Below are 72,089 nucleotides of genomic sequence, written 5' to 3' on the forward strand. Positions count from 1 at the left end.
CATACATGATGCTCGGAACAGCCACGCTCTTCCAAACTTCTCGCAGCACGTCATATTTACTCGCCCTCATCCTTGCTGCACTTCCTAGACGACCTACCCACTGATTTGCCATACTTATCTTCTCATTCTTAATCTTTACACAGCCATCCGGACTCATCCACATCCCCAGATACTTATATTCATCTGTCTGCTGCACCTCATTCACTCCTAATCTCCACACATGGTTCCTCTCATCCTCTGACCTATGCACAACCATTACCTTACTCTTTTCACTACTAAATCTCACTCCAAAATCTCTTCCATACCCATCTACTACATCAAGCATACTCTGTAGCTCTTCTGCCGACTCACTCATGACTACAACATCATCTGCATACAAGAGCACACCTATCTTATCATTTCCCACATTTACACCTGCATTCATTCTCCTCATTCTAGCAGCCAATTCTTCTGTATATAAGCTAAAGAGGGTTGGTGATAATATGCAACCCTGCCTAACTCCTCTTTCACTCTTCACCCAGTCTGTCTCTATATCCCAAACAACAAATTTGTTGCTGATGATGTTGATGCTGTCGGTGGTACAGTCTCTGTAACGGCACCTCCTTTATATCCTTTGTTCTCGATCTGCTCTCTATCTTCCTATTGTTTTGTTTCCTAAGCGGCCGCTTTCTTAAACATCTAAAAATTCGTTTCGTAGGTCAGCACACCACTGTGGTGTGGTAGCACCCGAAACCTAAGTTTTGATTTCTTAAACGCTGGCGCACCGACCCGTGTGTTGTTAGGTAGACAATGATACTCGTACTCTAGCATCCCATAGAAATGCGGACGATTCGCAAGTGTTGGTACCCCTCCTCGTAGAAGATTGGCAGGCCTGTGTATCAGCTGATGTAAACAAAGCGCCATTTTCAAACAGTTCATGCTGGAGTGTACACGCTTCTCGCAGCTCAACACCACCATGGCTACCAGGGACCTAAAAGGCACACCACTCTCTTACGCCCAGAAGTTGTATCTCGTGAGACAAATTAGAGATCACCCTGTGGTACACACGAAACCTTCAAACTAAACTAGTATACTGGAGAGAAAAGCCGCGTGGGAGACAATAACTAAGAACTTCAATGTATGTTTCTCCACGGAGCCCAAGAATACTCATCAGCTGAAGAAGACTTGGGAGTACTTAAAGAATAAGTAAGTATAAAAATGAGGGAAAAGCATGCACCATTTGGTAAATTAAGGTTGAAAACATGAGAAGCTTTGATGTAATTGTTATGATTTAGGAATTAGTTTACTACTGTATTTCTACTACTATTGGTAAAGGTGGCTAGTATTACCCCCTCCTCCCATGAAAACTAGGTAGATTTGCAACGAAATCTGTTAGGATAAATCATTCAAAAACATGTAAATCTACCAGAAAAAAATATTGAGAGGTGACCAAATATAACTTAACAAACTTACCTAACCTCAATCTAACCAAATCATGGCCTCACCTAAAGAAACCCAAACCAGACCAAAGCAAACAGTATTATTTTACAAAACAGGAAAACTGTGTGAGAAGAAAACTAGTTAGATATTAGGAAGTGCACATTTTGTTAGACATTTCTCTCAGATGCATTTTCTTCCTCAAACTATTAATAGGTTAGGTTAGGATAACTTTGTGTCATATCACTAAATTCACTAATTCATTACATCATTGTTCAATATGTTCAACCCTAAGAAACTTAGCTTAACATAACACAAACTTAAATTATATAACCTAACATAATGTAAGATTATTCATGTAGCTTTGAATGTAGTAGTGTCTGCAAAACAAAACTAAGTAAATAAATACATAAATAAATAAAGTAAAAAATAATTAATTAATGGGTGTGTTTTTACAGAGTGAAGAAGGATCACAGCAGCAGGTACATCCGGGAAACCCATCAGACTGGTGGTGGGCCACCACCAGCCCCACCAAAACCAGCTGATGAGGTAACGCTGATTGTACAGCTGATCCTTAATAATAGGCTGCCAGTACCTGACGACATCTTTGATAGTGAATTTGTAGAAGCATGCGTACTGGCCCGACTCAATTCCACAGCACTGGAATGTGGTGAGTTGAAAACCTATTTTTATGAACTTTTAACATGTTTAAAATAAAACTAAAAAAACAGGAGTGCATGCATGGCTTTCAAGTCATTATGGTCCCACACCCTTGTCACACCAGCCCCACAACCGACACTCCTGCCCCAATACCACGACGATGAACAATTACACATTTTTGTTAACCTTACCTAACCTAACCAGATGTGTAGTTTCAATGTTTTCAAGTAAATATAATTGCTAGCAAGAACGTGCAATTGTTCATCACAGAGGTACATTGAGCCGCAGAACTGGCTTCCCATGCATGTGGAATATGTAAAACAAACTTTTTACTTAATATATTATCATAATATAATATAAATATATAATTTTGTGTTTACAGCTGACACACCTGAAGCTGCAGGACAGCAGCCAGCACAAGATCTGGTCTTGGACAACCCTGGCAGTCCGCTTATCATCAGGAGTGAGGACTGTGGTATGTCAGTTATTCATATTTTAGTAATAGCAATTAACAATACTTTCTTCTCATTGGTTATTGAAAGTACAATTTATTGGTTGCTTTCTCAGTTATAACACCCATCAGACTAAATAAGTGGATACTAAAATGTAGGATTTTATGGAAGAAGTGTTATGATGGCTTGAATGCCTTCAGTACTAACTGCCTTCGAGGAAATTTATCAATTTGTTATGTTCTCAAGGCATTCAAGCCATCATAACACTTCTTCCATAAAATCCTACATTTTAGTATCCACTTATTTAGCCCGATGGTGTTATAACTGAAAAGCTTAACCAATAAATTGTACTTTCAATAACCAATGAGAAGAAAGTATTGTTAATTGCTATTACTTAAAATATGAATAACTGACTGTATGCATGCCCATTATCACAGCTAATCAACATTCCATACAGTCCTGCTTTTAAAGATTGTTCTATATGAATGTCAAGCCTGGACACTTCATACAAGAGATAGGCAAAATATACAAGTAATTAAAATTTTTGCCTGAGACTGGTCAGTTAGATAAGGTAATGTGAGAGAGTTCGAGATGGCAAGAGTGAGAGGATGTATGTATGAATGTATATGAATGTATGAATGTATGTATAATGTATGTATACCCCACAAGATGTATGTATGAATAGAGCATGGGGTGAAGTGGGGATTAGTGAAAATATTTCAAGATGTGTAACTTATATGTTTTATCTATTTTGCAGAACTTATAGATGCGGAAGATGATGTGGACCTCCCAGGTGCTAGAACCTCCGCTCATCCTGTACTAAAAAAAGGCACCTGCTCTGCTCGCAGCAGTAGTGCCACAGCTGCCACCCAAAACCAGTCCTTCACAGGACGAAAGAGGAAGGCAGCAGAAAGCAAATCTGCTGCTTATGGCAGGTGTGCCAAGCAGCAGAAACACTTTCGTGATGAACTGGCCTCAACATTTGAGGCCCTTGCTGCAAAAGTGGCAACAACGCTGGACAGCATAGCTTCTGCTGCCGATAAAATTGGGTTGGCAGCAGACAGAATGGCATCTGCTGCAGAGAATTGCTGCAGCCCTTGAAAGGGTAGCTGGTATACACCAACCACTACCATAAGGTACCACTGAAGAAAATAAAAATAAAGAATAACTTGAAGTGTAGTATTGTTATTTTATTTTATACTTGTACATTTTAATTGTATCTCCACAACACAACCAAACATAAAAACATTACATTGCCCATTGAGGTGTACATTTCTCTGTATATGTCATCTTCCACTTAGAAATTATACACACAAATATACATTGAAAGAACAGAGATGGAAAGTTTATCAATAAAAGATCATAAACTATTGTGAAATAGCACAAACTGGTAGAGTTCTCCCTATAAGTATTAGGTAAGAATATGGGTAGGAAGGGTAAGACTGTGTATGATACATATATGTTGCAACAGGTTCCATTGCTGCTCTATCTTGAAAACCCGTCAAAATCTGAGGCGAGGTATTGTACCTGTTCAGTATAGCGCCCACTGTTAAACTGATCACATTGTTTACCTTCATTTTCCAGTTCTGATATCATATTTCTGAAATTTCTCAGTGCACGTTGCTGTAGCTGTGAAGACACTAGTTTTAGTTTCTGCTTGATGTCACATCACTAATCCTTTGATAGTCGATACCTGTTGAAATTTTTAATCTTTCAGAAATGTTCCACAAAAAAAGATGCCAATATATAATTATAAATAGATAGAAACATAGAACTACCACGAGTGGGATAATTACCTTTGGATGAATTCCTCTTCCGTGAGGTATACCATTGGGTCACTGCGATCCCGTAGTACTGTACGTGGTAATCTCAAGCGCCGAATTTCTTCTATTTCCTCATAGTCAAGTTCTTGTAGGAGATTAACAATGCCACAGAAAAGTTCTCAGGCCTGAAATAGGTAATACATGATTACATATACACTTAACTGTATTTAAAACAAAGTAATGCATTAAGTATGTGCTTCATGTACAGGCATGTACAGGCAATTATACTAATGATGATAATAATAATAATAATATGTAATAAATGACAATTACCTTAACAACAAATGATTATAATAATAGTAAATTAGACTATCATGTGGTAATGGTAAATCTATAAACCTCATCTTGACGTAAGCTAACCTAACTTACCTTGCTTTGACCTAACCTGACCTAATCGTGCCTACTTCAAGACAAAATATGTTTCAGAATATTATATTGGTAATAGAAAAAGCGCAACTCCACCTAATATTATCCACGTCCCTCCCATTCACCTTGTTTCCCCGGTCCTCATTCACAGCTCTTTCACTTTTAACAGCGTTTACATCGATCCCTCTCTCTCATGTATATATGTTTATCTGTTATGCTTTTCCACTGTTATATTAAACAAAAATAACCTAATTTTAACCGGGGATGAATCCCTCTCCTCCCTCCACGGCATATCAAGCTAACCTACTAATCAGCGGGGTTCTGGTGTTTACAATCAACCTGTCATACCTACTGCTGATAGTAGAGGGACGTGTGAGCTTAAAACCTTTTGTAAAAGGGCCGAAAGTGCAAAATAAATAACTGGAATAAATTGTAGTACTATGATGAGGCGTCGTAGTAACTTTTGTTTCCGAGAGTGGCAGGTGGGTTTGATGGTTTCACTTCTAACCATGCTGCAACATTCGGACACTCCTTGCATGATGCTCCTTATTTTGACTATTTTACATATATTTATATATTATACGTACCATTATTACGAAGTAATTCCCAGCTTGGTGCAGCTCAGCAGATGAAGTTTGTTTTGCTTGTGTCGCGCCGCAATCCCAGCGCGACCATGCATGTTGTCTTAAAACATTTTACTAGTGATTATAAGGTTACTGCTTTGAAAGAATAGAGAAATACTAACAAAATTAGAAAATAACATATATTGTTTATTCTGAAGCGATTTTATACATCATGAATACATTTCTTACATTTCGTCTTTCTCTTTCGGGTGGGTATCCTTGCCCGACGTTGTGTGCTGGGTCAACACCCGAATGTTCCAATATTGTGGGATCCTAGCCAGGCACAGAACCGCGTCAGATGCTTTTAAGAAATCGGATTCTGTGTGTCCACCTAACTTACTACATGGTATCCCAGGATTACACTGTTTAAGAAATCGGCCGAAAGTCGAGACAACGTTTTATTTTATTTCTTTTTATCTTTATTTGGAGAAAGACATTGTGTTGTACGCCTAAATGTATATAAACTGCGGCTGGTATTACGGTTACCTGTGTTTGCGTGTCAGAAACAAATAATCTGCGTGTTGCTCTTTAATTTTTTTTTTACTGTTTGTCCTTTTCTTTCTTGTTTGTCTTCTACAAGAGTTGCCGATGCAAAGGCCAGTCCAGACACGGCCTTCGCATACCACCACATACAGGCCTGATGGATGTGACGTCACTGACGTCAGTGCGACTAGGCCATCCGCGTCTACTGGGTGTGCCGGGGTGTTGTGAACTCCGCCGTGGTCTTGTTTTAAGTGGTTTTAGTGCACTCACTAGGCCTTCTGCCATGCCTTACAAGTGTTGCGTTCCTTTATGTAAAGGAAATTACAAAAGTGGGCCAAAGGTGTGCTTATTTTCATTCCCAAAAGAAGAGAAGCTTGCGCGGGCTTGGCTTCATGCTATCAAGCAAGCAGATTCCACCCCAACCAAAACACCAAGGTAAGTAAACTAAACCAATATTTATTGTATACAACTAGTATAGTTTTATCCACATTATAATACAGGGTGTAACACGAGTTTCTGCGAATACTTCTAGAGGTGAAAGTACAAGTTTGTTTAGTCTTGAAATTCAAGAAGAAAGATGCTAGACATAAATTAGATAGAATAAACAGAGATAGTGAAAAGATTAAAAGATTAGGAAAAGGAGAGAATAAGATTAGGATTCCAAATAAGGAGACAGCATCTAGGAAGGTAGCAGGACTTAAATGTTTTTATGTAAATGCCAGGAGTCTTAGGAACAAGAAGGACGAGTTATCTAGTTATATAGTTGAGGAGGACTTAGATGTTGTATGTGTCACAGAGGCATGGGTAAATGAGGAAAAGTTTAGGGAAAATAGGAAAGAATATGAAGTAGATGGACACATTATGTATTTACACCAGAGAATTGGTAGGATAGGCGGAGGAGTAGTTATTTATGTAAAAAAATCCTTCATTTCCAGTCAGGTTAATGGTATTAAGGTAGATAACAGAGTAGAGTCCTTATGGCTGGATGTTAGAGTAGGAGCTTTTTATAGGCCACCTAACCAGTCAGCAGATGTAGACAACCTTATGGTAGATGAGATAAATAGGGGGTGTACTAGTCAGACAATTATCTTAGGGGATTTTAATCTTAAGTCAGTAAACTGGGAGAGGATGGTAGGAGATGCTAGTGAAAATAAGTTTATGGAAAGTTTTCAGGATAACTATTTAGTGCAGATGGTAGATAAACCTACTAGGGGGAGGAAGGTTTTAGACATAGTACTAACAAATATTGAGCATTGTTTAAAGGAAGTTGAGGTAGGAGAGACTTTAGCAAACAGTGACCATCATATAATTAGATTTATCATTAATTCCAGTAGAGATAATATAGTGAATAAGACTAGAGTCCCAAACTATCAGAAAGGCAATTATGGTAGGTTACGTCAGTTATTAGGAGAGGTAAACTGGGAAGATAGTTTTGGAAATAAAACTGCACAGGAGATGTGGGATATTTCTAAGGTTGTAGTAAAGGGTATAGTGATGCAGTGTATCCCTTACAAAGATATAAGGCAGAGAAACAGGAAGCCATTATGGTGGACTCATGAGATAGGTAGCCAGATCAGAGAGAAGAAGAGGGCATACAGAGAGTTGCAGAAAAGTGGGAAGATGTAGATTTGATTAGGTACAGACAGGTCAGGGATGATTTGAGTAAGGTTATAAAAAAAGTAAAAGGCAGGCAGAGATAAAACTAGCTAGAGCTGGGAGTAAAGATCCCAAAAAATTATATAGTTATTACAAGGTCAGTGATAAAAGAAATAAGGATAGGATTGGACCACTCAGAAAAGATGGTGTAGTACTGGATCAAAATGAAGACATAGTAGAATTATTGAATGAACAATTTTCTTCAGTATTTACTAGGGAAATCCTGTTACAAACAGTGCGACGAGTAGTTTAAGAGCTTTAGAAAATATTGATATAAAACCGGGAATTATTAGGAAATTTATTCTTGAACTAGACGATAGGAAAGCTAGTGGTCCTGATGAGCTACATGCCAGAGTACTTAGGGAGGGTGTAGACAGTATTTCTGAAGCACTTAAGTTAATCTTTGAAAGATCACTTAGGTTTGCTGAGATACCTCAGGACTGGAAGTTAGCTAATGTTACTCCAATATTTAAAAAAGGTAGGAAGGATGATGCGAATAATTATAGACCGATCAGTTTAACTAGTATAGTATGTAAGATACTAGAGAAGATCATTAAGGGTAGTATTTGGGAGCATTTAAATGAGAATAGATTAATTAGAGATACCCAACATGGCTTTAGATCAGGGAGGTCCTGTCTTACAAATTTGCTCGATATCTTAGAATATATTACCAAGGAGTTAGATGATGGAAATAGCATAGATGTTATATATCTAGATTTTAGCAAGGCTAGTGTACAAATTGAGACTACATGGGATAGGGGGTAGGTTAGTTGATTGGATTTCTGATGGCTTTCTGATAGGAAACAGAGAGTAGTATTAAATGGGGCAATGTCTGAGTGGAAGGAAGTGGTTAGTGGGGTACCCCAAGGATCAGTGCTAGGACCTCTTCTTTTCTTGGTGTACATTAACGATTTAGATATAGGAATTAGTAGCAAAGTATCAAAGTTTGCAGATGATACTAAGATAGCATGTGCAGTACAGGGTGAAAAGGACAATTACAGAATACAACGAGACCTGGACAGGCTGATAGCATGGGCAGACAGGTGGCAGATGGAGTTTAATTCTAAAAAGTGTCAGGTTATGCATTTAGGTAAAGACAACACAAACTTTAACTATGAGATGGAGGGATGTTGGCTAGAGGCAGTAGAGGAAGGAAAGGATTTAGGAGTAGTGATAGACAGGACTATGAAATTTTCAAAGCAATGTTTAGAAGCAAGAAATAGGGCAAATAGGATCCTGGGTTTTATAAATAGAAATGTTAGTTATAAAAGTAAGGAAGTGGTGCGTAGCTTATATAATTCCTATGTTAGGTCCCATTTAGAGTATTGCATACAGGCCTGGTCACCCCACTATAGGCAGGATATCAACATGTTAGAAGCAGTTCAGAGAAGAGCAACTAGGATGATACCAGCATTAAAGCGCCTGGAGTATAGAGATAGATTAAAGGAATTAAACATGTTTTCATTTGAGAGGAGATGTATAAGAGGGATATGATAGAGTTATTTAAAATGTTCTCAGATACAAACTACATAGATGTGAGATCTTTCTTTACCTTAGAGGAGGAAATAGGACTAGAAATCATGGCAGGAAGATTAGAAAGCAAGGCTGCAGGTTAGATATAAGAAAATATTTCTTTAGTCATAGAGTGGTAGACTTCTGGAATGCATTGCCAGAGACGGTTGTAAATAGCACTAGTTTGACAATGTTTAAAAACAGATTAGATAAGCACTTAAATTTATTAGATTTATAATTATGTATAGCACTGCATGATAGTTTTTATAAGAAATTTACTATAGTTAAATAAGAATGATCCCCATGTATGGGGAGTTTTGATTTCTTCGCTCCACCACCCCTTTTTGTCTAACAATGATACTCTCTCTATCCCATAGAAATGCACATTTCTTGTTGGTACCCTCCTCGTAGAAGATTCACCTGTGTATCAGCTGATGTAAACAAAGCGCCATTTTCAAACATTCATCTGGATTCACATTCTTCTCGCTTACTCAACACCACCTGGCTACCAACCTAAAAGGCACACCACTCTCTTACGCCCATTGTATCTCGTGAGACATTAGAGATCACCCTGTGGTACACACAAACCTTCAAACTCTAGTATCTCAGCTCCAATCACTCTAACTTCATGTATGTTTCTCCACCACCCATCTCATCAGCTGAAGAAGACTTTTTTTCATCTCTTCAGGAAATACCATGCACCATTTTCTCTAAGGTTCTGAGCTTTTCATGTAATTGTTATGCATTTAGGAATTAGTTTCTGTGTATTTCTACTACTATCTAAAGGTAGCTATTCCCCTCCTCCCATGAAAACTATAGATTTGCACTCTCTTTAGGATAAATCATTCACTACCATCTACCAGTATTGAGAGGTGACCATTCTTCACTTCCTAACCTCAATCTAACCAAATCATGGCCTCACCTCCCCCAAACCAGACCAAAGCAAACTATTATTTTCCACTGTGAGAAGAAAACTAGTTAGATATTGTGCACATTTTGTTAGCATTTCTCTCAGATGCATTTTCTTCCTCAAACTATTAATAGGTTCAGGTTAGATAACTTTGTGTCATATCACTAAATTCACTAATTCATTACATCATTGTTCAATATGTTCAACCCTCTTAGCTTCTCATCACCTTAAATTATATCCTAACATAATGTAAGATTATTCATGTAGCTTTGAATGTTAGTGTCTGCAAAACAAAACTAAGTAAATTCATAAATAAATGTATAATTAATTAATGGGTGTGTTTTACATGAAGAAGGATCACAGCAGCAGGTACATCCAAACCCATCAGACTGGTTCCACCACCAGCCCCACCAAACCAGCTGATGAGGTAACGCTGATTGTACAGCTGATCCAATAATAGGCTGCCAGTACCTCACATCTTTGATAGTGATTTGTAGAAGCATCTCTCTCCACTCAATTCCACAGCACTGGAATGTTTTGAAAACCTATTTTTATGAACTTTTAACATGTTTTAAAACTAAATAGGAGTGCATGCATCTTTCAAGTCATTATGGTCCCACACCTTGTCACACCAGCCCCACAACCGACACTCCTGCCCCAATACCACACTGAACAATTACACTTTTGTTAACCTTACCTCCTAACCAGATGTGTAGTTTCAATGTTTTTCAGTAAATATAATTGCTAGCAAGAACGTGCATTGTTCATCACATACATTCCAGAACTGGCTTCCCATGCATGTGGATATGTAAAACAAACTTTTACTTAATATATTATCATAATATAATATAAATATATAATTTTGTGTTTACAGCTGACACACCTGAAGCTGCAGGACAGCCCACACAGATCTTCTTGGACAACCCTGGCAGTCCCTTATCATCATGAGGACTGTGGTATGTCATTCATATTTTACAAATTCAATCTTTCTCTCATTGGTTATTGATTTTATTGGTTGCTTTCTCAGTTATAACACCATCAGACTGAGGAATCCTAAATGGATTTATGTTTGACGCCATGTGTCCAATGCCTCCAGTCCAACTGCCTTCCAGCTGCATTTATCAATTTGTTATGTTCTCAAGGCATTCCCATCATCACTTCTTCCTCCTACATTTTAGTATCCACATTTAGCCCAGGTGTTATAACTGAAAAGCTTAACCATTTGTACTTTCTAACCAATGGTATTGTTTTCCTATTACTTTATGAATAACTGACTGTATCTCCCATTATCACAGCTAATCAACATTCCATACAGTCCTGCTTTTGATTGTTCTATATGAATGTCAAGCCTGGACACTTCATCAAGAGATAGGCTATCAAGTAATTAAAATTTTTGCCTGAGACTGGTCAGTTAGATAAGGTAATGTGAGAGAGTTCGAGATGGCAAGAGTGAGAGGATGTATGTATGAATGTATATGAATGTATGAATGTATGTATAATGTATGTATACCCACAAGATGTATGTATGAATAGAGCATTGAAGTGGGGATTAGTGTATTTCAAGATGTAACTTATATGTTTTATCTATTTTGCAGAACTTATAGATGCAAGATGATGTGGACCTCATGCTAGAACCTCCGCTCATCCTGTACTAAAAACACCTGCTCTGCTCTGCAGTACTGCCACAGCTGCCACCCAAAACCAGTCCTTCACAACGGAAAGGCAGCACAAAGCAAATCTGCTGCTTATCAGGTGTTCAACAGCAAAACACTTTCTGATAAACTGGCCTCAACATTTGAGGCCCTTGCTGCAAAAGTGGCAACAACGCACACATACTTCTGCCATAAAATTACACAGACAAACATCTGCTGCAAAATTGCTGCACCCTTAAAGGGTACTGGTATACACCAACCACTACCAAAGGTACCACTGAAGAAAATAAAAATAAAGAATAACTTGAAAAGTAAAATTTTATACTTGTACAAATATCTCCACAACACACCAAACATAAAAACATTACATTGCCCATTGAACATTTCTCCAATGTCATCTTCCACTTAGAAATTATACACACAAATATACATTGAAAGAACAGAGATAAAGTTTATCAATAAAAGATCATAAACTATTGTGAAATACACAAACTGGTAGAGTTCTCCTATAAGCATTAGGTAAGAATATTAAAGGGTGACTGTACCTGATACATATATGTTGCACCAGGTTCCTTCTGCTCTATCTTCCTCTCAAAATCTGAGGCTATTGTTGTTCAGTACACGCCTGTTAAACACACACAACCTTCATTTTCCAGTTCTGATATCATATTTCTGAAATTTCTCAGTGCACGTTGCTTAGCTGTGAAGACTCTTCCTTTACTTTCTGCTTGATGTCCTCCTAATCCTTTGATTTCTCCTTTGAAATTTTTAATCTTTCAGAAATGTTCCACAAAAAGATGCCAATATATAATTATAAATAGATAGAAACATAGAACTACCACGGTGGGATAATTACCTGGATGAACTCTTCCGTGAGGTATACCATTGGGTCACTGCGATCCCGTAGTACTGTACGTGGTAATCTCAAGCGCCGAATTTCTTCTATTTCCTCATAGTCAATTTGTAAATTAACAATGCCACAGAAAAGTTCTCAGGCCGAAATAGGTACATGATTACATAACACTTAACTGTATTTAAAACAAATAATGCATTAAGTATGTGCTTCATGTACAGGCATGTACAAATTAACTAATATGATAATAATAATAATAATATGTAATAAATGACAATTACCTTAACAACAAATGATTATAATAATAGTAAATTAGACTATCATTGGTAATGGTAAATCTATAAACCTCATCTTGACGTAAGCTAACCAACTTACCTTGCTTTGACCTAACCTGACCTAATCGTGCCTACTTCAAGACAAAATATGTTTCAAATATTATATTGGTAATAAAAAAACGCAACTCCACCTAATATTATCCACGTCCTCCCATTCACCTTGTTTCCCCGGTCCTCATTCACAGCTCTTTCACTTTTAACAGCGTTTACACGACCCTCTCTCATGTATATATGTTTATCTGTTATGCTTTTCCACTGTTATATTAAACAAAAATAACCTAATTTTAACCATGAATCCTCCTCCTCCACGGCATATCAAGCTAACCTACTAATCAGCGGGGTTCTGGTGTTTACAATCAACCTGTCATACCTACTGCTGATAGTAGAGGGACGTGTGACTTAAAACCTTTATGTAAAAGGAAAGTGCAAAATAAATAACTGGAATAAATTGTAGTACTATGATGAGGCGTCGTAGAAACCTTTGTTTCCGAGAGTGGCAGGTGGGGATGGCACTTCTAACCATGCTGCAACATTCGGACACTCTTGCATGATGTCCTTATTTTGCCTATTTTACATATAATATATTAACGTACCATTATCGAAGTAATTCCCAGCTGGTGAGCTCAGCAGATGAAGTTTGTTTTGCTTGTGTCGCGCCGCAATCCCAGACCATGCATGTTGTCTTAAAACATTTTACTAGTGATTATAAGGTTACTGCTTTGAAAGAATAGAGAAATACTAACAAAATTAGAAAAATAACACAAAATTGTTTACTGAAGCGAAACATCATGAATACATTTCTTACATTTCGTCTTTCTCTTTCCCTTGCCCACGTTGTGTGCTGGTCAACACCCAATGTTCCAATATTGTGGGATCCTAGCCACACATGAACCGCGTCAGATGCTTTTAAGAAATCGGATTCTGTGTGTCCACCTAACTTACTACATGGTATCCCAGGATTACACTGTTTAAGAAATCGGCCGAAAGTCGAGACAACGTTTTATTTTATTTCTTTTTATCTTTATTTGGAGAAAGACATTGTGTTGTACGCCTAAATGTATATAAACTGCGGCTGGTATTACGGTTACCTGTGCTATTGCGTGTCAGAAACAAATAATCTGCGTGTTGCTCTTTAATTTTTTTTTTCTGTTTGTCCTTTTTCTTTTCTTGTTTGTCTTCTACAAGAGTTGCCGATGCAAAGGCCAGTCCAGACACGGCCTTCGCATACTGTCATACAGGCCTGATGGATGTGACGTCACTGACGTCAGTGCGACTAGGCCATCCGCGTCTACTGGGTGTGCCGGGAGTGTTGTGGAACTCCGCCGTGGTCTTGTTTTAAGTGGTTTTAGTGCACTCACTAGGCCTTCTGCCATGCCTTACAAGTGTTGCGTTCCTTTATGTAAAGGAAATTACAAAAGTGGGCCAAAGGTGTGCTTATTTTCATTCCCAAAAGAAGAGAAATGCGAGCTTGGCTTCATGCTATCAAGCAGATTCCACCCCAACCAAAAACACCAAGGTAAGTAAACTAAACCAATATTTATTGTATACAACTAGTATAGTTTTATCCACATTATAATACAGGGTGTAACACGAGTTTCTGCAATACTTCTAGAGGTGAAAGTACAAGTTTGTTTAGTCTCTGAAATTCAAGAAGAAAGATGCTAGACATAAATTAGATAGAATAAACAGAGATAGTGAAAAGATTAGGAAAGATTAGGAAATAGGAGAGAATAAGATTAGGATTCCAAATAAGGAGACAGCATCTAGGAAGGTAGCAGGACTTAAATGTTTTTATGTAAATGCCAGGAGTCTTAGGAACAAGAAGGACGAGTTATCTAGTTATATAGTTGAGGAGGACTTAGATGTTGTATATGTCACAGAGGCATGGGTAAATGAGGAAAAGTTTAGGGAAAATAGGAAAGAATATGAAGTAGATGGATACATTATGTATTTACACCAGAGAATTGGTAGGATAGGCGGAGGAGTAGTTATTTATGTAAAAAAATCCTTCATTTCCAGTCAGGTTAATGGTATTAAGGTAGATAACAGAGTAGAGTCCTTATGGCTGGATGTTAGAGTAGGAGCTTTTTATAGGCCACCTAACCAGTCAGCAGATGTAGACAACCTTATGGTAGATGAGATAAATAGGGGTGTACTAGTCAGACAATTATCTTAGGGGATTTTAATCTTAAGTCAGTAAACTGGGAGAGGATGGTAGGAGATGCTAGTGAAAATAAGTTTATGGAAAGTTTTCAGGATAACTATTTAGTGCAGATGGTAGATAAACCTACTAGGGGAGGAAGGTTTTAGACATAGTACTAACAAATATTGAGCATTGTTTAAAGGAAGTTGAGGTAGGAGAGACTTTAGCAAACAGTGACCATCATATAATTAGATTTATCATTAATTCCAGTAGGGATAATATAGTGAATAAGACTAGAGTCCCAAACTATCAGAAAGGCAATTATGGTAGGTTACGTCAGTTATTAGGAGAGGTAAACTGGGAAGATAGTTTTGGAAATAAAACTGCACAGGAGATGTGGGATATTTTTAAGGTTGTAGTAAAGGGTATAGTGATGCAGTGTATCCCTTACAAAGATATAAGGCAGAGAAACAGGAAGCCATTATGGTGGACTCATGAGATAGGTAGCCAGATCAGAGAGAAGAAGAGGGCATACAGAGAGTTGCAGAAAAGTGGGGAAGATGTAGATTTGATTAGGTACAGACAGGTCAGAGATGATTTGAGTAAGGTTATAAAAAAAGTAAAAGGCAGGCAGAGATAAAACTAGCTAGAGCTGGGAGTAAAGATCCCAAAAAATTATATAGTTATTACAAGGTCAGTGATAAAAGAAATAAGGATAGGATTGGACCACTCAGAAAAGATGGTGTAGTAGTGGATCAAAATGAAGACATAGTAGAATTATTGAATGAACAATTTTCTTCAGTATTTACTAGGAAAGAATAGGAAATCCTGTTACAAACAGTGCGACGAGTAGTTTAAGAGCTTTAGAAAATATTGATATAAAACCGGGAATTATTAGGAAATTTATTCTTGAACTAGACGATAGGAAAGCTAGTGGTCCTGATGAGCTACATGCCAGAGTACTTAGGGAGGGTGTAGACAGTATTTCTGAAGCACTTAAGTTAATCTTTGAAAGATCACTTAGGTTTGCTGAGATACCTCAGGACTGGAAGTTAGCTAATGTTACTCCAATATTTAAAAAGGTAGGAAGGATGATGCGAATAATTATAGACCGATCAGTTTAACTAGTATAGTATGTAAGATACTAGAGAAAATCATTAAGGGTAGTATTTGGGAGCATTTAAATGAGAATAGATTAATTAGAGATACCCAACATGGCTTTAGATCAGGGAGGTCCTGTCTTACAAATTTGCTCGATATCTTAGAATATATTACCAAGGAGTTAGATGATGGAAATAGCATAGATGTTATATATCTAGATTTTAGCAAGGCGTTTGATAAGGTACCGCATAGGAGGCTAGTGTACAAATTGAGACTACATGGGATAGGGGGTAGGTTAGTTGATTGGATTAGTGAATGGCTTTCTGATAGGAAACAGAGAGTAGTATTAAATGGGGCAATGTCTGAGTGGAAGGAAGTGGTTAGTGGGTACCCCAAGGATCAGTGCTAGGACCTCTTCTTTTCTTGGTGTACATTAACGATTTAGATATAGGAATTAGTAGCAAAGTATCAAAGTTTGCAGATGATACTAAGATAGCATGTGCAGTACAGGGTGAAAAGGACAATTACAGAATACAACGAGACCTGGACAGGCTGATAGCATGGGCAGACAGGTGGCAGATGGAGTTTAATTCTAAAAAGTGTCAGGTTATGCATTTAGGTAAAGACAACACAAACTTTAACTATGAGATGGAGGGATGTTGGCTAGAGGCAGTAGAGGAAGGAAAGGATTTAGGAGTAGTGATAGACAGGACTATGAAATTTTCAAAGCAATGTTTAGAAGCAAGAAATAGGGCAAATAGGATCCTGGGTTTTATAAATAGAAATGTTAGTTATAAAAGTAAGGAAGTGGTGCGTAGCTTATATAATTCCTATGTTAGGCCCCATTTAGAGTATTGCATACAGGCCTGGTCACCCCACTATAGGCAGGATATCAACATGTTAGAAGCAGTTCAGAGAAGAGCAACTAGGATGATACCAGCATTAAAGCGCCTGGAGTATAGAGATAGATTAAAGGAATTAAACATGTTTTCATTTGAGAGGAGATGTATAAGAGGGATATGATAGAGTTATTTAAAATGTTCTCAGATACAAACTACATAGATGTGAGATCTTTCTTTACCTTAGAGGAGGGAAATAGGACTAGAAATCATGGCAGGAAGATTAGAAAGCAAGGCTGCAGGTTAGATATAAGAAAATATTTCTTTAGTCATAGAGTGGTAGACTTCTGGAATGCATTGCCAGAGACGGTTGTAAATAGCACTAGTTTGACAATGTTTAAAAACAGATTAGATAAGCACTTAAATTTATTAGATTTATAATTATGTATAGCACTGCATGATAGTTTTTATAAGAAATTTACTATAGTTAAATAAGAATGATCCCCATGTATGGGGACCACAAATTGTAAAGGATTTCGCTGCAGGACTTAGCCCTGTTAATGGGCCAAATATTTAGAATTAGTATATAATGTATTGTGTACTTGTAAGTGTATCTTTAAGTACTGATGACGAGGTCGCTGTGCGACTGATACAGGATAACCTAGATGGGCCCTGGTGGCCCTTTGTTATCCTATTATTTATGTTATGTTATGTTATGCATGTGGCGGGGTGATTGTAACACCGGCTGGGCCGGTCGGGTGTTTTATGTTATAGAAACACTATATAAACTTACTCCACCTTACTGTAAGTGTGTGGCATTTTGTATATATTTTCTTCCTTTGGAAAATCACAGCACAATCAAAATTTATTTACCGTCACCGTCTTAACGTGAAATTTCAAACAGCTAATTTTCTGCGATAGCCTCACTACCGCCTTCCTGCCATGGGACGTGGGTAGCCTTTTATTTTATTTGTCACCAATTACAGACATGTTAACATTGTGTAATGTTTACCGGTAAATTCCTAATCTGTAATACCATTTGTCTGATCATGTGATCATGGGATACTGTAACACCCACAAATTTGCAGAAATGATTGAATAACCCACTACTTTTCACCATCGAACAAACTGCATAACTCGCTATCATTTCTACAAGTTTTGGGGTAAAGCAATATTCTGCAATGAGACGAGTAGTATTGACTGAGAGGTAATTTACACGGTCTATTATCCAGTCCCTCTGTAGAGTGAGTGACTGGACGACAGTGTTTTTGCCTCGAGACTTCCTGCTTGAGGCTTAGTGCGTGAGCCACAAGCTCCTCCTTCTGCATCTCCATGTACTCCTGATGCTCGGTGTCACCGTCCTCGGTGTGGTGTGAGTCATCGTCAGCATCAGGGAGGGATGGGGGGAGGGCCGCGGCTGTCGCTGTGTCACCATCCTCGTTGCTGGGGGCAGGGGGGTTGGTGGCGACATACGTCACGTCACTTCAGTTTCTATATTGGCCTCTATGCGCAGCTGTTGGGTCTCGGAGCATGTGTATGTCTCCCGATCACCAAGGCACATGGCGTGACACACATTAGGGCAGTCTATCTCGCCCTCACAGAAGACGAAGGTGGCATTTTTGGTGGCTGCCCTGCCACAGACAGCGCACCAGCGTCGGGGACAATAACCAGGGTGACTTATCCTCGAGATTTTTTGGTGTGTTGCCATGTCTGCGGTCACGAGGTGGGGAGGGGAGGGGTGGTGGCTGAGACAGGGGTGGTGTTCCCAGGGGATTTGTGGTATCCGGGCGTAGGACAAGCAGGTGAGGCGACCAGGACAGGCAGATGAGGTGATCACTTAGTGAATAACGAGAGCACTATGAGAACACTATGCACATCACACACTGACTGATCACTGCTCCCGTCGGTCCTGCTGGGTGATGACACAATCCCGCCGTGGATAGAGATGCAATAAAATGGATGCGTGGAGCGAGAGGATGGAGGAGAGAGGCTTGGCAACCCTTGGGGGTGCGGAACGCGGCAGCCAGATGCGGGTGGGTCAGGCTGAGGTCACAGTAGGTTGGTGAGGCTACATACGATTATTCCTTGCTGTATTTCTACAAGGAGATCACTTTGCACTTTCTCTTTTTCCATGTAGCGTTACGAGGCACTTGTTCACAGATAGGACACCGTTGCACTGCACTAGCTCACCACTAGCCTCTGAAAAATTACCTTTGTGACGGAGCGACCTCACGCGTGACCTCTCTCTGCTAGCGTCTCTCTCTCTCTCTCTCTCTCTCTCTCTCTCTCTCTCTCTCTCTCTCTCTCTCTCTCTTCTTGTTCTCACACTCACTGTAAAACTTGAGAAGTTGATTCTTCTGTTTTTTTTTTCTTTTTTATATCATAGACGGTTGATGAGCCAATGTTGTACTGTTGGCATAGAATCCGCACTGAAACACTTTTATCTAGCTTCCTCAATAGGTCCACTTTCTGTTGCACTGATATTGTCATATGTTTGCCCTTATTTTGGGGGGATTCACACACAACACAATCACTTCCTGGTCGCTTGGAAGCCATGTTTAGGGGCAAATATTACAGAAAAAAAATGTTTATGTACCTGGGTGGGTGGTGCTTGCAATGAGCGGCAGCGTGGTTTCTGATCCAAATTTGACCCAGAATGTCCGGGTTCCAAAACACAGTACAGCGCCACTGCGTCCTAGCGGTGGTCCAGCAAATAACTCCGGCCAATTAAAATTCCGGCAAACAAAAATTTTGCCGGATGAAAGAATACCAGATTAAGGAGGTTCAGCCTGTACTATGAAGCATGCTTGTCCCTAAAATTTAACATGAAAGACAAAAAGATTCATCCTCATCTCTAGTTTTACATTTTGTTCATTACTCAATACCCACATTTTAGGCACAGTGCACACTTCCTGTGTGTCACATTATCCTTGCTAATAGAGCCAACTTTCCTGCTATTGTTGTAATTATTGTTACGTTCACCGGTTAAACTGGTAAGATTGGCATCGGGGAGCCGGTGAACAATAACAATAAAAAAAAAACACTGCAGGTTCAACTGGTGAGGAAATGCAAAGGGGCACTTTAACCCCTTTCTTACCGCAAGACTGTTTTGTGGTACGTGCGTACCACGCGCAAAAGCGACCTTGTGGTACCGCAAGATGCTGCCGTGGTACGTGCGTACCACACCAATACATTTCCGTGTATAACCGTGGCCTGAGTGCGGATTTTGCCTTTTTCATACTCCACGTGGTTCACTATAAACAAACAAACACTGGAGGCGTTATTTTTAGCCACCCCAGTGTAACAAAACCATCCCCCACTAGCCAATCAATATCGTGTTAACCCGCGCAGTGTTGCTTTATAGGAGTGAAACAGGTCATGTGGGGTTGGATTTTGGCCAAATAATATTATTGTCTTATAAAATTGAAATAAAATTGCTGATTTGAACGATATAAATGCGATATATGTGTGTTCCCTGTAAGCTGTCCTTTTCTGTGAGTCCTTTCACGCGTGGCACCAATACTCCAGTGGTGGTGCGTAAGACGAAACATGTAGAATAGTACTATGTAACTTCCGCTTCTTATTTATTATTTCCGACACACTGTGAATGCTTCTTCCATGACTATATATTGTTTAGTTTGAGTTTCTTGTAAAATATATCTGAGGATTGTTTGTCTAGCCTTTCTATAGTCATATCATAGTACCAAATTTATCACGCTCGTACAGACTATATTTTCTCTATGTGTATATAAGTAGCACAATATTATCCCTTCATTGCACAAGCATAACATGTTTTGTAACACCAACAACAAAAAAATTACACACAGCTGCCCAAATAACCCAATATACGAATTTTATGTTTTTTTATGTTGGTACTCCTGCATACCACAGCCCGCCCGCCCTCGCCCGCCAGCTGATCACATACCCCAAACATTTTCCCATTTACTACGTAGCTTCTGCGTCTTTGCATTTGCTGCCGACCAATTTGGTATTGCTCTGCTACTGTACAATTTACATAACATCCCAATTTTACAAGTATATCTAAGAGGTAATTGTGTATTACCTCTGGACTGTAGCATATCCCATGAAAATCTGTATGGCTGGGAAACTGATGACTCAGGTTCCGAGCCAGGAATGAATACAAAGGAGAAACAGACAGCAACAACCCTGTTGGGCCCAACGAGGCTGCCTGTATAGCTAACACTACACTAACTACAACTACAGTTCTATACTTCTATCTATCTACTGTGGGCCAAAGTAAATAAGATGAGGAATGAATGATATGAAAGCACATGTGCATAAAAGACAGCAGAAATAATGTGGCAATTGATGCTTACATAGGGAAAAGTGTATTGGCTAATGTACCTACAACTAACTGTTGACACGCAAATACGCATCTCATGGCCATAGGGAAAAAATTTTGTGCCTGTAAACTTTCAGGTTTCCGTATTATAAACGGCCATAGGGAAAAAAAAACTTGTGCCTGTAAACTTTCAGGTTTCCGTATTATAAACGGCCATAGGGAAAAAAAAAAATTTGTGCCTGTAAACTTTCAGGTTTCCGTATTATAAACGGCCATAGGGAAAAAAAAAACTTGTGCCTGTAAACTTTCAGGTTTCCGTACAGTATTATAAACTTCTGTCTTTCATTAGCAGCAAATGAAACATATTTTCCTATGCTCTATAGTATATACATTATTTACAATTATCTATACCACTCTAGTATATCTTGAGAGTGTGATATACCTCAAAACACGGGTCCAGACAAAGAGCCGTGTCGCAGGGCACACACATGAACCTCGTATCTTTGCGTTGCTTTGGCCGGCGCCTCACGCCCCAGGGCTGCCAACACAACCGACGATGACTGTACGCATGAACACAAAATATATTGAAATTGCTATTCAAGTTGGAATGATATAAAAATAGCTGATCTACTGAACAGTATTTTGAGTATATTGATAAGTAATTATGACACCACTGACATATTTTTATAAATATACCTATTTTTTCAATAAATCATTCATGGTCATGGATACATTCTATGTAATAGACCACAGCAATACAATAAAAATGAGAGTGAGCTTTCAAAAATCATATTTAGGCATAGAAAAGACATCTTGAACCATTTCTACAGGTTTAGGTGCCATGAAGTAAAAGAAAACGATGATCGTATATATACGTACTAAACACTTTCCCTCCCGAACGTATATATACGTACTAAACACTTTACGGGTTAATACATAGATATAACATGAAACATGAAACACAGATATATAAAATGAAACACAGGAAAATGACATACACATATACATATAACACAGTAATAAATACAAGAATAAAGAACCCAACTTAATACCTAACAATAATCCTAATCCTATATAGAGGCAATGTGGAAAACACGGACGAGGGAAGTGATACTTATGCGGTGTCAGTGGTGAAATGCTGGGTGAAGGTTGATCCCACGGTAGACCCAAGAGGCGTTGTGTTCACTGGTTGAGGCTTGATCTCAACTTGCATTCCAGAAAGCTAAGAGCTGGCTCAAATACTTCCAGAAAAAAAATGTTTACCTGGGTGGGTCTTCATGACTTGCAATGAGCGGCAAGCGTGGTTTCTGATCCAAATTTGACCCAGAATGTCCGGGTTCCCAAAACACAGTAGCGGGACTTCATGAAACGGTGACGTGGAGGGTTCATGAAACGGTGGCGTGGAAGATTCACGAGACGGTGACGTGGAAGGAGGCGGAGAGGTGGCGAACGAGGTAACAAGCGGAGGAGGTGATACAGTATGTTACAGTATGTTACCTGTAACATTATCCCTTCATTACTGCAGCCACTCATCATTGTAAACAAGGCATTCTCCTTCTCCCATACCATATCATCATCTTTACCCATGCATGTGTGCGCCTCACACCCAGACAGAATCGTCAAGTGCTGAGAGGTTTGCTACAGTACTTTCAGTTTCACTGTCTCTTATCTCTTTTTTCAGGATCATTAATTAAATATTACTCATCTGGAGAGTGTTCCAGTAACTGTGTCTTCACTTCACTATCTGTCTTATAATTATGGTAGTGGTCATTACTGCTATTATATCTAATAAGAAGCAAACTTATGAGTTTTCCCAAGGCTGATTAAAGATATTCATGTGTGGACTATGGTAGTAGGGTAAGACTGGGTTAAATTGAACATGGTCGTGTAAGAAACAGCATGTATAGTGTCTGCCCTATCAAGAGTATGTTTTACAATCATGTTAAAGGAAGAAAATGGGAGATTCCAAGATGGTGGTAGAACATTGATGATGTGAGGATGATATCATTTTTGCACTAATAATATAGTGTTTTATGATTATCAAACATACTGATTCTCATTAGTGTCTAGTTATAGATCCCAAAGAGAGAGAGAGAGAGAGAGAGAGAGAGAGAGAGAGAGAGAGTTAATCCCTACTACCTGTGTTGCCTCCTTTTCTTTCCCCACATCAGTCATCCTTTTGTGTCTTTGGAGGAGAGAGCAGGTGAGGACAGGGTAGGAGATCACAGTCAATGACCAATTGGTTTAGTTTTACAGAAAAGGTCGACAGACACGTGTCCAAATGTGTAGTGGAAAATAAAGCAAAAATATCGTCAATTCAGTTTGGTTGATTCCCTAAATTTTCATGATGAGTGTTTGGAAGAAGCCATCAGGATCGTTATGACTGAACCACTTTATGAAGGAAGAGAACCAGCCAAGCCAGCCAAGGGGAAAAAAGGCCCACTTTAGTGGTGGCTCTCTACAAAGAGAAAAATGGCAGCCAAAATTAGGAGCAAATGCCTCAATACCTCCCTCTTAAAGGAAGAAAAGTCTTAGGAAGTTGGAAATACAGATGCAGGGAATTCCAGAGTTTACCAGTGGAAGGTATGAATGATTGAGAGTACTGGTTAACTCTTGCGTTAGAGAGTTGGTCAGAATAGGGATGAGAGGAAGAAGAAAGTCTTGTGCAGAAAGGCTGCAGGAGGAGGAGGCATGGAGAAGAGTTAACATGAAAATGGCATTAAAAGATAGAAAGAGATGCAATATTTCGGTGGCGAGAAAGAGGCTGAAGACAGTTAGTCAGAGGAGGGGAGTTGATGAGACGAAAAGCTTATGATTCCTCCCTATCTAGTAAAAGTGTGTGACTGGAATCCCCACAAACATGCAAAGAATACTCCATACAGGGACGGATAAGCAGTTGGAAGGGCGAGAGAAACTGGCAGAGACGCCTCAGAACGTTTAACTTCATAGAACCTGTTTTAGCAAGAGATGAGATGTGAAGTTTCCAGTTAAGAGTATGACTAAAGGACAGACCGAAGATATTCAGTATGGAAGAGGGAGACAGCTGTGTGTCATTGAAGAAGAGGGGATAGTTGTCTGGAAAGTTGTTTCAAGTTGATAGATGGAAGAATTGAGTTTTTAGGGCACTGAACACTATTAAATTTTCTCTGCCCCAAATTTAAATATTCTTGTTTCCATCATAACACTTCTGGTTCGCAACTTTATCTTCACTCTTTTACTTTGATCAGCAGGTCCTTCATGGAGGGACTGGGGTGATTGAACAGCCACCCATTGCCTGCAACAAAACTCTCCAAAGTGTTGGGATGCCAGAGGTGAGCTGGAGTGTTGACATTGCTCATACCTAGCTGCTGCTTCTGATCCATACTACTTCCTTCCATCCATCTTTCCCTTCTTTTTAATGCACTCTTCCACACTCACACACTGTGTGCAGTGATAATGATGTATTACATGGAGTCCTCAGTTTTAAATTTAAAGTTAAAAACACACTACAGGTTGAACCTACCAAATCTGGCAACCACCGGACCTTAGACTTGCCGGACCATGGAAAATTCCGAACTATAGGTGGTCCACAAAACACCCTCTGTATATTTACCCTGCATTATACAAGTGTAGCTGTAACATTGTTTTGATATATGATAGTTATACATGCAGAAGTATATAGAAAAACACGTAAAATTAAGTTCAGCATGGAAAATTTTGCCCTCGCCATTATCATCTCGCCGGACACAGGGACGTTACCAGCGCGCCGAAGCTTAAATCACTGTATGAGAGCATTGTTTAAATCACTGCTTTTACCCTCCTTAAGTGTTCTATGAACCTCCATGTTCTTGCTCTCACACTCACAGTAAAACTTGAGAAGTTGATTCTTCTGTTTTTTTAAAATTTTTTTTATATCATAGACTGTTGATGAGCCAATGTTGTACTGTTGGCATAGAAACCGCACTGAAACACCTCTTTATCTACCTTCCTCAATAGGTCCACTTTCTGTTGCACTGATATTGTCATTTGTTCGCCCTTTTTTTGGGGCGTTCACACACAACACTATCACTTCCTGGTCGCTTGGAAGCCATGTTTAGGGGCAAATATTACAGAAAAAAAATGTTAATGCACCTGGGTGGGTGGTGCTTGCAATGAGCGGCAGCGTGGTTTCTGATCCAAATTTGACCCAGAATGCCCGGGTTCCAAAACACAGTACAGCGCCACTGCGTCCTAGCGGTGGTCCGGCAAATCACTCCGGCCAATTCAAAAATTCCGGCAAACAAACATTTTGCTGGATGAAAGAATACCAGATTAAGGAGGTTCAACCTGTACTATCACGCATGCATGTCCCTAAAATTTAACATGAAAGACAAAAAGATTCATCCACATCTCTAGTTTTACATTTTGTTCATCACTCACTACCCACATTTTAGGCACAGTGCACACTTCCTGTGTGTCACATTATCCTTGCTAATATAGCCAACTTTCCTGCTATTGTTGTAATTATCCCCTTCATTACTGCAGCCACTGATCATTGTAAACAAGGCACTCTCCTTCTCCCATACCATATCATCATCTTTACCCATGCATGTGTGCGCCTCACACCCAGACAGAATCGTCAAGTGCTGAGAGGTTTGCTACACTACTTTCAGTTTCACTGTCTCTTATCTCTTTTTTCAGGATCATTAATTAAATATTACTCATCTGGAGAGTGTTCCAGTAAGTGTGTCCTCACTTCACTATCTGTCTTATAATTATGGTAGTGGTCATTACTGCTATTATATCTAATATGAAGCAAACTTATGAGTTTTCCCAAGGCTGATTAAAGATATTCATGTGTGGACTATGGTAGTAGGGTAAGACTGGGTTAAATTGAACATGGTCGTGTAAGAAACAGCATGCATAGTGTCTGCCCTATCAAGAGTATGTTTTCCAATCATGTTAAAGGAAGAAAATGGGAGATTCCAAGATGGTGGTAGAACATTGATGATGTGAGGGATGATATCATTTTTGCACTAATAATATAGTGTTTTATGATTATCAAACATACTGATTCTCATTAGTGTCTAGTTATAGATCCCAAAGAGAGAGAGAGAGAGAGAGAGAGAGAGAGAGAGAGAGAGAGAGAGAAAGTTAATCCCTACTACCTGTGTTGCCTCCTTTTCTTTCCCCCACATCAGTCATCCTTTTGTGTCTTTGGAGGGAGAGAGCAGGTGAGGACAGGGTAGGAGATCACAGTCAATGACCAATTGGTTTAGTTTTACAGAAAAGGTCGACAGACACGTGTCCAAATGTGTAGTGGAAAATAAAGCAAAAATATCGTCAATTCAGTTTGGTTGATTCCCCTAAATTTTCATGATGAGTGTTTGGAAGAAGCCATCAGGATCGTTATGACTGAACCACTTTATGAAGGGAAGAGAACCAGCCAAGCCAGCCGAGGGGAAAAAAAGGCCCACTTTAGTGGTGGCTCTCTACAAAGAGAAAAATGGCAGCCAAAATTAGGGAGCAAATGCCTCAATACCTCCCGCTTAAAGGAAGAAAAGTCTTAGGAAGTTGGAAATACAGATGCAGGGAATTCCAGAGTTTACCAGTGGAAGGTATGAATGATTGAGAGTACTGGTTAACTCTTGCGTTAGAGAGTTGGTCAGAATAGGGATGAGAGGAAGAAGAAAGCCTTGTGCAGGAAGGCTGTAGGAGGAGGGGAGGCATGCAGAAGAGTTAGCATGAAAATGGCATTAAAAGATAGAAAGAGATGCAATATTTCGGTGGTGAGAAAGAGGCTGAAGACAGTTAGTCAGAGGAGGGGAGTTGATGAGACGAAAAGCTTATGATTCCTCCTATCTAGTAAAAGTGTGTGACTGGAATCCCCACAAACATGCAAAGAATACTCCATACAGGGACGGATAAGGCCCCTATATAGAGTAAGCAGTTGGAAGGGCGAGAGAAACTGGCAGAGACGCCTCAGAACGTTTAACTTCATAGAACCTGTTTTAGCAAGAGATGAGATGTGAAGTTTCCAGTTAAGAGTATGACTAAAGGACAGACCGAGGATATTCAGTATGGAAGAGGGAGACAGCTGTGTGTCATTGAAGAAGAGGGGATAGTTGTCTGGAAGGTTGTTTCAAGTTGATAGATGGAAGAATTGAGTTTTAGGGCACTGAACACTATTAAATTTTCTCTGCCCCAATCCCAGATCTTAGAAAGATGAAAAGTCAGGCATTCTGTGGCATCCCTGTGTGATCTATTGACTTCCTGAAGGAAAAATTAAACAAAATGATTGGCAATTCATTTTAGCCTATTTCCCTGAACTTTTTGATATGATGGTTTGGAAGAAGCCATCAGCAGCGCTATGGCAATCTGACATTTAACGATTGAACTGGACACTGAGTTGTTATTAATATGTTGAAGTGAAATAATAATACTGTGAAGTAATTATTGTTCATCTTGTCCAGTTTTATATCTTTGTAAACAAAATCTTTTGTAATAGTGTTAATGTAAGAGTTACGAGATGTATAGTTGTGAGGATGAAATTAGTGAGAAAAACAGTGTTTAAAAGATCATAGCAGTCTTATGATATAGACAAAGGGTGGAGAAGCATGGCAGTGAGGCATGGAGTTAGGCAAGAGTCTAGGAGGGAGAGATAACACACGTGATAAAGGGTACACGAGGGTTCAAGGTTAAGCTGTCAGCCTCAACTCTCTGCAATTAAACATTTGTTTCTTGTCTTTTTTTCTTGAATTGTCTAAATCTAATTCTTATCAAATTTATGCCCGCTAGGACATAAAAGCATTCATAACATTAAAGATAAATAAAGTGTGACAAATTGGGTAACTCTGAAAGACGGGAGATTGTGAGCATGATTCAATCCTTTAGAAATACAATTAGTAAGAAGAAACATTCACATACACCTCCATTGCTTGTTGTCCTTGGCAGGGGAGGTGAGAATAACCCACCTGGGTATGAGGCAGTGCTACTTATAGAGGCCTCTCAATGAGCCATGTGCATCACCCCAGCAACCCTCGACTCCCAACGGCCACAATCCGTCCAAGCAACTGCCCCAGAACACCACTGCCACCCCAGCTGAGGTCCTCTTATGCACTGAGGCCTCCAGGTACTTATTCCTCCTCAGACTCTCTCATTCAAGTGTTGTGACCATATTCCAATATACTTATTTAACACATCTTCACTATTTTGAAAGACTTGTTGAGGTTACACCAGTTTTTAAGGTATTTTTTTTCAGGACTAATGACAAATTTACATGATTATTAGGTTATTAACAGTAGGAATCCCTTAAGAACCTAAGTAATCATCTCTGCAGCTTTTGAAAATGGCTTTGATGAGAGCAGTGTATTTCTAAATATGAATCTTGATTTACTTAGTAATATCATTTTATGTGTTTGTTGAATGGAAGGAAATTTTAAATGAAAACTAATGGTGCTGGTGTCAGGCATACATTCTTTTCATTGATGCATTGCTGTGCTTTTAATCACCTTTCTAATACTTCTACTGTGTACTCGTCTTGTAATTCTAAGATTTTTGCCTGTTATATTCTGGCGACAAAAGTTGTATTTTTTTTTTTATTTATTTATTTTTTTATTTATTTTTTACGGTAAGGACTATAGTCCTGTAGGCACACTTGAAGAGTGTATGGGAAGCGCTGTTCAGGTTCCGCCCATTACTGGCGCAGGCAATTCTATTTATAGTGGTACCCATATTAGGGCCCATATCACCACCCAAGCTCATCTTGAGTGTAACCACCTAGAACCTGGGTATCATGGTGATATGTAGGTAACTTTGAACCACTCGAGAAATGGCAAAGAGTTTTAAGGCTGTACGTGGTGGGATTCGAACCTACGCGTGGACGTCTTCCCGATCCCACGCTCACCACCTTATCCACTATTGTATATTTTCTATTGCTTAAGGTTTTTTATGGATTTTAATTTCATATACAGTAAGGTCCCGGGTTACGTCGGTCTCGAGTTACGTCAAACTCGCACTTACGTCAGTCCACTATAAGACAATTTAAGATTTAAAAAATTGAAAATTTATAAATCGTAAAGCGCGGGGTTTATTGTTATTGTTGGCCGCCAGGCGTCACTAGTGGTTATCCACCACACCGCCCGCCTCATGCTTGAATACAATAACACTCTACGTACCTCAGTTCCACCACACCGTCGCCCCTGGCAAGAGTGTTCCTACATCTGCGTTTGCTGACTATCTTTGTATCTTGCTCAATGGCACCAAAAAAAAAACTCCTGAGTGATAGCAGTGATGCTAAGAAAAAGAAAACCATTACGCTACAAGAAAAAGTGGACATAATTAAAAGACATGAGAAGGAGGCAGCAGCTGTGTGTAAGGGAGTGAAGAAGAAAATGGGAAGCCCGTTACCATGACAACCTTGGGGGGCTCACACACCTATCACAACAATAACAACTCCGGAGCCTTCGCCTGGGCCACACGACACTCGCAGCTCACTTGCACCGTCTGCGCTTGTCTGCTGATCCCTATTGCCCTTTCCTATTGCATTTCCTGCTCCGCTGCCCACGTTTCAACTCCCACCGCACTGCACTACGCTCCCAGCTGTCCACCCTGGGCGTCACAACATTCGACCTGCCCACCCTCCTGGCGGCCTCAGGCGTCCACCCCTCTGGCAACATGCAGTCCTTCGCGTTCGCGGCCCTAATCAACAACAAAAACAAGCTTGTGTTTCATATTCCTACATACTTGTGAATAATATAACAATATAACCTTTACTTATATAACGCTTCTACTCCTACCGCACTCCACAAAGTTCCCAGCTGTCCGCCCTGGGCGTCACAACATTCGACCTGCCCACCCTCCTGGCGGCCTCAGACCGCCCCTCTCGGCAACCCGCAGTCCTTCGTGTTCGCGGCCCTAATCAATATATTCCTACATAGTTGTAAATAATATACCAATATAACAATATAACCTTTTACTTACCTGAATAACCATAAAAAAATATTGGTTGAAAACTCGATAATATGCTTTGAAAGTACAAAAACTCGAGTTACGTACAAAATTGACTTACGTCATGTTTCAGGAACGTAACTCTGACGTAACTCGGGACCTTACTGTAAATTTAAATATTCTTGTTTCCATCATAACACTTCTGGTTCGCAACTTTATCTTCACTCTTTTACTTTGATCAGCAGGTCCTTCATGGAGGGACTGGGGGTGATTGAACAGCCACCCATTGCCTGCAACAAAACTCTCCAAAGTGTTGGGATGCCAGAGGTGAGCTGGAGTGTTGACATTGCTCATACCTAGCTGCTGCTTCTGATCCATACTACTTCCTTCCATCCATCTTTCCCTTCTTTTTAATGCACTCTTCCACACTCACACACTGTGTGCAGTGATAATGATGTATTACATGGAGTCCTCAGTTTTAAATTTAAAGTTAAAAACACACTACAGGTTGAACCTACCAAATCTGGCAACCACCGGACCTTAGACTTGCCGGACCATGGAAAATTCCGAACTATAGGTGGTCCACAAAACACCCTCTGTATATTTACCCTGCATTATACAAGTGTAGCTGTAACATTGTTTTGATATATGATAGTTATACATGCAGAAGTATATAGAAAAACACGTAAAATTAAGTTCAGCATGGAAAATTTTGCCCTCGCCATTATCATCTCGCCGGACACAGGGACGTTACCAGCGCGAAGCTTAAATCACTGTATGAGAGCATTGTTTAAATCACTGCTTTTACCCTCCTTAAGTGTTCTATGAACCTCCATGTTCTTGCTCTCACACTCACAGTAAAACTTGAGAAGTTGATTCTTCTGTTTTTTAAAATTTTTTATATCATAGACTGTTGATGAGCCAATGTTGTACTGTTGGCATAGAAACCGCACTGAAACACCTTTATCTAGCTTCCTCAATAGGTCCACTTTCTGTTGCACTGATATTGTCATTTGTTCGCCCTTTTTGGGGCGTTCACACAACACTATCACTTCCTGGTCGCTTGGAAGCCATGTTTAGGGGCAAATATTACAGAAAAAAAATGTTAATGCACCTGGGTGGGTGGTGCTTGCAATGAGCGGCAGCGTGGTTTCTGATCCAAATTTGACCCAGAATGCCCGGGTTCCAAAACACAGTACAGCGCCACTGCGTCCTAGCGGTGGTCCGGCAAATCACTCCGGCCAATTCAAAAATTCCGGCAAACAAACATTTTGCTGGATGAAAGAATACCAGATTAAGGAGGTTCAACCTGTACTATCACGCATGCATGTCCCTAAAATTTAACATGAAAGACAAAAAAGATTCATCCACATCTCTAGTTTTACATTTTGTTCATCACTCACTACCCACATTTTAGGCACAGTGCACACTTCCTGTGTGTCACATTATCCTTGCTAATATAGCCAACTTTCCTGCTATTGTTGTAATTATCCCCTTCATTACTGCAGCCACTGATCATTGTAAACAAGGCACTCTCCTTCTCCCATACCATATCATCATCTTTACCCATGCATGTGTGCGCCTCACACCCAGACAGAATCGTCAAGTGCTGAGAGGTTTGCTACACTACTTTCAGTTTCACTGTCTCTTATCTCTTTTTTTCAGGATCATTAATTAAATATTACTCATCTGGAGAGTGTTCCAGTAAGTGTGTCCTCACTTCACTATCTGTCTTATAATTATGGTAGTGGTCATTACTGCTATTATATCTAATATGAAGCAAACTTATGAGTTTTCCCAAGGCTGATTAAAGATATTCATGTGTGGACTATGGTAGTAGGGTAAGACTGGGTTAAATTGAACATGGTCGTGTAAGAAACAGCATGCATAGTGTCTGCCCTATCAAGAGTATGTTTTCCAATCATGTTAAAGGAAGAAAATGGGAGATTCCAAGATGGTGGTAGAACATTGATGATGTGAGGATGATATCATTTTTGCACTAATAATATAGTGTTTTATGATTATCAAACATACTGATTCTCATTAGTGTCTAGTTATAGATCCCAAAGAGAGAGAGAGAGAGAGAGAGAGAGAGAGAGAGAGAGAGAGAAGTTAATCCCTACTACCTGTGTTGCCTCCTTTTCTTTCCCCACATCAGTCATCCTTTTGTGTCTTTGGAGGAGAGAGCAGGTGAGGACAGGGTAGGAGATCACAGTCAATGACCAATTGGTTTAGTTTTACAGAAAAGGTCGACAGACACGTGTCCAAATGTGTAGTGGAAAATAAAGCAAAAATATCGTCAATTCAGTTTGGTTGATTCCCTAAATTTTCATGATGAGTGTTTGGAAGAAGCCATCAGGATCGTTATGACTGAACCACTTTATGAAGGGAAGAGAACCAGCCAAGCCAGCCGAGGGAAAAAAGGCCCACTTTAGTGGTGGCTCTCTACAAAGAGAAAATGGCAGCCAAAATTAGGGAGCAAATGCCTCAATACCTCCCGCTTAAAGGAAGAAAAGTCTTAGGAAGTTGGAAATACAGATGCAGGGAATTCCAGAGTTTACCAGTGGAAGGTATGAATGATTGAGAGTACTGGTTAACTCTTGCGTTAGAGAGTTGGTCAGAATAGGGATGAGAGGAAGAAGAAAGCCTTGTGCAGGAAGGCTGTAGGAGGAGGGGAGGCATGCAGAAGAGTTAGCATGAAAATGGCATTAAAAGATAGAAAGAGATGCAATATTTCGGTGGTGAGAAAGAGGCTGAAGACAGTTAGTCAGAGGAGGGGAGTTGATGAGACGAAAAGCTTATGATTCCTCCCTATCTAGTAAAAGTGTGTGACTGGAATCCCCACAAACATGCAAAGAATACTCCATACAGGGACGGATAAGGCCCCTATATAGAGTAAGCAGTTGGAAGGGCGAGAGAAACTGGCAGAGACGCCTCAGAACGTTTAACTTCATAGAACCTGTTTTAGCAAGAGATGAGATGTGAAGTTTCCAGTTAAGAGTATGACTAAAGGACAGACCGAGGATATTCAGTATGGAAGAGGGAGACAGCTGTGTGTCATTGAAGAAGAGGGGATAGTTGTCTGGAAGGTTGTTTCAAGTTGATAGATGGAAGAATTGAGTTTTAGGGCACTGAACACTATTAAATTTTCTCTGCCCCAATCCCAGATCTTAGAAAGATGAAAAGTCAGGCATTCTGTGGCATCCCTGCGTGATCTATTGACTTCCTGAAGGAAAAATTAAACAAAATGATTGGCAATTCATTTTAGCCTATTTCCCTGAACTTTTTGATATGATGGTTTGGAAGAAGCCATCAGCAGCGTTATGGCAATCTGACATTTAACGATTGAACTGGACACTGAGTTGTTATTAATATGTTGAAGTGAAATAATAATACTGTGAAGTAATTATTGTTCATCTTGTCCAGTTTTATATCTTTGTAAACAAAATCTTTTGTAATAGTGTTAATGTAAGAGTTACGAGATGTATAGTTGTGAGGATGAAATTAGTGAGAAAAACAGTGTTTAAAAGATCATAGCAGTCTTATGATATAGACAAAGGGTGGAGAAGCATGGCAGTGAGGCATGGAGTTAGGCAAGAGTCTAGGAGGGAGAGATAACACACGTGATAAAGGGTACACGAGGGTTCAAGGTTAAGCTGTCAGCCTCAACTCTCTGCAATTAAACATTTGTTTCTTGTCTTTTTTTCTTGAATTGTCTAAATCTAATTCTTATCAAATTTATGCCCGCTAGGACATAAAAGCATTCATAACATTAAAGATAAATAAAGTGTGACAAATTGGGTAACTCTGAAAGACGGGAGATTGTGAGCATGATTCAATCCTTTAGAAATACAATTAGTAAGAAGAAACATTCACCAATACCTCCAATGCTTGTTGTCCTTGGCAGGGAGGTGAGAATAACCCACCTGGGTATGAGGCAGTGCTACTTATAGAGGCCCTCAATGAGCCATGTGCATCACCCCAGCAACCCTCGACTCCCAACGGCCACAATCCATCCAAGCAACTGCCCCAGAACACCACTGCCACCCCAGCTGAGGTCCTCCCACGCACTGAGGCCTCCAGGTACTTATTCCTTTTCAGACTCTCTCATTCAAGTGTTGTGACCATATTCCAATATACTTAGGTAACACATCTTCACTACTTTGAAAGACTTGTTGAGGTTACACCAGTTTTAAGGTATTTTTTTCAGGACTAATGACAAATTTACATGATTTTTAGGTTATTAACAGTAGGAATCCCTTAAGAATCTAACTAATCATCTCTGTGGCCTTTGAAAATGGCTTTGATGAGAGCAGTGCATTTCTAAATATGAATCTTGATTTACCTAGTCATATCATTTTATCTGTTTGTTGAATGGAAGGAAATTCTAAATGAAAACTAATGGTGCTGGTGTCTGGCATACATTCTTTTCATTGATGCAATGCTGTGCTTTTAATCACCTTTCTGATACTTCTGCTGTGTACTCGTCTTGTAATTTTAAGATTTTTGCCTGTTATATTCTGGCGACAAAAGTTGTATTTTTTTATTTATTTATTTATTTTTTATTTTTTTTTACGGTAAGGACTATAGTCCTGTAGGCACACCTGAAGAGTGTATGGGAAGCGCTGTTCAGGTTCCGCCCATTACTGGCGCAGGCAATTCTATTTATAGTGGTACCCATATTAGGGCCCATATCACCACCCAAGCTCATCTTGAGTGTAACCACCTAGAACCTGGGTATCATGGTGATATGTAGGTAACTTTGAACCACTCGAGAAATGGCAAAGAGTTTTAAGGCTGTGCGTGGTGGGATTCGAACCTCGCGTGGGCGTCTTCGATCCCACGCTCACCACCTTATCCACTATTGTATATTTTCTATTGCTTAAGGTTTTTTTTTATGGATTTTAATTTCATATACAGTAAGGTCCCGGGTTACGTCGGTCTCGAGTTACGTCAAACTCGCACTTACGTCAGTCCACTATAAGACAATTTAAGATTTAAAAAATTGAAAATTTATAAATCGTAAGCGCGGGTTTATTGTTATTGTTGGCCGCCAGGCGTCACTAGTGGTTATCCACCACACCGCCCGCCTCATGCTTGAATACAATAACACTCTACGTACCTCAGTTCCACCACACCGTCGCCCCTGGCAAGAGTGTTCCTACATCTGCGTTTGCTGACTATCTTTGTATCTTGCTCAATGGCACCAAAAAAAACTCCTGAGTGATAGCAGTGATGCTAAGAAAAGAAAACCATTACGCTACAAGAAAAAGTGGACATAATTAAAAGACATGAGAAGGAGGCAGCAGCTGTGTGTAAGGGAGTGAAGAAGAAAATGGGAAGCCCGTTACCATGACAACCTTGGGGGGCTCACACACCTATCACAACAATAACAACTCCGGAGCCTTCGCCTGGGCCACACGACACTCGCAGCTCACTTGCACCGTCTGCGCTTGTCTGCTGATCCCTATTGCCCTTTCCTATTGCATTTCCTGCTCCGCTGCCCACGTTTCAACTCCCACCGCACTGCACTACGCTCCCAGCTGTCCACCCTGGGCGTCACAACATTCGACCTGCCCACCCTCCTGGCGGCCTCAGGCGTCCACCCTCTGGCAACATGCAGTCCTTCGCGTTCGCGGCCCTAATCAACAACAAAAACAAGCTTGTGTTTCATATTCCTACATACTTGTGAATAATATAACAATATAACCTTTTACTTATATAACGCTTCTACTCCTACCGCACTCCACAAAGTTCCCAGCTGTCCGCCCTGGGCGTCACAACATTCGACCTGCCCACCCTCCTGGCGGCCTCAGACCGCCCCTCTCGGCAACCCGCAGTCCTTCGTGTTCGCGGCCCTAATCAATATATTCCTACATAGTTGTAAATAATATACCAATATAACAATATAACCTTTTACTTACCTGAATAACCATAAAAAAATATTGGTTGAAAACTCGATAATATGCTTTGAAAGTACAAAACTCGAGTTACGTACAAAATTGACTTACGTCATGTTTCAGGAACGTAACTCTGACGTAACTCGGGACCTTACTGTAAATTTAAATATTCTTGTTTCCATCATAACACTTCTGGTTCGCAACTTTATCTTCACTCTTTTACTTTGATCAGCAGGTCCTTCATGGAGGGACTGGGGGTGATTGAACAGCCACCCATTGCCTGCAACAAAACTCTCCAAAGTGTTGGGATGCCAGAGGTGAGCTGGAGTGTTGACATTGCTCATACCTAGCTGCTGCTTCTGATCCATACTACTTCCTTCCATCCATCTTTCCCTTCTTTTTAATGCACTCTTCCACACTCACACACTGTGTGCAGTGATAATGATGTATTACATGGAGTCCTCAGTTTTAAATTTAAAGTTAAAAACACACTACAGGTTGAACCTACCAAATCTGGCAACCACCGGACCTTAGACTTGCCGGACCATGGAAAATTCCGAACTATAGGTGGTCCACAAAACACCCTCTGTATATTTACCCTGCATTATACAAGTGTAGCTGTAACATTGTTTTGATATATGATAGTTATACATGCAGAAGTATATAGAAAAACACGTAAAATTAAGTTCAGCATGGAAAATTTTGCCCTCGCCATTATCATCTCGCCGGACACAGGGACGTTACCAGCGCGAAGCTTAAATCACTGTATGAGAGCATTGTTTAAATCACTGCTTTTACCCTCCTTAAGTGTTCTATGAACCTCCATGTTCTTGCTCTCACACTCACAGTAAAACTTGAGAAGTTGATTCTTCTGTTTTTTTAAAAATTTTTTTATATCATAGACTGTTGATGAGCCAATGTTGTACTGTTGGCATAGAAACCGCACTGAAACACCTTTATCTAGCTTCCTCAATAGGTCCACTTTCTGTTGCACTGATATTGTCATTTGTTCGCCCTTTTTGGGGCGTTCACACTAACACTATCACTTCCTGGTCGCTTGGAAGCCATGTTTAGGGGCAAATATTACAGAAAAAAAATGTTAATGCACCTGGGTGGGTGGTGCTTGCAATGAGCGGCAGCGTGGTTTCTGATCCAAATTTGACCCAGAATGCCCGGGTTCCAAAACACAGTACAGCGCCACTGCGTCCTAGCGGTGGTCCGGCAAATCACTCCGGCCAATTCAAAAATTCCGGCAAACAAACATTTTGCTGGATGAAAGAATACCAGATTAAGGAGGTTCAACCTGTACTATCACGCATGCATGTCCCTAAAATTTAACATGAAAGACAAAAAAGATTCATCCACATCTCTAGTTTTACATTTTGTTCATCACTCACTACCCACATTTTAGGCACAGTGCACACTTCCTGTGTGTCACATTATCCTTGCTAATATAGCCAACTTTCCTGCTATTGTTGTAATTATCCCCTTCATTACTGCAGCCACTGATCATTGTAAACAAGGCACTCTCCTTCTCCCATACCATATCATCATCTTTACCCATGCATGTGTGCGCCTCACACCCAGACAGAATCGTCAAGTGCTGAGAGGTTTGCTACACTACTTTCAGTTTCACTGTCTCTTATCTCTTTTTTTCAGGATCATTAATTAAATATTACTCATCTGGAGAGTGTTCCAGTAAGTGTGTCCTCACTTCACTATCTGTCTTATAATTATGGTAGTGGTCATTACTGCTATTATATCTAATATGAAGCAAACTTATGAGTTTTCCCAAGGCTGATTAAAGATATTCATGTGTGGACTATGGTAGTAGGGTAAGACTGGGTTAAATTGAACATGGTCGTGTAAGAAACAGCATGCATAGTGTCTGCCCTATCAAGAGTATGTTTTCCAATCATGTTAAAGGAAGAAAATGGGAGATTCCAAGATGGTGGTAGAACATTGATGATGTGAGGATGATATCATTTTTGCACTAATAATATAGTGTTTTATGATTATCAAACATACTGATTCTCATTAGTGTCTAGTTATAGATCCCAAAGAGAGAGAGAGAGAGAGAGAGAGAGAGAGAGAGAGAGAGAGAGAGTTAATCCCTACTACCTGTGTTGCCTCCTTTTCTTTCCCCACATCAGTCATCCTTTTGTGTCTTTGGAGGAGAGAGCAGGTGAGGACAGGGTAGGAGATCACAGTCAATGACCAATTGGTTTAGTTTTACAGAAAAGGTCGACAGACACGTGTCCAAATGTGTAGTGGAAAATAAAGCAAAAATATCGTCAATTCAGTTTGGTTGATTCCCTAAATTTTCATGATGAGTGTTTGGAAGAAGCCATCAGGATCGTTATGACTGAACCACTTTATGAAGGGAAGAGAACCAGCCAAGCCAGCCGAGGGAAAAAAGGCCCACTTTAGTGGTGGCTCTCTACAAAGAGAAAATGGCAGCCAAAATTAGGGAGCAAATGCCTCAATACCTCCCGCTTAAAGGAAGAAAAGTCTTAGGAAGTTGGAAATACAGATGCAGGGAATTCCAGAGTTTACCAGTGGAAGGTATGAATGATTGAGAGTACTGGTTAACTCTTGCGTTAGAGAGTTGGTCAGAATAGGGATGAGAGGAAGAAGAAAGCCTTGTGCAGGAAGGCTGTAGGAGGAGGGGAGGCATGCAGAAGAGTTAGCATGAAAATGGCATTAAAAGATAGAAAGAGATGCAATATTTCGGTGGTGAGAAAGAGGCTGAAGACAGTTAGTCAGAGGAGGGGAGTTGATGAGACGAAAAGCTTATGATTCCTCCCTATCTAGTAAAAGTGTGTGACTGGAATCCCCACAAACATGCAAAGAATACTCCATACAGGGACGGATAAGGCCCCTATATAGAGTAAGCAGTTGGAAGGGCGAGAGAAACTGGCAGAGACGCCTCAGAACGTTTAACTTCATAGAACCTGTTTTAGCAAGAGATGAGATGTGAAGTTTCCAGTTAAGAGTATGACTAAAGGACAGACCGAGGATATTCAGTATGGAAGAGGGAGACAGCTGTGTGTCATTGAAGAAGAGGGGATAGTTGTCTGGAAGGTTGTTTCAAGTTGATAGATGGAAGAATTGAGTTTTTAGGGCACTGAACACTATTAAATTTTCTCTGCCCCAATCCCAGATCTTAGAAAGATGAAAAGTCAGGCATTCTGTGGCATCCCTGCGTGATCTATTGACTTCCTGAAGGAAAAATTAAACAAAATGATTGCCAATTCATTTTAGCCTATTTCCCTGAACTTTTTGATATGATGGTTTGGAAGAAGCAATCAGCAGCGTTATGGCAATCTGACATTTAACGATTGAACTGGACACTGAGTTGTTATTAATATGTTGAAGTGAAATAATAATACTGTGAAGTAATTATTGTTCATCTTGTCCAGTTTTATATCTTTGTAAACAAAATCTTTTGTAATAGTGTTAATGTAAGAGTTACGAGATGTATAGTTGTGAGGATGAAATTAGTGAGAAAAACAGTGTTTAAAAGATCATAGCAGTCTTATGATATAGACAAAGGGTGGAGAAGCATGGCAGTGAGGCATGGAGTTAGGCAAGAGTCTAGGAGGGAGAGATAACACACGTGATAAAGGGTACACGAGGGTTCAAGGTTAAGCTGTCAGCCTCAACTCTCTGCAATTAAACATTTGTTTCTTGTCTTTTTCTTGAATTGTCTAAATCTAATTCTTATCAAATTTATGCCCGCTAGGACATAAAAGCATTCATAACATTAAAGATAAATAAAGTGTGACAAATTGGGTAACTCTGAAAGACGGGAGATTGTGAGCATGATTCAATCCTTTAGAAATACAATTAGTAAGAAGAAACATTCACATACACCTCCATTGCTTGTTGTCCTTGGCAGGGAGGTGAGAATAACCCACCTGGGTATGAGGCAGTGCTACTTATAGAGGCCTCTCAATGAGCCATGTGCATCACCCCTGCAACCCTCGACTCCCAACGGCCACAATCCGTCCAAGCAACTGCCCCAGAACACCACTGCCACCCCAGCTGAGGTCCTCTTATGCACTGAGGCCTCCAGGTACTTATTCCTTTTCAGACTCTCTCATTCAAGTGTTGTGACCATATTCCAATATACTTATTTAACACATCTTCACTATTTTGAAAGACTTGTTGAGGTTACACCAGTTTTTAAGGTATTTTTTTCAGGACTAATGACAAATTTACATGATTTTTAGGTTATTAACAGTAGGAATCCCTTAAGAACCTAAGTAATCATCTCTGCAGCTTTTAAAAATGGCTTTGATTAGAGCAGTGCATTTCTAAATATGAATCTTGATTTACTTAGTAATATCATTTTATGTGTTTGTTGAATGGAAGGAAATTTTAAATGAAAACTAATGGTGCTGGTGTCAGGCATACATTCTTTTCATTGATGCATTGCTGTGCTTTTAATCACCTTTCTAATACTTCTACTGTGTACTCGTCTTGTAATTCTAAGATTTTTGCCTGTTATATTCTGGCGACAAAAGTTGTATAGTAAGTATGAAAAGTTTTTGTATATTTTCTATTGCTTAAGGTTTTTTTTATGGATTTTAATTTCATATATATTTAATTATTCTTGTTTCCATCATAACACTTCTGGTTCACAACTTTATCTTCACTCTTTTACTTTGATCAGCAGGTGCTTCATGGAGGGACTGGGGGGTGATTGAACAGCCACCCATTGCCTGCAACAAAACTCTCCAAAGTGTTGGGATGCCAGAGGTGAGCTGGAGTGTTGACATTGCTCATACCTAGCTGCTGCTTCTGATCCATACTACTTCCTTCCATCCATCTTTCCCTTCTTTTTTAATGCACTCTTCCACACTCACACACTGTGTGCAGTGATAATGATGTATTACATGGAGTCCTCAGTTTTAAATTTAAAGTTAAAACACACTACAGGTTGAACCTACCAAATCTGGCAACCACCTGACCTTAGACTTGCCGGACCGTGGAAAATTCCGAACTATATGTGGTCCACAAAACACCTTCTGTATACTTACCCTGCATTATACAAGTGTAACTGTAACATTATTTTGATATATGATAGTTGTACATGCAGAAGTATATAGAAAAACACGTAAAATTAAGTTCAGCATGGAAAATTTTTGCCCTCGCCATTATCATCTCGCTGGACACAGGGACGTTACCAGCGCCGAAGCTTAAACCACTGTATGAGAGCATTGTCTAAATCACTGCTTTTACCCTCCTTAAGTTTTCTATGAGCTTCCATGTTGTTCTTGCTCTCACACTCACTGTAAAACTTGAGAAGTTGATTCTTCATTTTTTTTTTTTTTATATATCATAGACGGTTGATGTGCCAATGTTGTACTGTTGGCATAGAATCCGCACTGAAACACTTTTATCTAGCTTCCTCAATAGGTCCACTTTCTGTTGCACTGATATTGTTATATGTTCGCCCTTTTTTTTGGGGGGGTTCACACACAACACAATCACTTCCTGGTCGCTTGGAAGCCATGTTTAGGGGCAAATGTTACAGAAAAAAAATGTTTATGCACCTGGGTGGGTGGTGCTTGCAATGAGCGGCAGCATGGTCTCTGATCCAAATTTGACCCAGAATGCCCGGGTTCCAAAACACAGTACAGCTCCACTGCGTCCTAGTGGTGGTCCGGCAAATTACTCCGGTCAATTCTAAATTTCCGGCACACAAAAATTTTGTCTGATGAAAGAATTCCAGATTAAGGAGGTTAAACCTGTAGTATCAAGCATGCATGTCCCTAAAATTTAACATGAAAGACAAAAAGATTCATCCACATCTCTAGTTTTACATTTTGTTCATCACTCATTACCCACATTTTAGGCATAGTGCACACTTCCTGTGTGTCACATTATCCTTGCTAATAGAGCCAACTTTCCTGCTATTGTTGTAATTATCCCCTTCATTACTGCAGCCACTCATCATTGTAAACAAGGCATTCTCCTTCTTCCATACCATATCATCATCTTTACCCATGCATGTGTGCGCCTCACACCTAGACAGAATCGTCAAGTGCTGAGAGGTTTGCTACACTACTTTCAGTTTCACTGTCTCTTATCTTTTTTTTTCATGATCATTAATTAAATATTACTCATCTGGAGAGTGTTCCAGTAACTGTGTCCTCACTTCACTATCTGTCTTATAATTATGGTAGTGGTCATTACTGCTATTATATCTAATAAGAAGCAAACTTATGAGTTTTCTCAAGGCTGATTAAAGATATTCATGTGTGGACTATGGTAGTAGGGTAAGACTGGGTTAAATTGAACACGGTCGTGTAAGAAACAGCATGCATAGTGTCTGCCCTATCAAGAGTTATGTTTTCCAATCAAGTTAAAGGAAGAAAATGGGAGATTCCAAGATGGTGGTAGAACATTGATGATGTGAGGGATGATATCATTTTTTGCACTAATAATATAGTGTTTTATGATTATCAAACATACTGATTCTCATTAGTGCCTAGTCATAAATCCCAAAGAGAGAGAGAGAGAGAGAGAGAGAGAGAGAGAGAGAGAGAGAGAGAGTTAATCCCTACTACCTGTGTTGCCTCCTTTTCTTTCCCCCACATCAGTCATCCTTTTGTGTCTTTGGAGGGAGAGAGCAGGTGAGGACAGGGTAGGAGATCACAGTCAATGACCAATTGGATTAGTTTTACAGAAAAGATCGGCAGACACGTGTCCAAATGTGTAGAGGAAAATAAAGCGAAAATATCCTCAATTCAGTTTGGTTGATTCCCCTAAACTTTTCATAATGAGTGTTTGGAAGAAGCCATCAGGATCGTTATGACTGAACCTCTTTATGAAGGGAAGAGAACTAGCCAAGCCAGCCAAGGGGAAAAAAAAGGCCCACTTTAGTGCTGGCTCTCTACAAAGAGAAAAATGGCAGCCAAAATTAGGGAGCAAATGCCTCAATACCTCCGTCTTAAAGGAAGAAAAGTCTTAGGAAGTTGGAAATACAGATGCAGGGAGTTCCAGAGTTTACCAGTGGAAGGTATGAATGATTGAAAGTACTGGTTAACTCTTGCGTTAGAGAGTTGGACAGAATAGGGACTAAAGGACAGACCGAGGATATTTACTTCAGCAACCCAACACGCCATTGCTGGAGAGGCTACACATGAGATACGCAATGATCAAGGCACCGGCAGTGACGCTTTGTTCTCGGTACAGGCAAGACGTGTTTGTCTCGCTGCTGCAGTTTGCCATTATGGGATTGGTTATCCGTTATCTGTTTTTCAGAGCGGGTTGGCACTTATTTAATACCTTACTTTATTACTCCGTGATCCCGTTGGAGCGGGAAGAGTGCCTGGTGTTCCTTTCCTGTTATCCATTTGGAGCGGGAGGACCAAGGTGAGGTTATACACCCTTGTTACCTGTTATCCAAGTTTTGAGCAGGTTGTCATTTATTCATTGACTATTGTTATTTACTTGTGGTCTTGTGGGTGTTGTATTGTGCCTGTGTTTTTTCCTGTTATCTCTCAGGAGCGAGACATGTGACAGAAGTGTGCTGTTGTGAAGGAGTTTGGTACATCAGTATGTCTTCCTCGGGTGGTTCTACACCTCCAAGAAGCGGTTCCTCACATTCTCGTGGAAGCCGACTCTATTCGTCCACTAGGCATAAGACGAGGAAGAATATTCAACGGTCTGGGGCCTCTGCTGGTGAGGATGCCGTTGCAAGTGATCGTGTGTCTAAAATGGACGCCCGACCACCAGTTGCCAGTCTGGAGAAGTTAGCAATACTTCTTTATCCATGATTTTGGAGGCTTTGGCTGTACTTCAAGAGGATGTGAATAAACTTAAGAGTGACAGATGTGACAGTGCAAGTGTTGGTAATGGGCCAGCACAGGACTTTGGTGGTTCTCATGAATTTTCTGCCTCCCATCCCCCTTCTACCTCTGGTGAATTTTCTGGGTTTAGGTCAAAAGAAGTGAGTGCTGAAGAAGGTGAGATTGAAGATGAGGTTCCTTCTGGCAGTATTCTGTTACAAGCAGCTAAGGCCTATGTGGCCGTGGATGACTGTTCTGAAGCTATTGAAGAACCGATTGCTGCAATGGTGAATCACTGGTTTTCTCATGGTTTGAAAGATGAAGACCATAAGGAGATTTTGGCAGATGAGGTTTCTAAACGTCCTAGAAACTGTAAGGCACTTATTCCAGTCGAGTGCAACACACAAGTGCTGGATGCCCTACCCACTGAGGCAAAGAAAGCTGATTTCAGATTAAAGGAAGTCGGCAAGGATATAACTAAGGCTGCCACTATCATTGTTAAATCACTTACTGTTCTGGACAAGTTTACTAATGAGGAGCACAATCAGGTTATTGGTCATGAGGTGGCTATGCTTAATGGGGCCTTGGGGTTGTTAGGGCATGCTAACTTTAAACTGAATATGAATAGACGGTATTTCCTCAAACGTGAGATAAACCAAAAGTATGCCCACTTATGCACTGATAAGACTCCTGTGACTGGCTTACTGTTTGGGGATGATCTTACTCAAGCTACCAAACAGATTGAGGAGGCTGAGAGGCTGAAAACAAGTTTACCAACAAGAAGACTTCCCATTTTGGAGCTCCAGGTCTTGGGAAGATTAGTGGTGGCAAGCAACGTGGTTTCTTTGGGAAGCCAGCTTTCCGGGGTATGTTAACCCAGTTTAAACCGTACGGTTTACACAAACCTGCCACCAGAGGGGACAGCCGCCCTTCTTATCTCAGAGGGAACTCCTCTTCAAAAAACTCAAGGGGCCGGGGACACTACAATCCCCGGCAGTAATTCAGGTAAGGCATGAATTTGAAGCGGGTCAGCTTCACAAGTTTATTGATGAGTGGTGCAAACTTACTAGTGATCCTTTCATTTTGGACATTGTTAAACATTGCCATCTTGAGATCGATGAACAGAACATTACTCATTTATTTTCTGAGGAAGTGGAATACAGATTTAGTGATGAGGAGAAAGTTATTATGACTAATGAAATAAATAAATTGTTGAGCTTGAAGGTTATCAAGGAGACTCACAGACAGGTGTGCCAGATTATTTCGCCAGTTTTCTTGAGAGAGAAAAAAGAGGGTGGCTATAGGATGGTGCTTAATTTGAAGAAACTCAACAAATTCATGAATTACAACCATTTCAAAATGGAAAATTTTGAGCAGGCAATTAGGCTAATCAGTTCAGGTGCTTTCATGGCTTCTGTTGATCTGAAGCATGCTTATTATTCAGTCAAAATTGCAGAAGAGCAGCAAAAATATCTTTGTTTTAAATGGGCAGGGAAGATATACCAATTCACTTGCCTTCCTAATGGTGTTTCTGCAGGCCCTCGTCTTTTCACTAAACTTTTGAAGCCAGTTTTTCTTTTTGAGATTAAAAGGCTACACCATTACTTCCTTTATAGATGATACTCTTATGTGTAGCAACTCAGTTGAGGATTGTGTTGCTTGTTTGAAGGATACTGTGGAGATTTTGCAAAATGTTGGGTTTTGTATTAATGTGGAAAAATCAGTTTTGGTGCCTACGAAACGCATAGAATATCTTGGTAACATCATCGATTCTGATGCCATGACTGTCACACTCCCTGCTCGTAGAGTGGAGAAGATTGTGGAAAGTTGTTCATCCTTGGCCAGTAGAAATAAGGCAAAGATCAGAGAAGTAGCTCGGGTAGTTGGCATGTTGGTGGCTGCCATTCCGGCCGTTGAATTAGGTAAGCTTCATTACAGAATTTTAGAAAGGGCCAAAATTGTTGCATTAAAGGTGGAAAAGGGTAACTTTGACAAAGTTATGACTATCTCAAAGGAAATGAAAATGGAGCTGAGTTGGTGGATCTCTGAAGTAGGGACACAAGTTAGGAAAATTATTCGGCCTGCTCCTTCTGTTGAAGTTTTTACTGATGCCTCAGACTTAGGTTGGGGTGGTTGTGTATTAAAGCATTCCACCAATGGTAAATGGACATCAGAAGAAAGCTGCCTACACATTAATGCAAGGGAACTCAAGGCCATCTTGTTTACCCTTCAATCTTTTGCTTACTTGCTTAAAGGCTGCCATGTTAAAGTTATGTGTGATAATACCACAGCCATTGCTTATGTTAATGAGATGGGTGGAACTAAATCACTAGTGTGTAACTCTATCTGCATTGATATCTGGAATTGGTGTATTTCCAATGACATCTGGATTACTTGTGCACACATACCAGGAAAGAAGAATGTGTTGGCGGATACAGCCTCTCGTAATTTTAATGACAGACATGAATGGAAACTTAATCCAAAGATTTTTAAGGAGTTGTGTGTAGTTTTGGAACTCCTCCATTGACTTATTTGCTTCTCGCTTAAACAAGCAAATAGATTGTTTTTGCTCGTGGACACCTGATCCAGAAGCAGAGCATGTGGATGCGTTCACATTAAATTGGGCCAGTTTCGATCTGATTTACCTTTTCCCACCATTTTCTCTTATTACTAGGTGTCTACAGAAAATGAGGGAGGAGAGAGCAAAGGGGTGGATTGTTGTTCCAATGTGGACTTCCCAACCTTGGATGGGCCCTCTTCTGCAAATGTTGGTCAAGGCCCCCAGGCTCATCACTCAGAAAACGAATGTACTACGACATCCCTCATCAGCGGAAGAACATCCGATTATGACCCACACCCAATTGATGGCATGTCTTTTGTCAGGCAACAACTTAGAGGAGAGGTGTATCGTCAGAAGGTACAGAGATTATCATGGCATCGTGGAGACCAGGTACGATGCGACAATATAGACCACACATTAACAGATGGTCATCATTTTGTGATAGATGGAATATCAATCCTCTACTCCCTCTGTAACTAATGTTTTGAATTTTCTTTCGGAGACATTTCATAGAGGGGTGGGGTATGAGTCCGTTAACACGGCAAGAGGTGCTCTCTCTGCTTTAGGAATTATGTTGGAAGGATGTAGAGCTGGGAATCATCCACTTATCAATAGGTTTATGCGTGGTGTGTTTAACTTGAGACCCTCTTGCCCTAGGTATGCTGAAACTTGGGATGTGCAGCCAGTATTGCAGAAGCTGAGGTCCATGGGCCCATTACCAGACCTGTCCTTGAAGTCTTTAACTTTGAAATTGGTGATGCTTATGGCATTGACTCAGGCTGCGAGAGTACAGACCTTACATTTATTATTGTATTCCAATGCTATTGTTGACAACAATTCTGTATCTCTTTTGTTAGGGGGCAACATTAAGCAGTGCCGTCCTAAGTTTAATGTTAGAATGCTTAAGTTTCATGCTTATTTACCTGATTCTAGAATTTGTGTTGTGAATACCTTGAAGGAATATCTTAACAGAACGGAGAATCTGAGAAAGAAATTTGGGAAGGATAATGGAAACTCCTCATCAGTTTGGTGAAGCCACATAAAAGTGTTTCCAAAGATACAGTGTCAAGGTGGATTAAGACTGTCCTTGCCGACTGTGGTATCAATACTAAGAAATTCACGGCTGGAAGTGTTCGACCAGCCTCTGCTTCCAAGGCCAAAGCCATGGACGTCCCAGTTCCCATTATCTTATCTAAGGCGGGTTGGACTCAGGAGACAACCTTTGCTAAACACTATAATAAGGAGATCACTCAGGTTTCAGATTCTTTTCAAGAGGCCATACTGGATTCTGTATTGTAATGTTAACAGGTTTCTCTATTCATTTGCGTTGGAACTCAATTGACTTATTTTGATTTTTATACATATACTGTATGTTTTTTGTAAGGGCCATATCTGTGGAAGGAGGAGGATTTTTTCATACAATGAAGTTTGGATTCATATTTAGTTTGTTTGATTATCAATCACTCACTTGGAGAATGTTAAGTATTGTGTAGTTCTGAGAGTACACCCACATGGCTTCAAAATCTCATGTGTAGCCTCTCCAGCAATGGCGGTGGGTTGCTGAAGTAAAATTATAGAAGTACATGAGACTTACCATAGGTCAGTTGAAATGTGCTTCGGATTTTGTGAAGCAAGCCACCGCTGCTGGAGAGAGCTTTCACATACCCGCCACTCCCACCCTTCGGAAAGATGGGCTTTTGAATTTGGGGCATTTTAGGGACCTTGTGGCATGTGGGTGGCTCTCAGTTCTTTAAAGTCTGCCGGTACCTTGATCTTTGCGTATCTCACGTGAAAGCTCTCTCCAGCAGCGGTGGCTTGCTTTGCAAAATCCGAAGCACATTTCAACTGACCTATGGTAAGTCTCATGTACTTCTATAATTATTGTTCATCTTGTCCAGTTTTATATCTTTGTAAACAAAATCTTTTGTAATAGTGTTAATGTAAGAGTTACGAGATGTATAGTTGTGAGGATGAAGTTAGTGAGAAAAAACAGTGTTTAAAAAGATCATAGCAGTCTTATGATATAGACAGAGGATGGAGAAGCATGGCAGTGAGGCATGGAGTTAGGCAAGGGTCTAGGAGGGGGAGATAACACACGTGATAGAGGGTACACGAGGGTTCAAGGTTAAGCTGTCAGCCTCAACTCTCTGCAATTAAACATTTGTTTCTTGTCTTTTTTTCTTGAAGTGTCTAAATCTAATTCTCATCAAATTTATGCCTGCTTGGACATAAAAGCATTCATAACATTAAAGATAAATAAAGTGTGACAAATTGGGTAACTCTAAAAGACGGGAGATTGTGAGCATGATTCAATCCTTTAGAAATACAATTAGTAAGAAGAAACATTCACCAACACCTCCAATGCTTGTTGTCCTTGGCAAGGAGGTGAGAATGACCCACCTGGGTATGAGGCAGTGCTACTTATAGAGGCCCTGAATGAGCCATGTGCATCACCCCAGCAACCCTTGACTCCCAACGGCCACAATCCGTCCAAGCAACTGCCCCAGAACACCACTGCCACCCCAGCTGAGGTCCTCCCATGCACTGAGGCCTCCAGGTACTTATTCCTCCTCAGACTCTCTCATTCAAGTGTTGTGACCATATTCTAATATACCTATGTAACACATCTTCACTACTTTGAAAGACTTGTTGAGGTTACACCAGTTTTTAAGTATTTTTTTCAGGACTAATGACAAATTTACATGATTTTTAGGTTATTAACAGTAGGAATCCCTTAGGAACCTAACTAATCATCTCTGAGGCCTTTGAAAATGGCTTTGATGAGAGCAGTGCATTTCTAAATATGAATCTTGATTTTACCTATTCTTATCATTTTATCTGTTTGTTGAATGGAAGGAAATTCTAAATGAAAACTAATGGTGCTGGTGTCAGGCATACATTCTTTTCATTGATGCAATGCTGTGCTTTTAGTCACCTTTCTGATACTTCTGCTGTGTACTCGTCTTGTAATTTTAAGATTTTTGCCTGTTATATTCTGGCGACAAAAGTTGTATAGTAAGTATGAAAAGTTTTTGTATATTTTCTATTGCTTAAGGGTTTTTTATGAATTTTAATTTCATATATATTTAAATATTCTTGTTTCCATCATAACACTTCTGGTTCACAACTTTATCTTCACTCTTTTACTTTGATCAGCAGGTGCTTCATGGAGGGACTGGGGGTGATTGAGCAGCCACCCATTGCCTGTGACAAAACTCTCCAGAGTGTTGGGATGTCAGAGGTGAGCTGGAGTGTTGACATTGCTCATACCTAGCTGCTGCTTCTGATCCATACTACTTCCTTCCATCCATCTTTCCCTTCTTTCTAATGCACTCTTCCACACTCACACACTGTGTGCAGTGATAATGATGTATTACATGGAGTCCTCAGTTTTAAATTTAAAGTTAAAAACACACTACAGATTGAACCTACCAAATCTGGCAACCACCGGACCTTAGACTTGCCGGACCATGGAAAATTCTGAACTATAGGTGGTCCACAAAACATCCTCTGTATACTTACCCTGCATTATACAAGTGTAGCTGTAACATTGTTTTGATATATGATAGTTGTACATGCAGAAGTATATAGAAAAACACGTAAAATTAAGTTCAGCATGGAAAATTTTTGCCCTCGCCATTATCATCTCGCCGGACACAGGGACGTTACCAGCGCGCCGAAGCTTAAACCACTGTATGAGAGCATTGTGTAAATCACTGCTTTTGCCGGATGAAAGAATACCAGATTAAGGAGGTTCAACCTGTACTATGAAGCATGCAAGTCCCTAAAATTTAACATGAAAGACAAAAAGATTCATCCACATCTCTAGTTTTACATTTTGTTCATTACTCACTACCCACATTTTAGGCACAGTGCACACTTCCTGTGTGTCACATTATCCTTGCTAATAGAGCCAACTTTCCTGCTATTGTTGTAATTATCCCCCTCATTACTGCAGCCACTCATCATTGTAAACAAGGCATTCTCCTTCTCCCATACCATATCATCATCTTTACCCATGCATGTGTGCGCCTCACACCCAGACAGAATCGTCAAGTGCTGAGAGGTTTGCTACACTACTTTCAGTTTCACTGTCTCTTATCTCTTTTTTCATGATCATTACTTAAATATTACTCATCTGGAGAGTGTTCCAGTAAGTGTGTCCTCACTTCACTATCTGTCTTATAATTATGGTAGTGGTCATTACTGCTATTATATCTAATAAGAAGCAAACTTATGAGTTTTCCCAAGGCTGATTAAAGATATTCATGTGTGGACTATGGTAGTAGGGTAAGACTGGGTTAACCCCTTCCCTACCGCAGCCACGCCCTGATGTAAACAAAGCGTTCCCCTCCTATACCGCAGCTTCTTGCCCATGCGCGCACGTGCCTCACACCCAGATCTACACATTATATTTCTTTCTAACTCAGTGTTATGTACTTTTTCCGAAACATATTTTTGTCATTTTACTAATAAAAGAAAACGTAAACATAATCATAAATTGTGCTTTGCATACAAATATACTGAAATACCTAAATTACAGAATGGTTATCTGTAGTTGAAAATAATTGTATGTAGAGAATAATGCCAGTTTTACTTACCCTATAAATCATGATGTGCTATATACTCTCTTCTCAGTGGTAAGCCTGGAAATGTTCATTCGAACATAATGCAGGTTGTTCTTTGCAAGCAGGACAGTACTTTCGAGCCCACTTGGTTTTTCCATCAGCACTACACACTCTGCACCTGCGTTGTGGTCGCTTTTTCTTATCTGTAGCTGGAATTGGTAGCAACGCATGAGCTACATTTGCCTGTGGCAGTGGCTGTGGAGCTACATTTGAATGTGGCAGTGGTTGTGGAGGCTGGCTTGTTCTTCGATTCTTTTTAGGAGGCTTGCTTTCTTTCTGCATCTGGACTAGAACATTATAACCAATGCTGCATTCACACAGGATTTCATGAGCCAGAGTTTTTATAAAGTGAACCACACTTATAGATTTAGGAGACTGGTGGAGTATTTGGTAGATAACTCTGGCATTGAGCACCATTCTTGACACCATATGAATCCCTACTTTCTTGAACCAGGCTGTAGATTTTCTTGTTGGGTCGTATGGCTCCAATAATTGATCCACAACATCAACTGCTCCCATGAGTTCATTGTAGTGCTGTATTACTGTGGGTTTCTTTACCATCTCTACAGCACCACCTCTAAGATGACGGGTCTTTTCAACAAAACCACCTTCATACTTTGTAGTCATGACATGAACAACTTTGCGGTCATTGAATTTTGTCACAAGTACATTGTCTCTCCTTGCAAAGACAGCCTGTTTCTTGGCAAGTCTTTGACAGGTAACATTTTCAGGCACTCCTCTATTAGCCCGAATTGTTCCTGTAGTGAGTGTATTCCTTCTCAGTAAATATTCTGCCAGCTGGAGAGAAGAGTACCAATTATCAAGTACAACATGTCTTCCTTCATCCAGTAATGAGCCCATCAAATACACAGGAACGCGCTCAGACTTGTTGAGCATAGCAAGGTCACCCACCTGGTTCATCTCGTCAAACAAGGTAGGAGTGTATAGGCAGAAATTCCATGTGTACCCTCGAGTACACGGAGAACTGGGGCACAGTGCAAAAAGTTTCATCCCAAATCTCTTTCTCTTGGTTTTTATGTATTGTCTGAAATGAATACGCCCCTTGAACAAGAGAAGAGCCTCATCCACAGCGAAGTTTTCACCCGGGTCCAAGTACATGGTGCACTTTTCACGCAGCTTGTTGAAATATGCATCAAGTCTAGTCATGGGAACGCCTCTGCGAACGCCATCAGGGTCTGAGAACCGAAGGAAGCGTAGTATTTGCATGTACCTGTTGCGACTCATTACAGGTCCTGTGAACACAGGTGGTCCCTGACACAGTATGTTGTGAGCCCAGTAATCAGCAATACTGGGTAGAGGGTTGAGCCCCATGAGCAGCTGCAGAGCAAGAAACACATACATTTCATCTTCTGTCACATTGACCCACGTCCTACCAATAAATCTGTGTGGATCACTGGTAGGATTGTCACGAAAATGATGAGTAGCACGAGTGTTAGTCCAGGAACAAAGTGATGAAACAATGTCACTGTCAAAAAAAAGTTTGAAACATTGAAGGATTGACATTGGATCACTTTCATGGTGTGCAATAATTCCAGGATGCACATTTGCAAATTCCTGTTTCAAGGAAGGAAGGGGATCTGGCCATTTGTCAGCAAATGGGTCACATAGGAGAGTAAAACGTGACACACCGGGGCCTGGTGAGGGTGGCCCTGAGGCAGAGTCACTAGGCTGCTCCCCCTCACTTGCCGAGAGGGTTTCAACACTGCTGTCACTATCACTCTCTCCTATTTCTTTTTCAGGATCATAGTCTGAATCATATTCATCTGGAGAGTCTTCCACTATATCCTCACTATCTGTCTCATAATTATGATAATCCTCATCGCTGCTACACGAAGCAGACGCCATTATCTCTAGCTAGAAGCAATAGAACAGTCTCCCCACGACCAATAATAGAGAACTGATGTTCTTGGAGGGACTGTGGGAATAATATACGTATTTTCAAATCAAAGAATAGTGATTGGCTTTAGTTTATGCATGAAAAATTAACTCCGATATTGATTGGCTAGTGGGGGTTGGTTTTGTTACGCTGGGGTGGCTAAAAATAACGCCTCCAGCGTTTGTTTGTTTATAGTGAACCACATGGAACATGAAAACGGCAAAATCCGCACTCAGGCCACGGTTATACACGGCAATGTATTGGTGTGGTACGCACGTACCACGGCAGCATCATGCGGTACCACGAGGTCGCTTTTGCGCGTGGTACGCACATACCACAAAACAGTCTTGCGGTAAGGAAGGGGTTAAATTGAACATGGTCGTGTAAGAAACAGCATGCATAGTGTGTGCCCTATCAAGAGTAAGTTTTCCAATCAAGTTAAAGGAAGAAAATGGGAGATTCCAAGATGGTGGTAGAACATTGATGATGTGAGGGATGATATCATTTTTTGTACTAATAATATAGTGTTTTATGATTATCAAACATACTGATTCTCATTAGTGCCTAGTCATAGATCCCAAAGAGAGAGAGAGAGAGAGAGAGAGAGAGAGAGAAAGTTAAGTTGCCTCCTTTTCTTTCCCCCACATCAGTCATCCTTTTGTGTCTTTGGAGGGAGAGAGCAGGTGAGGACAGGGTAGGAGATCACAGTCAATGACCAATTGGGTTAGTTCTACAGAAAAGGTTGGCAGACACGTGTCCAAATGTGTAGTGGAAAATAAAGCAAAAATATCGTCAATTCAGTTTGGTTGATTCCCCTAAACTTTTCATGATGAGTGTTTGGAAGAAGCCATCAGGATCGTTATGACTGAACCTCTTTATGAAGGGAAGAGAACCAGCCAAGCCAGCCAAGGGGAAAAAAGGCCCACTATAGTGGTGGCTCTCTACAAAGAGAAAAATGGCAGCCAAAATTAGGGAGCAAATGCCTCAATACCTCCCTCTTAAAGGAAGAAAAGTCTTAGGAAGTTGGAAATACAGATGCAGGGAGTTCCAGAGTTTACCAGTGGAAGGTATGAATGATTGAGAGTACTGGTTAACTCTTGCGTTAGAGAGTTGGACAGAATAGGGATGAGAGGAAGAAGAAAGCCTTGTGCAGCAAGGCTGCAGGAGGAGAGGAGGCATGCAGTTAGCAAGATCAGTAGAAGAGTTAGCATGAAAATGGCATTAAAAGATAGAAAGAGATGCAATATTTCGGTGGTGAGAAAGAGGCTGAAGACAGTTAGTCAGAAGAGGGGAGTTGATGAGACGAAAAGCTTATGATTCCTCCCTATCTAGTAAAAGTGTGTGACTGGAATCTCCACAAACATGCAAAGAGTACTCCATACAGGGACGGATAAGGCCCCTATATAGAGTAAGCAGTTGGAAGGGCGAGAGAAACTGGCAGAGACGCCTCAGAACGTTTAACTTCATAGAAGCTGTTTTAGCAAGAGATGAGATGTGAAGTTTCCAGTTAAGAGTATGACTAAAGGACAGACCGAGGATATTCAGTATGGAAGAGGGACACAGCTGTGTGTCATTGAAGAAGAGGGGATAGTTGTCTGGAAGGTTGTTTCAAGTTGATAGATGGAAGAATTGAGTTTTTAGGGCACTGAACACTATTAAATTTTCTCTGCCCCAATCCCAGATCTTAGAAAGATGAAAAGTCAGGCATTCTGTGGCATCCCTGCGTGATCTATTGACTTCCTGAAGGAAAATTAAACAAAATGATTGGCAATTCATTTTAGCCTTTTTCCCTGAACTTTTTGATATGGTTCGGAAGAAGCCATGAGCAGCGTTATGACAATCTGACATTTAACGATTGAACTGGACACTAAGTTGTTATTAGTGTGTTGAAGTGAAATAATGATACTGCGAAGTAATTATTGTTCATCTTGTCCAGTTTTATATCTTTGTAAACAAAATCTTTTGTAATAGTGTTAATGTAAGAGTTACGAGATGTATAGTTGTGAGGATGAAGTTAGTGAGAAAAAACAGTGTTTAAAAAGATCATAGCAGTCTTATGATATAGACAGAGGGTGGAGAAGCATGGCAGTGAGGCATGGAGTTAGGCAAGGGTCTAGGAGGGGGAGATAACACACGTGATAGAGGGTACACACGAGGGTTCAAGGTTAACCCCTTCAATACGGTGACGTCTATGTAGGCGTCATGAAGCCCCAGTAGCATATACGGTGACGCCTACGTAGGCGTCATATTTCTTTTCTGAGCTTTCTTCAGTTCAGTTGTCCCGTACAGTGTGTTGGATACCAACTACACACGCCGTATGCTGTCTTTGAAATCCTAGTGCTCCTCCCACCATCCTTGTTTCCACCAATCACTAAAGATAAGCTACATGCCTTGTGTCTAAAATTACCCAATGGCATAGACTGTTCCCATCTCTCTCTCTCTCTCTCTCTCTCTCTCTCTCTCTCTCTCTCTCTCTCTCTCTCTCTCTCTCTCTCTCTCTCTCTCTCTCTCTCTCTCTCTCTCTCTCTCTCTCTCTCTCTCTCTCTCTCTCTCTCTCTCCTTCCTTCCTCCTCCTCTCTTCTCAAAGATAAGTTACATGCCTTGTAACATTCTGTGAAAACACACACACTCACACACACACACACACACACACACACACACAGGTAAAATTGAAAAACTGTTTGAAAAGTATGAGGGCCTGGAAACGAGTTATGACAATGTAAAGAGAGACTGTGCCGATATGAAGAAGGAAAATACAGCACTGAAAGAGGAAGTTAAGCTAATTAAAGTGAATTGCGAAAATGTGGAGAATCTCTAGGAAAAGTGATGGAGAAGCAGGCTGAATGGAAAAAAAGTCAGGAAGTGGAAAGAAAGGAGGTAAATTACAAAGTTGCAAGTCTGGAAAAGGAAATCAAAGAGTCAGGGAGAAAACTTTGGGCCTTGCTGAAATTATAGATCAACAGATCATAGAAGAGAAGATAGCTGAGAAAGTGGTGAAGGTTATTAAGTCAAATGAGACATTGGTGAGGGAAACTGTAGACAAAAAGAGATGTGTGGTGATATTTGGTGTGGAGGAGGATAAGACACCGAGTAAAATGGAGAGAGAGAAAACATAAAAAGGTGATAAATAATATCATTAATGTGGTGCAAGAGGAGGAAAAGACCTAGTACAAGAAATAGAGGACTTCCATAGAATTGGAAAGTTCACAAGAGAAGGTATGAGGCCAATAAGAATCAAACTTAAGTCACAAAAGGATGTAGATGAATTGGTGGAGAAGTCATGGAGGCTAGCCCAGCAGGAAACAACAAGGAAGATTTGGTTGAGAAGAGATCTCGGTGAAAAGGAAAGAGAAATGTTAAATGAGTTGAGAAAGGAGGCTTTGAAAAAAATGAAGAGAGGACAGAAGAAGAGAAGAAAGAGTTTTTCTGGAGAATCTTGGATATGAGACTGAGGAAGTGGTTCATAACCCAGAAAAGTACAGCAAGAAAGGACTAAAGAAACTTACATATGAGCGAAATGTAATGTATTCCAACATAAATGGAGTGATATCGGGATTTTAGAACTCAACGATTACTTGAGGACAAGAACCCAGATATTGTGGGTCTTACTGAAACAAAACTGAGAGAGGGAGAAGACCTGATGAAGGTTGGAGAAGGAAATATAACGTTTGGAAAAGAAATAGAGTAGGTAAGATGGGAGGAGGAGTGATGTTGCTGGTTAAAAAGATATAAAGGTGGATCAAGTGAAAAAGGTATGGGAAAGGCAGAAGTGCTAAAGATCAGAGCAGAAACTAATGAAGGAAAAAGAGGCACTACATAGTGGTGTACGTACCACCTAAGACAAATGCATGGTCAGTACAGGAATATGAAGAAATGATAAGTGATACAGGAACATGTCTGGAAGAAATGTTGGGTGGTTGTGAACGAACTATAATGATGGGAGATTTTAATTGTAAAGAGGTGTGTTGGGAGGACTGGTCAATGGAAGGATCAGAGACAACATGGGGAAATACACTATTGACACTGGCAATGGAAAATGTGTTAACTCAGTGGGTCAAAGAAGATACTAGGTTTGGAGGAGAGGGAGCATCGTCAAGACTGGACTTGGTCTTTAGTACAGAGCCAATGGTCATTGAGGAGATGAGGGTGGAGTGCCCTTTAGCAAAGAGTGATCATGCAGTTTTGGAGTTCAAGGTGATAGACGAAGAGAAATCTAGAAGAAATGAAGAATATAAAGTGGGAAGATGGAATTATGCCAAGACAGATTTTGGAAACCTAAAGAAATTCTTTCAAGAGACAAATTGGATGAAATTCAAGAGTGCTAAGGAGCAAATGAAAAGTGGAAGGAATTTATAAAAATATACAAAGAAGGTGAGAAAAATTTGTACCAATAAGACAACATAGAGAAGTTGGAAAGCAGGACTGGTTTAACGATAGATGTGAAAAGGCTAGAACAAGAAAAGAGGATGCATGGAAGAGGTGGAGAAGGAAAAGACGGATTAAGCAGTGGAAAGTTACAAAAGAGCAAGAAATGAATATGTGTTGATTAGAAGAGAAGAAAGAAAGAAACAAGAAAAGGATATAATTGATAAATGTAAAGACCAACCAAGGCTTTTTTACAGACATGTGAACAACAACATCAAAAATAGAGAAAGTATTGAAAGTTTAGAAGTAAATGGAGTATACAGTGAAGATCCCAGGGAAATGGCAGAGGCTATGAATGGATGCTTTCGGAAGGTATTCACAAAGGAGACTGCTTTTGACAAACCACTGGTAATGGAACAGAAAGGGATTATGAAGGAGTTTCAAGTAACGGTGGAGGAGATCAAGAACATGATGGGGAGTTTAGAAGTGAGAAAAGCTGTGGGACCTGATGGGGTATCAGGATGGATTTTAAGAGAATGCAGGGAGCAATTGGCAGAAAAAGTTTGTGAAGTAATTGATGCCTCATTAAGGGAAGGCGTAGTGCCCCAAGACTGGAAAAGAGCTAACATTGTCCCAATCTATAAATCAGGTAACAAGAGAGACCCATTGAACTATAGACCAGTGTCACTTACAAGTGTGGTAGCTAAGATGTGTGAGAGGGTGGTGAAGACTAGATGGACAGACTTCTTGGAGAAAATGACATACTTTGTGAGTGTCAATTTGGTTTTAGGAAAGGGCGTTCATGCACGACAAACCTGATATGTTACTATTCGAGGGTGATAGATGTAATACAGGAAAGAGATGGTTGGGCTGATGGAATATATCTGGATTTAAAAAAGGCCTTTGATAAGGTACCACACCAGAGACTGATCTGGAAACTTGAAATGGTAGGAGGAGTGCATGGCAGTTTACTAAAATGGATGGAAGATTTTTGGTAGGAAGAGAAATGAGAACAATAATTAAGGACAGACCATCAGAATGGGGATTGGTGGAGAGTGGAGTTCCACAGGGATCAGTGTTGGCACCAGTAATGTTCGCAGTCTACATAAATGACATGGTGGATGGGGTGTCCAGTTATGTGAGCCTATTTGCAGACGATGCAAAATTGTTACGAAAAGTGAGATGTGACAAAGATTGCGAACTACTCCAGGAAGACTTGGACAGAATATGGAAATGGAGCTGTACATGGCAAATGGAGTTCAACACGACAAAATGCAAGAAAATAGAGTTTGGCAAGAGTGAAAGAAGAATCAGGAGTATGTACAAGATAGGAAATGAAGACATAAAACCAGTCATGAAGAAAAAGACCTTGGGGTGACAATTACCAATGACCTATCGCCAGAGAGACATATAAACAAAATAATTGGAGAAGTATTGAACTTATTGAGGAACATAAGAGTGGCGTTCGTATATCTAGATGAAGAAATGATGAAGAAAATAATTACTGCAATGATAAGACCGAGGATTGAATATGCAACAATACAGTGGGCTCCGAACTTAAAGAAACACATAAGGAAACTAGAGAAAGTACAGAGGGCTGCAACGAAAATGGTGCCTGACTTAAGAGATTTGACTTATGAAGACAGACTGAAAAGAATGCAACTTCCAACCCTGGAAAACAGAAGAGAAAGGGAGACCTGATAGCAATATACAGAGTGATGATTGGCATGGAAAAAATGGATAGGGAAGATCTGTGTATGTGGAATGGAAGAATGTCGAGAGGGCATGGGAAAAACTAAAATGGCCACTTATAGGAGAGATGTGAAAAATATAGCTTCCTCATAGAAGGGTGGAAGCATGGAATAGTTTAGACGTGGAAGTGGTCAACGCAAGGAATATTCATGATTTTAAGAAAAAGCTGGACATTAATAGATATGGAGACGGGACAACACGAGCATAGCTCTTTTCCGTATGTTACAATTAGGTAAATACAATTAGGTAAATACACACACACACACACACACACACAAATACAAAAACAACAAATTTTCTAATTCTCTCTCTCTCTCTCTCTCTCTCTCTCTCTCTCTCTCTCTCTCTCTCTCTCTCTCTCTCTCTCTCTCTCTCTTCTTTGAGAGAAGCGTCCACTTTCCTCTTCGAAGGCAATATAGTAACTAAAAAATAACAGCATAATACACTAAGACGACAAGTATGACAAGCTTGCACGAGTTTCCCGCGCTCGGGCGCACGGCATTACCACCCGTATATCATACACGCGGGCTTTTTTAACATCCGGGGCGAAGGGGTTAAGCTGTCAGCCTCAACTCTCTGCAATTAAACATTTGTTTCTTGTCTTTTCTTCTTGAAGTGTCTAAATCTAATTCTCATCAAATTTATGCCCGCTAGGACATAAAAGCATTCATAACATTAAAGATAAATAAAGTGTGACAAATTGGGTAACTCTGAAAGACGGGAGATTGTGAGCATGATTCAATCCTTTAGAAATACAATTAGTAAGAAGAAACATTCACCAACACCTCCAATGCTTGTTGTCGTTGGCAGGGAGGTGAGAATAACCCACCTGGGTATGAGGCAGTGCTACTTATAGAGGCCCTCAATGAGCCATGTGCCTCACCTCAGCAACCCTCAACTCCCAACGGCCACAATCCGTCCAAGCAACTGCCCCAGAACACCACTGCCACCCCAGCTGAGGTCCTCCCACGCACTGAGGCCTCCAGGTACTTATTCCTCCTCAGACTCTCTCATTCAAGTGTTGTGACCATATTCCAATATACTTATGTAACACATCTTCACTACTTTGAAAGACTTGTTAAGGTTACACCAGTTTTTAAGGTATTTTTTTCTGGACTAATGACAAATTTACATGATTTTTAGGTTATTAACAGTAGGAATCCCTTAAGAACCTAACTAATCATCTCTGCGGCCTTTGAAAATGGCTTTGATGAGAGCAGTGCATTTCTAAATATGAATCTTGATTTTACCTAGTGTTATGGTTTACGTACACCACACGGCTGCGGTTAGCTGCTACAGCTCACTAGACTGTTATTCTGGCAAAATCTTCAACTTTGTTACGATCAGTACAGTGGGGATTATAAAACACTCCACAGAGTCCCCACTACTATAACTCACAGCCGCCGTAACCCTCAGGTTCTTTCAAGGTCGCCAACAGTGTATAATTTCCCCCACTGTAAGGGAATCTCCTCAGCAACTCCTTCTCCTCCTGTCCCCAACCAAGTAGAATTTATAAATGGTAGATGTTATGTGTAACAGGGCGAGGCCTTAATACCCCGTAGAGAAACTGCCCACAAGGACAATTCCACCCACTTCTCTATGAAGTATTAATGCCTTTCCGCACACCTTGCACCCAGGCTTTGAGGGTTCACAGACTCGGACAAAACGTGCAGTATATATTACTATACTATCCTACTACAACATGTGCATACTAACACCTGTTAGACTGACATCCCTGGCCTACAACTACTGCAATATATGGTGTGTACAGCACATCCGGTGATGTATTCACAAGCCTAGACACCACCTACGGGTGACACCAGCTATACAGAGTCCAAATACTCGTACCCGTCGCAGAGATGATTAGTTAGCTGCTACAGCTCACTAGACTGTTATTCTGGCAAAATCTTCAACTTTGTTACGATCAGTACAGTGGGGATTATAAAACACTCAACAGAGTCCCCACTACTATAACTCACAGCCGCCGTAACCCTCAGGTTCTTTCAAGGTCACCAACAGTGTATAATTTCCCCTACTGTAAGGGAATCTCCTCAGCAACTCCTTCTCCTCCTGTCCCCAACCAAGTAGAATTTATAAATGGTAGATGTTATGTGTAACAGGGCGAGGCCTTAATATCCCGTAGAGAAACTGCCCATAAGGACAATTCCACCCACTTCTCTATGAAGTATTAATGCCTTTCCGCACACCTTGCACCCAGGCTTTGAGGGTTCACAGACTCGGACAAAACGTGCAGTATATATTACTATACTATCCTACTACAACATGTGCATACTAACACCTGTTAGACTGACATCCCTGGCCTACTACTACTGCAATATATGATGTGTACAGCACATCCGGTGATGTACACACAAGCCCAGACACCACCTACGGGTGACATCAGCTATACAGAGTCCAAATACTCGTCGCAGACAAGTCTGGCGGACGACAACTACGCACCACTGGCTGACATGAAGCCTCTCAGTATTCAATAGTGTGCGTGGCTACTACCACTACAATACAGTATACTACTGAAACTATACAAAAGATGGTGGGAGCACACAGCCGCCCACCAAACCCCATTGGTGACCACGGCCACCAACAAAACAAACAGGACGAGACAATGCCGCGTCTCTCCCACGCGTTGCCGCCACAATACAGGACGGACGCAAAACAGAAGTGCAGCCAAACCTACTACACCTCTCCCAGAGCAACAAGCCCGTTCCTCTAACAATCACGGTCTACCCAGTAGCAAGCCAGCTACTCAAGGGAGGGCACAACTCCCAGACCAATGACTAGCGAGTAACAAGAGAAGCCCAGCAACACGGATCTCCCTAACACTGTGCCGGACCGATGAGAGTGCGTGTCTATCTCCGCTGAAGGCTACCTTGAGACTATAAACAGTATACTACTGATACTACACAACAGATGGTGGGGGCACACAGCCGCCCACTAAACACACTGGTGACCACGGCTACCAACGAAACAAACAGGACCAGACAAAGCGTGTGTCTCCGCGTCGCCACGCCACGAGTGGACAACGCACGAGAAATGTAGCCCCAACCGGCCACACTTTCTCAGAACAACAAGCCCGTTGTTCTAACACAGCCACGGTCTACCGAGTAACAAGCCAGCTACTCAACAGGAGGGCACAACTCCCAGACCAATGACTAGCGAGTAACAAGAGAAGCCCAGCAACATGAATCTCCCTAACACTGTGCCGGACCGACGAGAGTGCGTGTCTATCTCCGCTGAAGGCTACCTTGAGACTATAAACAGTATACTACTGATGCGACACAACAGATGGTGGGGGCACACAGCCGCCCACCAAACACACTGATGACCACGGCCACCAACAAACAAACAGGACGAGACAAAGCGTGTCTCTCCGCGTCGCCACACCCGAGTGGACGAACGCACGACAGGAAATGTAGACCCAACCGGCCACACTCCTTAGGACAACAAGCCCGTTGTCCTACACAGTCACGGTCTACCGAGTAACAAGCCAGCTACTCAACAGGAGGGCACAACTCCCAGACCAATGACTAGCGAGTAACAAGAACAACCCAGCAACACGTGTCTCCACCCTGTGCCAGAAACCAAGAGCGCATGTGTCTACCTCCGCTGAAGACTGGCTGGTTAATGAGGCGAGGCTCGCAGACACAACAAAATGGTGGAAACAAAGAGAGGGTGGCGGCTTGTCTGCTCAACAGAACAGCCCGAGGGGCCCGCGATGGGTGTCCATAGGTTACACATATAATGAAATAATAAATTAAAGGGGATTAAGACGGTGCCCATCACACTAGTCATATCAGTTTATCTATTTGTTGAATGGAAGGAAATTCTAAATGAAAACTAATGGTGCTGGTGTCAGGCATACATTCTTTTCATTGATGCAATGCTGTGCTTTTAGTCACCTTTCTGATACTTCTGCTGTGTACTCGTCTTGTAATTTTAAGATTTTTGCCTGTTATATTCTGGCGACAAAAGTTGTATAGTAAGTATGAAAAGTTTTTGTATATTTTCTATTGCTTAAGGGTTTTTTATGGATTTTAATTTCATATATATTTAAATATTCTTGTTTCCATCATAACACTTCTGGTTCACAACTTTATCTTCACTCTTTTACTTTGATCAGCAGGTGCTTCATGGAGGGACTGGGGGTGATTGAGCAGCCACCCATTGCCTGCGACAAAACTCTCCAGAGTGTTGGGATGCCAGAGGTGAGCTGGAGTGTTGGTTGACATTGCTCATACCTAGCTGCTGCTTCTGATCCATGCTACTTCCTTCCATCCATCTTTCCCTTCTTTCTAATGCACTCTTCCACACACACACTGTGTGCAGTGATAATGATGTATTACATGGAGTCCTCAGTTTTAAGTTTAAAGTTAAAAACACACTACAGGTTGAACCTACCAAATCTGGCAACCACCGGACCTTAGACTTGCCGGACCATGGAAAATTCCGAACTATAGGTGGTCCACAAAACACCCTCTGTATACTTACTCTGCATTATACAAGTGTAGCTGTAACATTGTTTTGATATAGGATAGTTGTACATGCAGAAGTATATAGAAAAATACGTTGTTGTAAAATTAAGTTCAGCATGGAAAATTTTTGCCCTTGCCATTATCATCTCGCCGGACACAGGGACGTTACCCAGCGCGCCGAAGCTTAAACCACTGTATGAGAGCATTGTCTAAATCACTGCTTTTACCCTCCTTAAGTGTTCTATGAACCTCCATGTTCTTCTTGCTCTCACACTCACTGTAAAACTTGAGAAGTTGATTCTTCTATTTTTTTTTTTTTTTATATCATAGACTGTTGATGAGCCAATGTTGTACTGTTGGCATAGAATCTGCACTGAAACACCTTTATCTAGCTTCCTCAATAGGTCCACTTTCTGTTGCACTGATATTGTCATATGTTCGCCCTTTTTTTTGGGGCGTTCACACACAACAGTATCATTTCCTGGTCGCTTGGAAGCCATGTTTAGGGGCAAATATTACAGAAAAAAAATTTTTATGCACCTGGGTGGGTGGTGCTTGCAATGAGCGGCAGCGTGGTTTCTGATCCAAATTTGACCCAGAATGCCCGGGTTCCAGAACACAGTACAGCGCCACAGCGTCCTAGCGGTGGTCCGGCAAATTACTCCGGCCAATTCAAAAATTCCGGCAAACAAAAATTTTGCCGGATGAAAGAATACCAGATTAAGGAGGTTCAACCTGTACTATCAAGCATGCATGTCCCTAAAATTTAACATGAAAGACAAAAAGATTCATCCACATCTCTAGTTTTACATTTTGTTCATCACTCACTACCCACATTTGAGGCACAGTGCACACTTCCTGTGTGTCACATTATCCTTGCTAATAGAGCCAACTTTCCTGGTATTGTTGTAATTATCCCCCTCATTACTGCAGCCACTCATCATTGTAAACAAGGCATTCTCCTTCTCTCATACCATATCATCATCTTTACCCATGCATGTGTGCGCCTCACACACAGACAGAATCGTCAAGTGCTGAGAGGTTTGCTACACTACTTTCAGTTTCACTGTCTCTTATCTCTTTTTTCAGGATCATTAATTAAATATTACTCATCTGGAGAGTGTTCCAGTAACTGTGTCCTCACTTCACTATCTGTCTTATAATTATGGTAGTGGTCATTACTGCTCTTATATCTAATATGAAGCAAACTTATGAGTTTTCCCAAGGTTGATTAAAGATATTCATGTGTGGACTATGGTAGTAGGGTAAGACTGGGTTAAATTGAACACGGTCGTGTAAGAAACAGCATGCATAGTGTCTGCCCTATCAAGAGTAAGTAAGTTTTCCAATCAAGTTAAAGGAAGAAAATGGGAGATTCCAAGATGGTGGTAGAACATTGATGATGTGAGGGATGATATCATTTTTTGCACTAATAATATAGTGTTTTATGATTATCAAACATACTGATTCTCATTAGTGCCTAGTCATAGATCCCAAAGAGAGAGAGAGAGAGAGAGAGAGAGAGAGAGAGAGAGAGAGAGAGAGAGAGAGAGAGAGAGAGAGAGAGAGAGAGAGATAATTGATAAATTGATAAATTTATTGGTTGATTTGTACATACCAAGAAAGAGAATATTCTTAACATTGTTACTAATGGGCCCGTTGAGAGAATCTCTTATACAGGCCTTGATACTAAACAAATATCACAGACAACGCAGTCATACTATTAACTAATTGATAATTTTCAATCACAAACAAGTACAAACACGTAGTTATATGCGTACACTATTTAACAACAACAAAGATACATATCCTCATTCTTACATACATAATTCATAGAATATTTACTACTTACATTAATAATGTATATTTATCTCCACAAGAAACACACTCAGAGCATACAGGTGCATACCTACAAAAATATAATTATACAGTATGAATATTAGAAAAATACATATAATTGCAAATATTTAAACAAAGGAAATTAATATCTAGTCATGAATTGTCTTTTGATTCTTGCCTTAAAAGTATTTTTTGTATTGGCATTTCTTGTGTCACCTGGCAATTGATTCCACAGCTTGACACCCCGCACCAGCACACTTTGCTGGGCGTGGGACATCCGGCATCGAGGCAGTCTAAGTTCATGTCTCGTTCTAGTGTTAGTGTTGTGATTATTTCCAGAGTATTCTATGGTTACTGGGCAGTCATATAAGGCATTATAGACAAAAATTGAAGTGCTATAGGATATGATGTCATCTAATTTCAGCAGGCAATTATTTCTAAAATACTGATCGGTGTGTTCATACTTACTACCAAAATACATAATTCTTAATAATTTTTTTCTGAGTTATAAAGAGATTTTGTACATATGTGTGACATGCCCCTCCCCAAATTGCTGCACAATAAAACAAATGTGAATACGCTAATGACATATATACTCGACTTATATTAGCAGAGTTTAATTTATTTCTTATGTTATACATTATCCCTATTAATTTGCTAATTTTTAGTTTAATGAAATCAATGTGCGCCTTCCATCTTAATTTATCATCAATAACAACTCCTAAAAACTTTGTTTCTGTTACTCTATGGATATCTAAGTTGTTAATCTTAATGGTTATGTTTGCAGTTAGGGTTCGTGTCTTTGTGTGTGTTAACATGTAATGTGTCTTATTAATGTTTGTAGTAAGTTTATTACTATTGAGCCAGTTATATACATTGACAAGTTCACTGTTAACAATAAGTTCTAGCTCCCTGAGGTCTTGCCCACTAACATACATATTTGTGTCGTCCACAAAAGGAGAAAGTTTAATTTTGTGCTACTTCTTACTAAATCATTTATATAGATCAAAAAGAGTAAGGGTCCCAGAACTGATCCTTGTGGTACTCCATGACGGATCGTTGTTTGAGCTGACACATGATCATTTATGCAAACATATTGTTTTCTACCACAAAGATAACTTCTAAACCAGTTGTTAGCAGCACCTCTAATACCATACAAAGACAATTTTTCCAGTAAGATAGTGTGAGAGATAGTGTCAAAAGCTTTGGCTAAGTCACAAAAAATGGTTATCTGGTACATCTTGTTATCGAGTGTGTTGTAAATAGACTGACACAATTTATGCAAGGCTAAATCTGTTGAATAACCAGGTCTGAATCCAAATTGGTTGTTAGTTAATATGTCATGATCGGTTAAATAATTACTTACACGCTTGATCATTACTTTTTCAAATATTTTACTAAAAGTTGTTAACATTGAGATGGGTCTATAGTTATGAGGAAGCGTATTTATGCCTTTCTTGAATACTGGAATAATTTTAGAAACTTTTAAATGGGTTGGAAAAATACCATCTTCGAATGATCTATTTATAATGTGTACAAGAAAAGGTACTATAATATCTGTGCATTCTTTAACAACTTTTGGGTGAATTTCGTCATACCCGGGTGAGGTAGATTTCAATTTCTTTATTATTCCATGTACTTCTTCTACTGATGTTGGGGATAAGTACATAGAGTTATGAATAGGCTGTGGTAGAAATTCTCTAAATGATCTTGCTGCAGGCGGTAAGTTTTGTGCCAGTTGTTCGGCAACGTCATTGAAATACGCATTAAAACCATCAGCTATCTTTTGGTCGTTGGTGGTTAATTCCCCGTTAAAGGTAAAATATGGTGGGAGTTTGGATCTCCTGCACCTTCCCATAATATTATTAATTACTTCCCATGTTTTTCTGTTGTTACTGGCATTTGTTTTCAATGTTTCGCTGTAGTACTTATTTTCAGCATTTCTAATTACTGTAGTGAGCATGTTTCTGTACCTTTTGAATTGTCTCGTGTATGTCAACGGCCATTTCTTAGATAATTTTTGCAATTTGTTACGTTGCTTGATAGATTGCCGTATTGCAGAGGTGATATACGGCTTGTCCACGTGGTCTTCTTTAACTACATATTCCTTAAATTGAAAATTTTTATTATACAAGGAAGTAAATGATAAATGATGTTATATATTTCTCAAAAACTTCATCAACAGACCTTAAGTTTATATCTTCTTCCCACTTATAATTTGTCAAATCTAATTTGAACCTTTCAATAGACTCACTGTTAATAATTCTTTTACGCACTGGTTTAACTTGAATTGTTTTGTTTTTTGCTTTAAAACAACTGAAAATTGGAAAGTGATCACTAATGCTTGTATTGATAATTCCGCTCTTCATACAGTTAATGAGATCATTTGTCCAAACATGGTCAATAAGTGTGGCTGAATGTCCTGTAACTCGTGTTGGTTTAGTTATGGATGGAAACATGGAATGAGAACATAAAATATTTATCAGTTCCTTTGTATTTTTTTCATTATTTAGTAAATTTATATTAAAGTCGCCCATTATATGACAGGTAATTTGCAAGTAATTAACCAAAACACCTAGGATTTCTTCGATAGCAGTGAAGAAGTCATTAATATTCGAGTTAGGTGGGCGGTAAATTATTCCAAAGATAAAGTTATAAGGATGAGTTACTTTAAAAAACAATGACTGAAAATGTGGCAGTTGTAAAGAGATGTTACTCATTGGTTCATAGAGAAAGTTCTTACGCATATAAATAGCAAGTCCCCCTCCACTAGTTGATTTACTACTGAAATTCCCATTAAAATTGGTTAACTGAAACAAGGGTTCTAATGAAGTATTAAGTCTGGTTTCACAAAGACCTATGACGTCAACATCAAAACATAAAGTGTTCAAACACTGTGTCTGAAACTCTTCAAAGTGTGCAGGGATACTACCAATATTGAAAAATAACATTTTCAAGGATTCATCAATAATGTCTGGGTCCACATTTCTATCACCACAAAATAATAATCACATGCTGGTTGCGATATAACATAATCATTATTATTAGCTAGGGAAAATTTACCTTCATCATTATACTTTGTTAATTCAAACGTCATTGCATTAATGGTTTCTAACGAAAAATTGTGGTAATCATCTGGGTTGATCAAAGAGTCATTATCAGAATCATCACTAAACGGTAGAGTTGGTTGTTGGATTGACATGACCACGTAATGAGAAACTTACTTTAAGTTTAACATATAGGTAGGCCTTATTTCTTGGAGGACCTGGTGTGCTTCTTCCGTTCCACTGGATCCCCAGACCGCCTCATAGCTCCCGCGAAGTGCATAACGGCCCGTGCACTATCCTCGTCATTACCACCAGTAGCAGGCCGTTCTCCTCCTATTGGTCCCCATACGCCTCGAGAGACAACGTCAGCAGTAGGACTCGTTGCGGTCGAACTGTCGACCTTAGCTGAACTGCCACTCCTAGGTTGCGTCGGTGCTTCGGTCGTTGATTCCGCTCGTTGTCCCTCGTTAGCAATATCACGCCTCTCTTTGATGACTAGTCGAGTATAGTTAAAGTAAGCAATTTTGCCTTCGTCCCGTGCCTGTTTGAGACGGGGCAGCTACTCCTTCCTTTTTGCTTGCGAGGCTGGGCACAAGTCTTCATTAATATACACTCTTGTCCCTCGTAGTTTAGTGGCATTCCTCTTGACAGCTTCCCGATCAGCAAATTTCACAAAACGAGCAATGATCGGGCGGTGACGTTGTTCATCCCGGACCCCTACTCGATGAGCGTTCAATTTCTAGATTAGGCAACTGGAGCTTCTGTTCCAGGAAAGTAGACACCTTAACACTTGTTTGCTCCCAGTTCTCACCAGGTGTTTCTTCTAAACCAACAATTTGAAGATTATTCCTCCGATTGTAATCTTCTTGGTAGTTTGCACGTGATTCCAGGTCTCGAATTAGCTGGTCTTTTTCCTGCACATCCTCACTGAGAGCATTAATTGTTCCCTCGTGTTCTTTCTTGATTCCTTCTAGACAAATCACTCGTTGTTTCACCTCCTCAAGGTCCTTTTGTGTGTACTCAAGGCTCCGTGTTAAGTCTCTGACAGTGTCTTCGTATGCCTTCATCTTCTCATTAACTTGCTTCATGTATATGTCTAGACTTCCCTTGAAAGCCTCTTGTTGAGAACTAAGTATAGTCTTGAGCGTTGAAGGGTCCATTGTAGAGGTAAACAGGAGCTAATAGCAAACCACCTTGTCACTGTGAAGGCTCGAAGACAGAGAGAGAGAGAGAGAGAGAGAGAGAGAGAGAGAGAGAGAGAGAGAGAGAGAGAGTTAATCCTTACTACCTGCGTTGCCTCCTTTTCTTTCCCCCACATCAATCATCCTTTTGTGTCTTTGGAGGGAGAGAGCAGGTGAGGACAGGGTAGGAGATCACAGTCAATGACCTATTGGGTTAGTTTTACAGAAAAGGACGGCAGAGACGTGTCCAAATGTGTAGTGGAAAATAAAGCAAAAATATTGTCAATTCAGTTTGGTTGATTCCCCTAAACTTTTCATGATGAGTGTTTGGAAGAAGCCATCAGGATCGTTATGACTGAACCTCTTTATGAAGGGAAGAGAACCAGCCAAGCCAGCCAAGGGGAAAAAAAGGCCCACTTAGTGCTGGCTCTCTACAAAGAGAAAAATGGCAGCCAAAATTAGGGAGCAAATGCCTCAATACCTCCCTCTTAAAGGAAGAAAAGTCTTAGGAAGTTGGAAATACAGATGCAGGGAGTTCCAGAGTTTACCAGTGGAAGGTATGAATGATTGAGAGTACTGGTTAACTCTTGCGTTAGGGAGTTGGACAGAATAGGGATGAGAGGAAGAAGAAAGCCTTGTGCAGCAAGGCTGCAGGAGGAGGGGAGGCATGCAGTTAGCAAGATCAGTAGAAGAGTTAGCATGAAAATGGCATTAAAAGATAGAAAGAGATGCAATATTTCGGTGGTGAGAAAGAGGCTGAAGACAGTTAGTCAGAGGAGGGGAGTTGATGAGACGAAAAGCTTATGATTCCTCCCTATCTAGTAAAAGTGTGTGACTGGAATCCCCACAAACATGCGAAGAGTACTTGAGGGGCGGATAAGGCCCCTATATAGAGTAAGCAGTTGGAAGGGCGAGAGAAACTGGCAGAGACGCCTCAGAACGTTTAACTTCATAGAAGCTGTTTTAGCAAGAGATGAGATGTGAAGTTTCCAGTTAAGAGTATGACTAAAGGACAGACCGAGGATATTCAGTATGGAAGAGGGAGACAGCTGTGTGTCATTGAAGAAGAGGGGATAGTTGTCCTGAAGGTTGTTTCAAGTTGATATATGGAAGAATTGAGTTTTTGAGGCATTGAACACTATTAAATTTTCTCTGCCCCAATCCCAAATCTTAGAAAGATGAAAAGTCAGGCTTTCTGTGGCGTCCCTGCATGATCTATTGACTTTCTGAAGGGTTGGTCATCTCTGAATAGACATGGAGAGATGTAGGGTGGTATCATCAGCACAGGAGTGGATAGGACAAGAGGTTTAGTGAAGATTAGTAATGAATAATATAAAGAGAGTGGGGCGACAGGACAGAATCCTAAGGAACACCACTATTAATAGATTTAGGAGAACAGTGGCCATCTAGTATGGCTGCAATAGAATGATCAAAAAGGAAACTTGAGATAAGGTTGGAGAGAGAAGGATAGAAACTGTAGGAGGATAGTTTTGAAATCAAGGCCTTGTGGCAGACTCTATCAAAAGCTTTTGATATGTCTAACACGACAGCAAAAGTTTCACCGAAATCTCTAAAAGGGGATGATTCAAGATTCAGTAAGGAAAGGCGGAAAAACACCAGTATAGCGATCTTGATGGAAGCCATAATAGTGATCAGATAGAAGATTGTGAAGTGACAGATGTTTTAGGATCTTCCTATATAGGATGGATTCAAAAGCTTTAGACAAGTAAGAGATTAAAGCTATAGAACGGTAGTTTGAGGGATTAGAACAGTCACCCTTTTTAGGAACAGGCTGAATGTAGGCAAACTTCCACCAAGAAGGAAAGGAAGAAGTCAATAAACATAGTTGAAAGAGTTTGGTCAGGCAAGGTGCAAGCACAGAAGCACTGTTTTTGAGAATAAGAGGATGGACCCCATCAGATCCATAAGCCTTCCGAGAGTTTAGACAAGCCCTCACTGGCCTAAACCCTGGGAGGGCTTATGCTCTCTCTCTCTCTCTCTCTCTCTCTCTCTCTCTCTCTCTCTCTCTCTCTCTCTCTCTCTCTCTCTCTCTCTCTCTCTCTCTCTCTCTCTCTCCAAAATAATAATGATAAATAGTTTTTCATAATAGGTATGCATATTAAGAAATAAACCCATGGTATTTTTAGAGAAAGATGACAAAACCAGAGAAAACGTTAATTTTTTTTATGGCAAACTGATCAGTTGGTACCATAAAAGCATTAACAAATAAGAAAACTATAATGTTAAATCTACATTTTCCTGATAGATTCTGATGGTGTGAGTATGAAAGCTATGTGTGTTTTCTTGACTATCCTTCTTTTCTAAGGAGACAGCCTTATTTATAATATATATATATATATATATATATATATATATATATATATATATATATATATATATATATATATATATATATATAGTTAGTTAGTTAATTAATTTATTGACAAAACAAAATTACATTACATGAACAAAGAACAAAGAACCAATATTTAAACTTACATTTTGTCCAAAAGAAAAAAAAAAAATTCAATAATCTTGTAGGGGCAATTTCTCAGTTTATGTAAAAAAGAGGTTACATATTTCATCTGCTTTAA

The 72,089-nt window shown here is 40.2% G+C and overlaps 2 protein-coding genes and 2 long non-coding RNA genes across 8 annotated transcripts; 2 read left to right on the plus strand and 2 right to left on the minus strand.

Annotated features, from left to right (window-relative positions):
* Positions 1–1,889: 1,889 nt before the first annotated feature.
* LOC123511675 lies at positions 1,890–3,606 on the plus strand. The gene is made up of 3 exons (XR_006676910.1): positions 1,890–2,086; positions 2,459–2,551; positions 3,286–3,606. It is a non-coding gene; the product is annotated as an uncharacterized LOC123511675 (long non-coding RNA).
* An 87-nt stretch (positions 3,607–3,693) lies between these two features.
* On the minus strand, positions 3,694–5,402 carry LOC123511667. Its single transcript, XR_006676909.1, has 3 exons — positions 5,305–5,402; positions 4,325–4,476; positions 3,694–4,221 (listed from the first exon to the last, which is right to left on the minus strand). It is a non-coding gene; the product is annotated as an uncharacterized LOC123511667 (long non-coding RNA).
* Positions 5,403–28,045: 22,643 nt separating this feature from the next.
* Positions 28,046–59,913, plus strand: LOC123512699. Of its 5 annotated transcripts, none has more exons than XM_045269219.1 (9): positions 28,046–28,217; positions 30,277–30,361; positions 33,942–34,117; positions 36,167–36,251; positions 39,836–40,012; positions 40,613–40,698; positions 48,679–48,853; positions 49,453–49,537; positions 59,749–59,913. In XM_045269219.1, the coding sequence occupies exons 2-5, from the start codon at positions 30,287–30,289 to the stop codon at positions 39,893–39,895; spliced, it is 396 nt and encodes a 131-aa protein (XP_045125154.1). In that variant the 5' UTR covers positions 28,046–28,217; positions 30,277–30,286; the 3' UTR covers positions 39,896–40,012; positions 40,613–40,698; positions 48,679–48,853; positions 49,453–49,537; positions 59,749–59,913. The 5 variants fall into 5 exon arrangements, with proteins under 5 accessions (XP_045125154.1, XP_045125165.1, XP_045125174.1 ...); XM_045269230.1 differs by having other exon boundaries at positions 49,456–49,537; XM_045269239.1 differs by having other exon boundaries at positions 40,616–40,698.
* On the minus strand, positions 50,931–53,115 carry LOC123512614 (piggyBac transposable element-derived protein 4-like). Its single transcript, XM_045269052.1, has 2 exons — positions 53,102–53,115; positions 50,931–52,410 (listed from the first exon to the last, which is right to left on the minus strand). The coding sequence occupies exons 1-2, from the start codon at positions 53,113–53,115 to the stop codon at positions 50,931–50,933; spliced, it is 1,494 nt and encodes a 497-aa protein (XP_045124987.1).
* Positions 59,914–72,089: the final 12,176 nt, after the last annotated feature.

Source organism: Portunus trituberculatus, chromosome 4 (assembly GCF_017591435.1).
Source record: "Portunus trituberculatus isolate SZX2019 chromosome 4, ASM1759143v1, whole genome shotgun sequence".
NCBI classification, from domain to species: domain Eukaryota; kingdom Metazoa; phylum Arthropoda; class Malacostraca; order Decapoda; family Portunidae; genus Portunus; species Portunus trituberculatus.

Bases quoted from the DNA above. Each gene is read 5' to 3' on its own strand.
- LOC123512699 (XM_045269219.1), top strand. From the start codon at position 30,287: ATGGAGGGACTGGGGGTGATTGAACAGCCACCCATTGCCTGCAACAAA. The intron at 30,362-33,941 runs GTGAGCTGGAGT...TGTCCTTGGCAG, and splicing joins AAAGTGTTGGGATGCCAGAG to GGAGGTGAGAATAACCCACC. The intron at 34,118-36,166 runs GTACTTATTCCT...TACTTTGATCAG, and splicing joins CCACGCACTGAGGCCTCCAG to CAGGTCCTTCATGGAGGGAC.